We start from the raw sequence: 68754 nt of genomic DNA, 5'->3' as shown, positions 1-68754 counted from the left end.
GACCAATCTCATCCAATCCCTACCATCCCCTTCAGCCTACAGCGGGGAATTACTCACACATGGATGGGGGAAACATGGTTGGTTGATGAAGAGGCGTCGGTGGTGATGGTGGCGATGATCTCCTCCAATTCCCCGTCCCGGCGGAGTGCCAGAACGGAGACTTCTGGCTCCCGAGACGGAGTTTCGCGATGTGGCGGCGTTCTGGAGGGTTTCTGGCGACTTCGACTTTCTCCCGTGCGTTTTTAGGTCGAAGGCAATAAGTAGTCCGAAGGAGGGCATCGGGGGCCGATCGAGGCCGCCACACACTAGGGCCGCGCGGACCCCTCCTGGGCCGCGCCGGCCTAGTGTGTGGGGCCCTCGGGCCCCCACCTGGCTCGCCCTTCTGGCTCCGCCAATATTCTGGGAAAATAGGACCTTCTGCATAAATTCTGAGGATTTTCTCGAAAGTTGGATTTACTGCACAAAAACGAGACACTGTAACAGTTCTCGCTGAAAACGGCGTTAAGTCCGTGTTAGTTGCATCCAAAATACACAAATTAGAGGCAAAACAATAGCAAAAGTAGTTCGGGAAAGTAGATACGTTTTGGACGTATCGGACACAAGAGACTTCTTGTATCTTAATTGCGGTGGTTCCTTGAGAGGGATATCTTTGACCTCTACCTCCCCGAGTTCGATAAACCTTGGGTGATTCACTTAAGGGAAACTTGCTGCTGTTCTACAAACCTCTCGCTCTTGGAGGCCCAACACCGTCTACAGGAATAGAAGCGTGCGTAGACATCAAGCTATTTTCTGGCGCCGTTGCCGGGGAGGTAAGGTAAAAGGTATTCACATCCTCCGACTACTAAGCTATTTCCTAGCACTGTTGCCGGTGTGTGAGTGCTCGAAGCTATTTCCTTTAGATCCTGTAATTATATCTTTTTGTTTCTTGTTTTTATTTTCACTAGTTAGGCTTAATGGAAAACAACAAAAAAATTAGAGATCTTTATGAACTTTATATTGAATTAGGACATGATGTGTTTGAAGAGAGAATTAAAAAACCCATGGAACTTTGTTTGCAAAATAGTTGTAGCAATGTTATTAGCATGAACTCTTTGAACACTATTATTGCTAATGATATGGAAGAATTTAAGCTTGGGGAAGCTGGTTGTGATATTTTTAGTCCCCCAAGTTTTGAGAAGAAAATTTTCTTTGATGCCTCCCATTTATGATGATTATAATGATAGTGGTATTTTGGTGCCACCTACTATGGAGGATAAAGTTCATTATGATTATACCATGCCTGCAATTTATGATGATTACAATGATGGTCGTGATAGTTTTACTCCCACTATTACTAATAAAATTGATTATGCTTATGTGGAGAGTAATGATTCTTTTATGCATGTGAATAAGAATGCTTTATGTGATAGTTATATTGTTGAATTTGTTCATGATGCTACTGAAAGTTATTATGAGAGAGGGAAACATGGTTATATGCATCTTAATAATATTAAGTTTCCCCTCTTTATGTTGAGAATCTTGAAGTTGCGCTTGTGTTGCCTTTCTATGCTTGTTACATTATACTTACATGACTTGTTTATTTACAAGATTCCTTTTCATAGGAAGTGGGTTAGACTTAAAAGTGTTTCATACTTGCTTTTTGATGCTCTCTTTTGCTTCAACTCTTATTTCTTGCGAGTGCATCATTAAAATTACTGAGCCCATCTTAATGGCTATAAAGAAAGCACTTCTTGGGAGATAATCCATGTTTTTATTTTGCTACTGTTTTGTTGTGTCTTGGAAGTTGTTACTACTGTAGCAACCTCTCCTTATATTTATTTTATTGCATTTTTGTGCCAAGTAAAGTCTTTGATAGTAAGGTTGATACTAGATTTGGATTTCTGCGCAGAAACAGATTTCTAGCTGTCACGAATTTGAGTAGAACTCTCTGTAGGAAACTCAGAAAATCTGCGAAAAATCATGAGTGATCCTCAGATATGTACGCAACTTTCATTCAATTTGAGCTTCTTCATCTGAGCATGTTAAGTGCCTCAAAAAAATTCATCTTTACAGATTGTTCTGTTTTGACAGATTCTGCCTTTTATTTCGCATTGCCTCTTTTACTGTGTTGAATGGATTTCTTTGTTCCATTAACTTTCAGTAGCTTTGTGCAATGTCCAGAAGTGTTAAGAATGATTGTGTCACCTCTGAACATGTGAATTTTTGATTATGCACTAACCCTCTAATGAGTTTGTTTTGAGTTTGGTGTGGAGGAAGTTTTCAAGGGTCAAGAGAGGAGGATGATATAATATGATCAAGAAGAGTGAAAAGTCTAAGCTTGGGGATGCCCCCGTGTTTCATCCCTGCATATTTCAAGAATACTCAAGCATCTAAGCTTGGGGATGCCCAAGGCATCCCCTTCTTCATCAACAACTTATCAGGTCACCTCTAATGAAACTATATTTTTATTCCGTCACATCTTATGTGCTTTACTTGGAGCGTCTGTGTGCTTTTATTTTTGTTTGTGTTTGAATAAATTCGGATCCTAGCAATCCATGTGTGGGAGAGAGACACGCTCCGCTTCTTCATTTGAACACCTGTGTTCTTCGTTTTACTTTAATATTCATGGCTAAAGTTGAAAGCCGCCTCATTGCTATTTGGTTGGAAACAGAAAATGCTTCATGTGGTAATTGGTATATTGTCTTGAATAATTTGATACTTGGCAATTGTTTTGAGCTCTCAAATAGATCATGTTTAAGCTCTTGCATCATGTGGTTTAAACCTATTAGTGGAGAGCTACCGTAGAGCTTGTTGAAATTTGGTTTGCATGATTGGTCTCTCTAAAGTCTAGATATTTTCTGGTAAAAGTGTTTGAACAACAAGGAAGACAGTGTAGAGTCTTATAATTCTTGCAATATGTTCTTATGTAAGTTTTGTTGTACCGGTTCATACTTGTGTTTGCTTCAAACATCCTTGTGATAGGTCTCCAACGTATCTATAATTTCTTATGTTCCATGCTACTTTTATGATGATACACATATGTTTTATACACACTTTACACCATTATTATGCGTTTTCCGGAACTAACCTATTGACGAGATGCCGAAGTGTCAGTTCCTGTTTTCTGCTGTTTTTGGTTTCAGAAATCTTACACAAGAAATATTCTCGGAATTGGATGAAATAAAGGCCCACGATCTTATATTTCCACGAAGCTTCCAGAACACCGGAGAGGGACCAGAGGGGAGGCCCAGGGCCCCCACACAGTATGGCAGCGCGGCCAGAGGGGGGCGCCCCCTGGTGTGTGGGACCCCTAGACCCTTTCCGACTCCGTTTCTTCGCCTATATAAGTCGTCCTGACCTAAATCTTCGAGACGAATAAGCCACGATACGAGAAAAGTTCCAGAGCCGCCGCCATCGCGAAGCCAAGATTCGGGGGACAGAAGTCTCTGTTCCGGCACGCCGCCGGGACGGGGAATTGCCCCCGGAAGGCATCTCCATCGACACCACCGCCATCTTCATCGACGCTGCTGACTCCTATGATGAGGAGGGAGTAGTTCTCCCCCGAGGCTAAGGGCTGTACCGGTAGCTATGTGGTTAATCTCTCTCCCATGTACTTCAATACAATGATCTCATGAGCTGCCTTACATGATTGAGATCCATATGATGAGCTTTGTAATCTAGATGTCGTTATGCTATTCAAGTGGATTTTACTTATGTGATCTCCGGAGACTCCTTGTCCCACGTGTGTAAAGGTGACGAGTGTGTGCACTGTGTGGGTACTCTTAGGTCTATATTTCAACGGTATACTTATTCACTCTAGAGTTACTTTGATTTGAGTTCGGATGTCACTCTCATGAAATTGTGGTGTGTTAGTACGCATCCTATGAATGACTCACTTGATGAAGTCGTGGGGCTTGTTTATTCAGTACTTGGGAATACATCTTTAAGGTTTGCCTACATGATGAATTAGTGTTCGTTATCTTGCCAAGAGCGTAATTTGAAGTCGCATAGTGAAGTGCTTATTTATATTCCTTTATGATTGCAATGTTGAGAGTGTCCACTAGTGAAAGTATGATCCCTAGGCCTTGTTTCCAAATATCGAAACTCCGTTTATTTACTGTTCCATTGCATGTTTACTTGCTGCCATATTTTATTCAGATTGCAATTACCACTCATATTCATCCATATTACTTGTATTTCACTATCTCTTCGCCGAACTAGTGCACCTATACATCTGACAAGTGTATTAGGTGTGTTGGGGACACAAGAGACTTCTTGTATCGTAATTGCGGGGTTGCTTGAGAGGGATATCTTTGACCTCTACCTCCCTGAGTTCGATAAACCTTGGGTGATTCACTTAAGGGAAACTTGCTGCTGTTCTACAAACCTCTGCTCTTGGAGGCCCAACACTGTCTACAGGAATAGAAGCGTGCGTAGACATCACCTTGCTAGCCAAAGCCTTGTACTGAGAGGGAATGCTTCTCGTGCATCCAAAACCTTGAGCCAAAACCCATGCCATTTGTGTCCACCATATCTACCTACTATGTGGTATTTCTTTGCCATTCCAAGTAAATTGCTTGCATGCTACCTTTAAAATTTCATTCCTTGTCTTTGCAATACATAGCTCATGGGAAAATAGCCTAAAAAACTATTGTGGTATTGAATATGTTGCTTATGTATCTTATTTCTTATAAGTTGCTTGTTGAGCGGTAACCATGTTTCTGGGGACGCCATCAACTATTACACCTTTGTTGAATATCATGTGAGTTGCTATGCATGTTCGTCTTGTCTGAAGTAAGGGTGATTTATCATGATTAAATGGTTTGAGTATGCATATTGTTAGAGAAGAACATTGGGCCGCCAACTAAAGCCATGTATCATGGTGGAAGTTTCAGTTTGGACATTAATCCTCAATCTCTTATGAGAATATTATCTGTTGTTGAATGCTTAAGCATTAAAGAGGAGTCCATTATCTGTTTTCTATGTTTTCCCGGTATGGATGTTCTTAAGTTGAGATCTATCAAAAACGAGAAATCAAATGCGATCTATCTCCTTGGACGTCTGTACAGGTGACATAGAGGTACCCCTTTGTGACATTTGGTTGAAACATATGTAATGCAATGATAATCCATGGAAATCCGAGCTAATTAGGACAAGGTGCGAGCACTATTGATATTCTATGCATGAGGCTTGCAACTTATAGGATGTTTTATGCATAACACATATGAATTATTACTACCGTTGACAAAATTGTTTCTATGTCTTGAAAATAAAAAGCTCTAGCACAAGAGTAATCCCTGCTTCCCTCTGCGAAGGGCCCCTTCTTTTACTTTATGTTGACTCAGTTTACCTACTTCTTTCTATCTTAGAAGCAAACACTTGTGTCAACTATGTGCATTGATTTTTACATACTTGCTTATTTGCACTCATCATATTGCTTTGTGTTGACAATTATCCATGAGATATACATGTTGAAGTTGAAAGCAACTGCTGAAACTTATATCTTCCTTTGTGTTGCTTCAAAACCTTCTACTAAGAATCTATTGCTTTATGAGTTAACTCTTATGCAAGACTTATTGATACTTGTCTTGAAAGTACTATTCATGAAAAGTCTTTGCTATATGATTCAGTTGTTTAGTCATTATCTTTACCATTGCGTTGAATCGCTTCATTCATCTCATATGCTTTACAATAGTATTGATCAAGATTATGATAGTAGCATGTCACTTCAGAAATTATCCTTGTTATCGTTTACCTACTCGAGGGCGAGTAGGAACTAAGCTTGGGGATGCTTGATACGTCTCCAACGTATCTATAATTTATTATGTTCCATGCTAATTTTATGACAATACCCACATGTTTTATTCATACTTTATATCGTTTTGATGCATTTTCCGGAACTAACCTATTAACAAGATGCCGAAGCGCCAGTTCCTATTTTCTGCTGTTTTTGGTTTCAGAAATCCTACACAGGACATATTCTCGGAATTGGACGAAACAAAAGGCCACGTTCTTATTTTTCCAGGGGCTTCACGGAGTTCGAAGGAGAGACGAAGGGGGGCCACGAGGTGCCCACACCCTAGGGGGGCGCGGGCCACCCCTTGGCCGCGCCACCGGTGGGGACCCCACCTCGGGACTCCACCGACATCGCCCCTTCGCCTATATATGCTCCCAGATGTGAAAACCCTAAAACATCCAGTCATATTCCACGAAGAGTTTCGTAGCCGCCGCCATCGCGAAAACAAGTTTCGGGGGACAGAAGTCTCTGTTCCGGCACGCCGCCGGGACGGGGAAGTGCCCCCGGAGTCATCTCCATCGACACCACCGCCATCTTCATCGCCGTTGTTGTCTCCCATGATGAGGAGGGAGTAGTTCTCCCCGAGGCTAAGGGCTCTACCGGTAGCTATGTGGTTCATCTCTCTCTCTCCCATGGTGTGATCTTTATGTGATCATGAGCTTTGTATCACTATTAATCTATGTGCTACTCTAGTGATGTTATTAAAGTAGTCTATTCCTCCTCCATGATGTAAAGTTGACAGTGTGTGCATCATGTAGTACTTGGCGTAGGTTATGATTGTAATCTCTTGTAGATTATGAAGTTAACTATTACTATGATAGTATTGATGTGATCTATTCCCCCTTTCATAGCTATTGGTGACATGTGTATGCTATGTTAGTACTCGGTCTAAATTGCAACGGTCTATTATGCACTCTAGAGGTTACTTTAATATGAACTCCGGATTCACTCTCCACGGTGTGACGGTGACAGTGTGGGCATCGTGTGTGATTCCTTTATGAAGTTGTGGAGCTTGTTTACTCCGGCTTGAGGTGTGCTTTTATAGCCCTACACAATGAATGGTGTTTGTTATCCAACAAGAGAGTGTTTGAAAGCAGCACAAGTGAAGAGAAGTTATTTATTTTTGTGATCATTGTTGAGAGTGTCCACTAGTGAAAGTATGATCCCTAGACCTTGTTTCCAAGCATTGAAACCCCGTTTCCAACAAGTTCTGCTACATGTTTGCTTGCTGCCATTTTTATTTCAGATTGCAATTACTACTTACAATCATCCATATTACTTGTATTTCACTATCTCTTCGTTGAACTAGTGCACCTATACATCTGACAAGTGTATTAGGTGTGTTGGGGACACAAGAGACTTCTTGTATCTTAATTGCAGGGTTGCTTGAGAGGGATATCTTTGACCTCTACCTCCCTGAGTTCGATAAACCTTGGGTGATTCACTTAAGGGAAACTTGCTGCTGTTCTACAAACCTCTGCTCTTGGAGGCCCAACACTGTCTACAGGAATAGAAGCGTGCGTAGACATCACCCTGCAAAAATAACACATGAAGTAAAAAAGCAAACGGTTCGGTGTATGAACGGAGTTCATTCACCCAACCATGAAAACAAAAGGAAACAAAAAAGAGACATGAAACACTACAGAGAATTATAGGCTATGGAGTTGCAAAGGTGGATGCATTAAAACAAGATGCAATAGAATATGTAGAAGGTAGTCTACTTACCTTAGTGACAAGTGATTAACTTGTCAATGCCTACAGATTGTAGACTTGGGTATTCGTAGAAAGTAGAGGGCAAGTTGATCTCGAAGGTTCAGCCGAAAAAGGTGCTCGACTATGAAAAACTAAGGTTATGTTGACAATGGATTCGATCCTTTCTTTCACCCTCGGCTCCCCTTTATATAGGAGGTGGAGCCGAGGCTTTTCGTGTCGTACAAGTTACAAACTCTGGGAGACTCTCGAAGCCCTTCCCGTACAATTACATGACTCCTTATTCCTAATCTATCTCTATCTTCCATATCGACAATTATTGGGCTTCCGGGCTTTGAAAGCTTCGAGTCATAGGCCTCCAAATATCCTCGGGTACCTTATTCGGCAGGTCCATTTGGGGATGCCTATCTCACTTAGCTTGTAAAAAAGCTCGATTTTTTTGGGTATACATGTCCTTATTGCGCTCTGTCGCCTCCTGGTATGGGCGGGTGGTACGGGTTGGTGCACCCATACGGGTACTCGCTATTCATACTGGAAATTCTTCGTCTTTTATTCGTCTGGTGGCGAGGTTGGTACGAGCGCGTGGTACGGCCGCGACCCACCGTACCGATGGTCGCTAAACTTACAACGACTTCTCTGGAAAAGTTACCGGTGCCTGTTAAACTCAGTGGAGCCTCAAAAACCATTCATTTTTCTGCGAAAATTCACTAAGGACCTGAAACATTAGTCCAGCATCCAAGAACGCATGCATATATTCTGTAGAATTTTTTTACCAGGATATCCAACACATAATTTCATCAATGATCAATTCTACCTTTTGAAATAGTCCTAAGCCAACTCTATTAGGAAATCATGCATATATGAAAGTGCCAATGCAACATGAATGCAACTATACTCAAGACACAAAATTAAGAAAGACACCTAATAACTTCCAAGTTGCCTCCCAGGAAGCGCTTCCTTTAAAGCCATATAGCTAGGCTTTGATGGTCCATTATTATTTTAAAGAATGAACTAGAATTATGCATTTTACCTTGATGGGGTTTGGAGCATCTCATAGTAGAGTACGATCGAAGTCGTACCCGCTTGCAGTGCATCGACATCTTGTAGATGAATAGGTTCTCACTTTCAAGCAAGTGTGGATGCACCAAGCATGGTGAGCATGCCTTCCTATGTGGCTGCAACAAAAAGGTTAGGGATTCATGAATAAATTTTAAATATTTAGCTTGGCTTTCATTGTAAGGGAACACTTCATAGTATTCTTCTTTCGCATAAGAAATTTGTTCCTGCATATTAGCATCGAAAGATTCATAGCAAGGTTCTATCTCTAGTTCATCATTAGTAATGATCTCCTCGTGAGTATCTAGGCACAAGGCCTCCGCTTATAAATTATGTTTAGTTTTAGCATTACAAGAATCATCACTAAAGAGAGATGCATCATTAACAATAATAGAATTTGTAGTGTGCAACTTGTTGTCGACCTCACCTTCTTGGTGTTCCTCCTCTTTATCTTGTGAGTCATTCAAATGGTTATTTTCAGGAACTACAAATTTGCATCGTTCCTTACTCTTTATCACAAGTACATTATCAATAAGATGTTCATGACAATAATCAACAATATACTTCAAGGTTTTGTATGCCATTTGTAAAAATTCATTATCACTACTCATCATAAGTATCATAATTTTTTGAAATATCTCATGGGCACCTTTATAAAGAATATACACTATCAATTCCCTATTAGCATCATTACTATGGAAAGACGCCAAGGATTCATAATAAGTATTAGAACATTGAAAGCGAAACTGCCAGGCACACATACATACATGACATATTATTTGATAAGAAGAACATAATGTGTAAGCACAACATATCACTTGATAATACATGTCGTTTACATGTGCCTCACCACTAGTTATGTATTCTTCTTCATTGTACAATTTGTCCTTTTCTTGAGCAGCCATGTGTAGGTATTCATCGTATCCCTTCTCCTCCATTGCAAGTTGCATCTGTTCTCGAATAGACATCTTGGAAGACATGATTAGTAGAAACAATTTTTATAGTTTTGGTTTTATAACTTTTTTATTTTCAAGTAAACGCAGTAAAATAGCAACAAAAAGAAATAAACTATGTGCGAGTGGGTAGGCAATAACCAAGCGCTATGCTCCCCGGCAACGACGCAAAGTTGATATTTGGGTTCCTATGCTCAACAACAGGGTTGTTGCAGTACTTGTAGCGGCAACTATTTATTAGAAAGTTCGTCCCAAAGGAGCTTTGCAAATGGCAATAAACACAACCCCACAATTGCGTTGTCAGGTGGAGCCACGTTCGCACCCAAACCGTGGTTTGAAAATAGCCTATACTATAAGGTGCTAAATAGATGGTAATGATTTGAGGGTGGATTGAAGTAACTATTAATAAAGAACTAAACAAGAACAAAGTAAACTAAAAAGGTATTGTAGCTATAAGATTGAATGGAATGAGAGGTAGTTTCTAGGCTTCGGTCTCACTGGTACTAGATGGACGAATAAATGTGTGATCCGTTATTTACAAGAGATTCCGTAGAAAAATAAATGTTCCCCATTTGATTACCAGGCTGTGCCACAACGTGTACTATGCATAATCTTACATGTCACTTGCAAGACAGAGGTACATTTCTGGGTCAAAGGGTTTCGTGAACTCATCTTTGTAACTCATGTACATAAATACTATATCACCATACATTCTAGCTTAGCGCACTAGATCATACCTCGACCTAGAAGCGGAACAATCACTCACTCATGGATGAATAATAATAAAAGTAAACTAAAAGAAGAGAGCGTGTTTGTGATATGGTTGAGGGGTTCTCAAGGAGTGTAGGTTACACCTACAGTATTGCTATTACTTATGATTAGAATGACTTATATCTTTGCCGTGCTATGTGTGGGAAGAGCTCCATAATAAGATGCGCCCAGAAAGCAATCGATCATCGTATCTCTAAATAACCACAACAGCTAGTCTTCTGCAAGCCACATATTGATTATTGCTATTAAGGGTTTCCCCATGGTTATCGATATGAGCTTAGTGAATCCATCCTTATCCCCCTCATCCATGTATTGGAGCGCCGATACGATAATGTCACTTCCCGCTGTTAAATCTACCACACGTCTAAGGGTAGTTCCCTCTCAAGACCATAAGGCAAACATTATGTGCTGCACTTCACATAACATCAAGAGAGAAAACTAATACATATTCATGGATCAAAGGTATAAAACATCTTTATTTCACATCATAATATTACTAGGGTTTCTCCATATCTCCTCAAGAACAAAGGAACTACTCATACATGAAGGGGATCAACATCATATCAATATGAATATGAAGGTACAACTGCATACAAGTGTAAATCCTAATAGGGTTCGGATTACAACCAAGTAGACAAAGGGGGTCGAAGATGTAGACGTTGTTGATGATGATGATGGAGATCGATGTGTTGCCCTTCAAGATCCTAGCCTCCTCCTCCTCTTCTGTGTTGGTGTAGATGTTGATGGAGGAGGCGGCTTGTGGAGATGGCGGCTGCGGCGGCGGAGCAGCAGGGCTCCGCTCCTAGGGCGTGGATGATGAAGTGGTGCCTCTCCTTGCCTCGTCCCCTCCTTATATAGGCGTTGGAGGTCGGTTTCGCGAACCGACGGAGCCTGGGGCCGAATATGCCCATCGGGCCGTCACAAATGTTGTTCCGTTTGACAAAACGGGCCCGACGGAGCCCGGTACGGCCGTACGGTACGGGTGGGTCTCCCCGTACTGATGGTCGCCAAAGCTAGTGGATGTTTTTGTATTCTGGACGTCATTTCTTCATACGAACTCCGATTTGGGTGTTCTTCATCTCGTTGAATTTGTATGAACAAGGGCTACAACACCATGGCCTTAGATCTTAAAAATAATATGTTGAAGAAATGTCACTTTTCCCACACCTCACATGGCTAAGTCCGGTGCATGTAACTCTTCCACATTGTACCCTATTGGTCCCTTTTTCTCCCTTTTTTCCATGATCGCCAGTAACACCTAAACACATATCAAAGATAAGGGAAACATAATAAAATTCTACTAATACTACTAAATATGCGAAACTCATATGAAAATGAACAAGAACTCGTAAGTATGCAAAATAGGCATAGGTTGTTATCACCAGAATTTGACCGGATCAGAGGTGGGCCGCGATTGAAGATGGGCTTGAAGAATATACATGGAAGAAATACATGAATCGACCTTATATACCAAGTTTGGGCTAGTTTGCCCGTGTATCTGTAACATAGTAGGATACGTGTCGATTAGATAGAGTTTGGGCTCGTGCCCGGTTGGGATTATTCCCACGTTAGAAAGTCTACGGACTATAAATATGTATCTAGGGTTTATGAAATAAACAACAATCACGTTCACCACAAACCAATCTAGGCGCATCGCCAACTCCCTTGTCTCGAGGGTTTCTTCCGGGTAAGCATCATGCTGCCTAGATCGCATCTTGCGATCTAGGCAGTACACGTTTATTCGTTGTTCATGCGTTGCTCGTGCTGAAGCCTTTTTGATGGCGAGCAACGTAGTTATCATTAGATGTTTTAGGGTTAGCATTATTCATCGTATCACATGCTATCGTCGTGCGACCCTTAGACATCTAGCCGCCCTTACGCCTATCTTGGGTGTAAGGGCGGCACCCCGCTTGATTATTATTTAGTAGATCCGATCCATTATGATTGCTCCTTGTTCTTCAAGGAGTAGTTTAATATCTGCATAGTTAGGTCTTACAAACGGGTTGAAGGATCCAGTGGCGCGTAGGGTGTAGTTCGCTAGCTCTAGACAGGATGTTCCGAGGATCAACTTCGTGTTGGTTTTTAGGCCTTGTCTAGGGTCGGTTTACGATCACCGTGCGTGGCCGCCAGGCTCAATCACGAGTAGGATGTTCCGATTATGCGGTGAAAACCCTAAATCGTAGTAGGTCGTTTTAGCTTTGTTTTGATCAAGCAGGACCACCATCTGATCGTACACCTCGTACGCATCATGGGTGGATCGGCTCCTTGAGACGATTCACAGGACAACCTGAGAGCCGATCGAGGCTCATATTTAATGTTTACGTGTATGCCATGCAGGAAACTAAGCGAGGCATATCCAACACCTTCCTGACCAGGTATAGGTCAGGTGGCACGCCTTGCATCAGCATCGGACGTGCGTGCCGAAGGCTTTGCGGGCCGTCGCTCGGAGGGACCAGGGCCAGCCGCAGTCCTGGGGGCCTCCCGGCTCTACAGTGTTGCCCGTCGCTGCTCGCCGGTGGGTTTCTGACCGCAACATAGGTGTATCTAGCTGCAGCATGAAATGAGTGACAATATGAGTAATAGTATACTTAAAAACCTTAGTAGAATAGTGCTAAATTTCAAGCTATCAGGCTTTCTCCTGCTTTGTGCCCCTCTTCCTCAAGCTCTTGGCGGTGGGAATGGAGGGCGGAGTAGGCGTCATGGTAGGTCTAATGCTGGCACCTATTGGACGATTCCATGGCGATATACTGCTTTGGTGGTGATCGCTCCCACATCCTAATCCCCTTCTAGCTTCTTCTCTTGAAGAGTCTTCACGATGTGTGCAAGCGGCGCCGAAGGGAGGCGAGGTTTCTTCTGTTTGTTGGCGTCCATGGAGGACGGCGGATGGTCTGGAACCTAGCTAGAGCTTCTCCAATAAGCTTGCTGGTTTCTTGTGGCCACCTCCCAAGATGGATTTGTGGCGCCGCGACACTCCTTCCGGCCGGCCATGGAGGCGAGGGGTTGAAGTGAAGCAGTGCATCGAGTCCTTCTTCTAGAGGTTGGCGGGGAAAGTTTGTGATGCACCTTGGTGTGCACTACATGGTGGCTGTATAAGCCACCGTGATCTGTTGCGGGTGTGAAGGACCCTTCTGTTGCCGTGAGGGCGACATTTTAGCCTCTGAAGATGTTGAAGCTGCTACCTGCGATGTTCTGGCCACTGCGAGTGCTCAACTAATACAATCTAGATTCTACCCTGAGGACAGTTGAGATCGTCCCCGATGTCGCTCCCCAGATTGAGTGGTGAAGATCCCCCTATATTGATCTCGATGATGCATCCTCTAAATCTTCAGCCCAATCCTCTACCTCGTATGCATTTGCCAACTTGATTGCTGGTTGAGCGGTTGGCTCTTCGGTTGGTGAGGTTATTTGAGGCCTCTGAAGAAGACAGTTGCAGGATTGTTGCGTCCATATTCTCGACGGACCCCCTGTCGGGCTCCAACTGTATTCTTCTGCTTAGACTGCTTGTTCTTCCAGTATTCATCTTTTTTGTGTGCATACAGGTTCGAGGTGCAGACACGGAGGAGAAGCATCGAATTGCTTCTTCAATTATGTTTTTATGGTCCTTTTTGTGAAGCCTAAGGGTTATGTTAGTATTGGTCTTTCTTTTACAACCCTCTCTGTATTTGTAACCCCTCCGATGCTATATGAATGAAATTTCCGGGCCCTTCGGGGATCTCCCTTGTTAAAAAAGAGACTAGTTTAACTAGGCTTTCACCTAGTGAGCTTCATGCTTCATGGCTTTATCTTTGACTTTTGTCTTTTATCTGTTGTTTTGATATTTGAGTTGTCGACCATGGCAGCACCGCGGGTTTTTTCCAACCATTTCTTCACTTCCATTTCACTAATTTTTTTTCCACATAGGCTCCCAGTATGCTTGGGGGTTCGAGCAAGGCATGCAATAGGGGATTTTATCCATTATAAAGCGGTTCGAACCTCGATAAATCTTTGCCTTCGCATATGAGTTTCATATGTTTATCTATGTGTCATTGCGGGATCCAAATTTCATGTTCTGTCACAATTTTGGTGGTAAGGTCATCTCACTCCCACCCACCCCGTGACAATTCAGTCCTCGAAATAAGTATATCATGAACATATAACCACATGCCCCCCCGGCCCCGACAGACACAATAGTGATAGTATACACATTTATCTTGTTTATTTGCAGAGAACCAACACAAGTCAACGTGTGATCAAATTAGTTGTTTCCTTGTAGGAGCTTGCATGATGACATATAAGAATTTCAGTAATCGACAAACTTTATTTGTATGCCATATATTATTATACCATAAAGGGTTCATGTTGTCTCATATAGTTTTTTCACTTCAACTCTCCATTAAGGAAATCTATCTTCACATACATTTGATGGAATGCAAACCAGTGAAGCGGCCGATACAATTAGCACTCTAATGTTGTAAATCTAGAAACCCGAGAACAAGATTAAAGAGACCCCTCCTTATTTTGTGTATAAACCATGGCCACAAATCTAGCCTTATACTTCGCAACAGTATCACCAAACCTAAAACTTCTTCTTAAAAGTCCGTTTACATTCAACATGTTTGCACTCATTTAGATAATCAACAATCTTGCAAGTCTCATTTACGATGATGAAATTCGTCTCGCTACGTCTTCTTTCCAAAACTCAGCGTGTGGTGATGTATAAGCATGTGAACGAGTTTTTGGCACATTGTAAACAAGGTATACAATAGTCATCACCAGAGGATCTGTGAACCCTTTGTCTCTCGCTCTAGGTGAAGCTTTGACCATTCGTCGAGATTATCACACATTTGTGAACGAGTTTTTAGCACATTGTAAACAAGGTATACAATAGTCATCACCAAAGGATCTGTGAACCCTTTGTCTCTCGCTCTAGGTGGAGCTTTGACCATTCGTCGAGATTATCACACATTTGTCTAAAATTGCTAGAAGCACATTGAACATGCTCATCACAAACATTTAAAAGGAACTCAAGTAGCTTATTGATTTGTTCCCTCACAGATTCTGATCTGATCTGTAAAAGGGAAATCCACGCAAAAACGATTACCGTGAATGTAAGAGGATTCTAGCCTATGCACAGATTTCGCAGGAACAAACGAACAGGCGATCCAGATCCAGACGGATGCTGGCCAATCTCCTCCCAACCACCCCCTTGCTTAGTTCATACGGCACAGCCGTCCGGTACATAGAGTTCAAACCACAAGCCAATCCTCTTACGTTGTTCACCCTCTCTACTTGTAGCACATGCCGACGCGTCTCTCGTGTGGCCAACTACTGGGCCCACTCTTCGCCAGCGTGCCACTTAGGGGCCCATCTCCTTCGCTTGGGCCGGCCCACCTCTTGACTTGGAGCTTGATCAGCACCATCTTGAGTGGAGCCTTGACTTGGAGTAGCTTGGTCGTTGACAATCCCCCTTCCTTGAATACCCGCTGCTCCCTGCAGGTGCAAACGGAAACCGCCGTTGAAGCGCTTCCACATCTTCCCGGGTAGCGACGTCCGATGGAGCTCCACTCCATTGCACCAGAACTTGAGCCACCGTGCGGTCCCCCACTTGGCGTGCTCGACGGTGAAGAACCTGAACAGGAATCTGGAAGAGAGAATCAGACGAAGGCAGTTGCGACGATACCTGGCAATTTGGGCCAACACACAGCTTAAGCTGGGACACATGGAAAACTGGGTGTATTTTGCTTGTCACTGGCAAATCAAGCTTGTATGCCACTTGTCCAACCCGCTCGAGAATACTGTACGGGCCATAGAACTTGAATGCCAGCTTCTGACATGAACGTTTCACCAGGGATGACTGCAGATATGGTTGCAAGCGGAGGAAGACCTTGTCACCTACTGCAAAGGTCCTTTCAGTGCGATGTTTGTCGGCCTGATCTTTCATCCTTTGCTGCATACGCAAGAGGTGTTGCCTGACTGATGCAATGATAACTGGTGCGTTCATCAAGCCATTCTTTGATATCGACGGAGCAATGTGACTAGTAGCTCGTGACACCAAAGTATCCGGGCTGGCGGCCATAGATGAGCTCAAATGGAGACTTACCAGAGGAGGAATGCCAATTAGTATTGTACCAGAACTCGCACAAGGATATCCATTTGGCCCAATGGTGAGGGTGCGCGCTAGCAAAGCAACGCAAATAACATTCCACTGACTGATTCACACGTTCAGTCTGCCCATCCGTTTCCGGATGATTCGCTGTACTAAGCTTGAGCTGGGTGCCAGTAGCGCGGAACACTGCTTGCCAAAACTTGCTTGTAAACACAGGGTCTCGGTCTGAAACCAGCGACTTAGGCATGCCATGGAGACGGTAAATGTTATCCACAAAGAGCTCAGCCACTTTGGTTGCTGTGTATGGGTGCTTCAAGGGAATGAAGTGAGAATACTTCGAGAACTTATCAACAATAATCAGCAAACAATTGTAGTGGTTGGAAGAAGGTAAACCGTCGATGAAGTCCATGGTGGCTACTTCCCAGGGCCCAGAAGGGATTGGCAGGGGTTGAAGCAGCCCAGCAGGTGGCAATCTCTCGGGTTTGGCTTGCTGGCAAACCTGGCATTTGCGCACCCATTCCCGGATTAGGTCTTTCATGCGAGGCCAACTGAACAAGGAAACGATCTCGCGGTATGTTACAGAAACCCGCAGTGTCCCCCTTGTGGGCTATCATGAAAAGCAGACACAATCTGCTGTTGCAGTGTTATATCAGGGCCAACCCATATTCTTCCTTTATGACGCAAAAGACCATTGTCCAGCGAGTATTGTCCGTCCGCATATGGGTCAAGGGCTAATTTCTGCAAGAGTTGTTGCGCTTTCTCATCAGCATCATAACTGGACATGACAGATTGAAGCCAAGTTGGTTGAATGGTTGTAACCGAGAACAACTGGGAACTCTGTACCGGCTTCCTGGACAAGGCATCTGCTGCTCCATTATGAATACCCTTTTTATAATGCACTCGAAAATTGAGCCCCATCATTTTGGTAAGAACCTTTTGTTGCCATACAGTATGGAGTCGCTGATCAGTTAAATGAATTAAGCTCTTATGATCGGTCGCGAATAACAAATTCAGCTAATTGCAAATAAGGACGCCATTGTTGCACAGCCAAGTAAAATAGCCGGATATTCTTTCTCATAAACAGAGAGTCCTTGATTTCTTGGCCCCAAAGCTCTGCTGACATAAGCAATGGGATGCCCCGCTTGAGAGAGAACTGCTCCTATACCCACATCACACGCGTCAGTCTCCACTGTGAATTGCAGCTTATAATCTGGTAAGGCAAGAACTGGTAGTAATTTTCGAGTAGTAACCCGTGATGCCCAGAAATCCACGCAACTCTTTCAAATTACTAGGTACAGGCCAAGAACTGATGGACTGAATCTTCGTGTTGTCTGTTGCCACACCAGCACCTGATATGACATGCCCCAGATACGCCACTTGTTCTTGAGCAAAAGCACATTTGGACATTTTAACCTCGCCATTTATCCCTTTGCAAGATAGCAAGCACGGTAGCTAGATGTTGCAAATGCTCCGTGTACGTGGAACTGTATATTAAGATGTCATCGAAAAAAACCAAAGCAAACTTGCGCAAAACCGGTGCCAAGGTGGCGTTCATCGCATGCTTGAAATGTTGTCGGCGCACCAGTGAGACCGAAGGCCATGACTTTGAATTCATAGTGGCCACTGTGTGTCTGAAAAGCTGTTTTGTACTCTTCTCCAGGAGCTAACCGAATTTGGTGATACCCCGCTTTCAAATCCAATTTGGAAAACCAGTTGGCGCCCGCAAGTTCATCCAAGAGCTCATCAATGACTGGTAGTGGGTATTTTCCTTTGATCTGTTAGTGCATTGAGGTGCCGATAATCAACCACCAAACGCCAAGTGCCGTCACCTTTCTTGACCAAAATTACTCGGAGAACCAAAGGCACTGTTGCTGTGGGTGATGACACCTTGAGCTAATAACTCCTTAATCTGATTTTCCAACTCAGTTTTCAGCTCAGGAGCAACTCTGTAAGGCCGAATAGATACAGGACGAGCACCGGCCAGCAATGGAATGTGATGATCATAGATTCGTCGAGGAGGCAGTCCAACTGGGTTAGCAAAAACTGTAGCGTACTTGTCGAGCAAGGCTTGCACTTCAGGTGGAATAGGTGGGGGTTTATCCTGTCCATCTTCATGAATGAGGTGCAACTCTACAATTGCATGTGTGCATTGCTGATGCCCTTTGTCATACAACACAACTGTGTTCCCTTGATGCTGGATAGCAAGCCAACCTTGCTCCCAATGAGTTATCATTGGACTGTACTTGCCAAGCCAATCCAAACCAATGATTCCATCATAGCCGCCCAACTGCAAAATTCTGAAATCATCCTCAAATTGTGCTCCACCTGCAGACCAAGTTAACTGAGGAAAAATTTTTGTACTCTGCAGTACAGCACCTCCTGCAACCTTGACAGGCACTGGCATAGCTAGACATTGCGCTCCTTCCAGCTTCTCTGCACAATCTGGACTGATGAAACAAGAAGAACTTCCAGAGTCAACCAGAAACAAAAAATCATGCCCTTGAATGGAAACTTGCAGCTGTATGGTCTTCGTAGCATGGACTCGAACTATCAATAGGCTGCTCGCTGACAACATCATCAATTGCTGGTGTTGTTGATGTGTTGGTGAAGCGCCTTGTTCAGATTCAGAAGCTTCATCATCAGTGTCGCCTGGTGCAGACATACACTCCATCATTTCCTGCACAACATGAAGTTGGATGGTATTCTTGCATTGATGCTCACGGCCCCATTTCTCTCCACAAACAAAGCATAAGCCCTTCGAGCGCCTGTAATTCCTTAGACTCTGCCACTTGTCATCGCTAGCACGTTTTTGGTTCTCGGCTGCTCTTTTCTCATCCACAGACTTAGATACCCATCTCTGCGGTGGCTGTGGAGGAGGTAACTGTGATGGTGAAAAACGGCGCGTAGACACAGCCGGTTGCACTGGAAGAGCAACTGGACCACAATCTTCGCCTAATTCCTCATACAACAAGGCCAGGGAATAAGCGGTGTCCAAATCCTTGGGTTGCTGGATAGCCACCAACATACGCACACCTGGGAACAATCCATCCAGGAACTTGGTAGTGTGGTGTACCTGATTAGGTGTTGGTTCATACACAGCAATCGATCCATTAAAACGAGAAACGAGCAACATAGTCCTCCACTCGTGGTCTCCTGCTCGATGTGTAACGGTTGGCGCACCGGTATCCGATGCCGATTGCGGCTGAAACGAGTCTGAACAGATCAACAAATTCCGACCAGGTTGATCGAGGATGCTGCTGGAGATATGATTCCAACCACGTCGCTGCAGGGCCAACGAACTGGTCCGACGCATAGCAAGCCCACATAGTTGTTGGTGTCTGCCATCTCTGGAAATATTCCTCGCACCTTCGTTGCCACAATTTCGGGTTGGCACCATCGAATTGCGGCAATTCAGCACGGGGGCCATGGCCAGAGTCAGAAGTGTTTCCATAGCTAGTACCAATGTGCGAGGAACTGGAGAAATTTCGGCCGGAATTCGTACCTCCGACCGGGAGAAGACAGGTGGAAACCACCCGCCGTTCCCGGTTAATGTGTGCAGCGCGTTGCCCATCCGGGCCGACGGAATCTCCTCCTGGTTCCCGGGGTCGAGAAGCCCAGGGCCCTTCCGCCACGGCGCCATGATCTGGACGCGAGGTGCGCCCAAACGAGGCCGCCAGTTGAGAGATCTCCGAAGTGAGGGTGTGACGTACCCTCTCAAGCTCGTCGCCGATTTGGGCCTTGACTGCATCGAGGTCCGCCGTGACCGATGTTTGGACCGACGCGACGGCGGTGGTGACGGACTTGAGTTGCCTGTTGGTGTCGGCGACGAAGGGGTGGATGAGGTCGAGCATCCGCTTCTTGTAATCAGCGAAGCGGCGCTCATACTCCTCCTCCGTGTCGGCCTTGAGGATCTCATAGAGAGCCCCGGATTCGGCGACGGATCCTCCATGAACTCCGAGCGGCAGCGAGACGAAAATCTGGTGGGATATTTGTGTCTAGGAAGCTCCAGATCGTGGATCGGAAGTGGCTCTAGATACCAATTGTAAGAGGATTCTAGCCTATGCACAGATTTCGCAGGAACAAACGAACAGGCGATCCAGATCCAGACGGATGCTGGCCAATCTCCTCCCAACCACCCCCTTGCTTAGTTCATACGGCACAGCCGTCCGGACATAGAGTTCAAACCACAAGCCAATCCTCTTACGTTGTTCACCCTCTCTACTTGTAGCACATGCCGACGCGTCTCTCGTGTGGCCAACTACTGGGCCCACTCTTCGCCAGCGTGCCACTTAGGGGCCCATCTCCTTCGCTTGGGCCGGCCCACCTCTTGACTTGGAGCTTGATCAGCACCATCTTGAGTGGAGCCTTGATTTGGAGTAGCTTGGTCGTTGACAGTGAACGGCCCACGGTTAAAGCCAGACGATGAGTCTTGCCCGTCAATAGAAGAAAAAAAAAGGAGAAAGGGGGAAAAGGCTTCACGCAGTTGTCTCTGTCTCGCCGCCGCCGGCATCCTCGCCGTCGCCCCGGACCGCGATCTTCCTGCGACCTCGTTGTGATGGCCACCCCCGTCAAACCCGAATCGGCCGCCGCGGCACCGAAAGCGCCGCAGCCGCAGCCACCGGTGAAGGGGGCCATCATGCGCCGGGTCTTCCCCTTCCTCCTGGCCACCAACGTCTTCATCGGAGGTGACTGAGGCCACACCCCTGACTCGATCTCTTTCCTTTACAGTCTGCCGCCTCTACATTTCTGTTGAACAATCTGTTGGTGACCTCGCTATGGTTCGTTCAGTGCCACTATTTTCTACTCTGCTATAGTCAGTGTGCTAGGGTTCTTGGTGTTCATCCATGTGTAGATTTGCGCAAGGTAGAACGAATCTTTATAGCTCGCAGCAAAGTATACTTCTTAGCTACTACTAGGAATGACTACGACCGGTTTGTGCCTGCCGGGTCGCTGTAGCCGCTTGCTGTTTCAATGTGACTAGATGTTTAGCTTCTCGCAAGATATGGTTGATTAGTTTGTGCAAATTTGCTTTAGCCATTCTTGTGATAACACTCAAGGACTAGAAGCAAAACAATGTATGGTTGAAATCAAGGTTTTACCAGCATAGGCTATTACAAACCAGAAGGAAAACAAAAGCTACGACAGCATAGACACTAGTTCTTCAGACGTCTGCCAGTCCAGGATCAGAAGATCTCTCTCCCATCAGCTTATCACCACATGCACCGCCTCCACCTCCTCTGGGTGCTCCTTCAGATAAGCCTCGGTCGCACGCCCACCATAAGGAGTAGAGGAGGTAGCCTTCCAAGATGAAATCCATCCGAAAGAGGTGCATTTTAGTCTGGCATCAGGGATGGGAGGCTCTTCAGTCTTCTGATTAGGATGGCCTTGAATTTCTCCACCAGATCCCAGGTCTGGTCCTTGAATGGCACTTACCAGATCCGTAGATATGAAAGAACCAGACCCCCACACTTGCTACATAGAAATCCAAGTCTTGCGGTTAAACACCAAATTGTTCCTATTATTCCATATGCTCCAAACTACATCAGATGAAATAACATTGAATTGCAAATATATCTTGTTGCATAACCATTTAGAAGCAAGAGAGAAAAAGTCAGTAACCATCACATTAAAGACTTCATTTACTTCAGACCGTAGCAACCTAGATACTAAGCATTCAAAGAACAGGTCCTTAACAGACTCAATTTCCTTACATAATTCACACTCAAGAGGTTTTGGAGTACCTCAGTGTCTTAGATAGTTAGATTATCCTAGTCATAATTTTGTTTTGGGATAACAGCCAAAGAAAAATTTGTACTCTACATTCCAAACAGCAGGTAGGAAAACAGGTTGCACCCCTCTAAAGTTGATAGTGGCATACAAAGATTTGGAGGAATAAACCCCTCCAGACTCATATTTTCAGATAAGCTGGTCATCCTGGTCATCTTCATTAGTGAACTTAATAGTTTTAGCAATCTCTACAATTTCCAACAAAAGATCCATCATATTAGTGGTAAAGGTTCTCCTAAAATCACATTTTAATTGATGTCCATCCCAAAGATCAGTAACAGTTTTCATCTGTTGATTCACTACAAAGTAAATATCCCAAAATTTATACCCAAAACCTCACTGACCTGCCATTAACTATTTTCTATCTATACCCAAATTTTACAGCTCAAGATGGCCACATCAGTCCCTTCCAAAAGACAGAGGGGTTGTGATCCTGGCAGCACAGGATATTAGGGTTTTTTTTGTATTATATCCTTTAATCCAGGAATCGACTAGACAGATATTCAAATCCTGTAAGTTAGGTATTCCAAGACCACCAAACTCTTTTTTCATACACATTTTCCTATTACCATCTACATCATCCCACATACAGTTAGCTATCTGGGTATTAATAAGATCTAAAGCCCACTTGGGAAATTTTTAAAAAGACACCATTGTATATGGGAATACTAGATAAAACAGTTTGAAGATGTATTCTTTTTTTTTTTTTTTTTTTGCTTCAGAAGAAAACAATTCCCCCCTCCTTCCTGTCATTCTACTCAGTAAGCTATCAACAAGAGGTTGCAGATTTTCTCTCCTAAGTTTGTTGAAGTGTAAAGGGGAGCCCTAGATATTTAGCAGGAAGGTTACTCTTTTGTTTAATAGGAAACTAATAGGTGGGATAAACTCCGCTTACACAATCGTTAGGCTCCAGGGAACCTGATCGAATAACTTTTATTTCATATAAATAAATTCCATATCTCTAGTACAGAGTTACCTTTTTCACTATCTGAATGAATCATATATGTAAGTCACGATTCCTTGTGGTGTTTAGAATGTAAGGTACACATACTCACAGTTCTTTCATGCGAGGGTATGTGCCACCTTGTATAGTGGATTGAGATTGATTAAATATACATGTTATTCACATTCCACGTGTGGAAGGATGCATAGATTTCTATTGAAAGTAAGGAAAGTGCTGTAGGACACATATTTATGATCTTACAATTATGGGGTGAAATGCGCAAAACAATTGGTAGTAACCTTTAGGGCTCGTTTGGATCAAAGTAAATTAAAAACAGGTTTGGAACAATACAGATGAACTAATTGAAGGAAAAAAGGAAGTCCAGGAAATCAACACATGTGAGTCCCATATAGCGATTTTTAATTCTTAGCAGAACGAACACTTGCTTAAATTTATGTGTATGTAGGGCCCAACGTGCACACATCAGCCACTTCATAGCACAATGCTAGTCCCAATATTTATGGTTCAGCTGTATTTTCTATTCCGCTGTCTCGGGCCTGCGTGAAAAAAAGAGTGCTAGGAGCGGATGTTTGTTTTCCCATGAAAATGTATGTGAGAAAAGCTTTTGGGGGGGGGGGGGGTGATAAGCTGAGATTTGTTGGTTTCAAATTGTGTGAGATGGAAATTCCTTATGAACAACTTTCCTTTTCCTACATTTGCCTCCAATCTGAACATGGCGTCAGGGGTTTCCCTTCTGTTTTGGATACACAGAAAGCCATAGGAATGTGAGGATTACTGTGGTTGAGGCAGAGAAACATGATGCATTTTTTAGGCTGCTGTTTGTTGTACAGGATCCGTAGATAATTTATCTCCTGATAATTTGCAAATCTCCAATTTATGGCACATCTAGAACATTTCTACCAATCATTTAGAGCACAGTGCTTTTTTACTGACCAGTTGGCTAATGCCTGTGAAGGCCCACTGGTAACTAAATGCTGCTCTTAAGGCAACTAGGAGTTGAGTTTGCTATGTGATATATATCAATTTTTTGTTGATGGCATTTTTTTCCATTATGCTCTGCCATTTCCTATTTTATTCGCCTTGATCACGTTTCATATAATAATTCGTTATCAAGTTTACTGAGGCATGCTAAGCAACTTAACATAGCTGATCCATGTAGCTATTCTTTCTGCGTTATGATTGAACACATTCTCTGTCTTGTTTACTGCTGTGTAATCATTGTTCGGGATCTGAGAGCTATTGTGCTAATATGGTATGGGGATATGTATTGTAGCACTCTTTTTTTATCTGATGGGTTACTCACATCATTCAGTAAGTTGGCATCCTTGTACCATGCAGTTTATGTATTTGCGAAGACCTACAAACGAGACCAGGACAAGAAAAATGCTGAGGCTGCAGCAGCAGCCGCAGCAGCAGCCCCACCCGCTCCAATTGCTAAGCCTGCAGAGCCTGCTCCTCCACCCAAAAGAGTATTCCCACCATTATCCCAAGATGAGCAGCGCCAAGTCTACAAGTGGATGCTGGAAGAGAAGCGGAGGACCAAGCCACAGACTGCTGCTGAGAAAACCAAAATCAATGAAGAAAAAGCTCTTCTCAAGGAGATCATCCGAGCAGAGTATCTCCCTCGTTTGTGGTGATTTCACCAGTTCTCCTGCTGGCTTTGGTTGTTTTGCGCTCTTGCAGTTCCAGTAAGGGTGTGTTGTCGATCTAGTGTTGTTAGCAGACACGAAGAGTATGATTTTGCAGGCTGATACGACACCATTTGGTAGTTGGCACAAATAGTATGGGAAGCTGTTTCCTTCCGATGCAAAATTATGGTAGTCTATTTTGGAGATATTCTTTAGCACATTGCTTGAACACCAAGGAGCTGTTTTGTTCAGATAGCCTGGCCAGGAGGTGGCCGAAGATGAGCAAGCCTGTGGTGTTTGGTTGGCATCTGAGACCACATCTAACCTCCAGGAGTTTGAATTAGGTTGCAGAACATTTCTAGTGCGATGAGCCAATGAATTGATTACTATGCTTCACAAGGAATTTGTTTATCTTCAAAGCAACATTATTTGTCTGTTTTTTTCTGGGACACAAAAGCATAGTTGTTTCGCTGGGGTGTGTGCGCAATTTGGCGGGTGGCTACCAGAGTGACAGTTCTCCATCCTAGTTTTCCAGTCTCTCTTGTTCCAGACGTTTGCGCTTGTGGTGTGAACTTTGCGTGTTCTGGTTACATCAATCATCGTATGTAGAATTGTAGGGGCCACCCATGAGGTACTCTTGCCAATGGTAAGATCAATAAAGTTTTCATTATAAAAAAACAACCATGTGATCATATGTAGAATTGGTTTTTCTCAATGCACTCTTCGTGACAAGAAACAATCAACCAGCATACGATCAAAACTAGAACTTGAACTTCTATACTAATCTCTATATGCGAATGAGTCACGGGCTGGCTCCATAAGAACAATTGTCCCACTGAACTGTTGCAGCTCTATGAAAAGACTGATCGACTATATGGCTAATCAATTTCATGCGTATCGATCTAAGACACAGATATCTCTGACCACAAAGAAACAGTCCACGGGTGATCTGAACTTCAATTTTAGGTATATTTGACTATGACGAATCTCGCGTATTGATTGATTTCAACATCATGCGAAAACAACACATCACATCTAACCCGTTTCAAGCAGAACATGGCCTCACCGATCACTCCCTCCTGGTGTACCGCCTGGGCACAACACCCACATCAGAAAGAGTTGCTGCTACCTGCGGAGGTTACGAGGATCAAGCTCCGACAAATGTGCGAGCACTTCAAGCTTCGTCGCTAATCTGCCTGGTTTGCTGATTGTAATGAGTTTTTCGTTTCGGGAGATCTCAGTTTCAAAAAAAGTTCCTAAAGTTAAGAAAAGAACAGCTGGTTTGCTGGGCCTGTTATTAGTTCTTCCTTTTACTTTTTTTCTAGAACTCATGTATGGATGATGCTACCCTGGTTTCATTAATAAGAATGGAACCGGGGCACCCGTCGGGAGCCCTTTTGCTCTAAAAAAAAAATCTAACCCGTTGGTCCAATGTTCTTGCGGGTATCGTAATAGTAATGCATACCCAGCTGCCACCTTGCTTCATCCTGGATTCTGATTGCTCCTTTGAACCCTGGCTTTTACAGTACCAACGAACGACGGCCATGCTTCCTGACAAGCAGCGCAGAGGTATCCTTTGTTCTGGTGGATCCTTCGGAGTGAGCGCAATACTCAGCGCCGGGCAGCCTCCATCGAGGAGGTTGTTAGCAGGATTACTGAAGAAGCTCCCACCTGGTCTCTTTCAGGGACAAACAAAGCTGCTGATCTGATCTCAAGACCAACGGAACCTGGCTAGCTATTTTCATAGTGCTACTTGTTGTCCTTGAGCTCTGTTGCTGTAATTCCTCTAGGTTCTAATAGTTGGCTACCTTGTACTTCTGCACCCTTCTCATTATGATTAACCAATGAACAGCAGCTCCGACTACCTTTCCATCAAAAAATAACACTCCTTCTGGTCCATAATAAGTGTCGGGGGTATAGTTCAAATTTAGACAAATTTGAACTAAAACCCCAACACTCACTATGGATCGTGACAAACAGTGAATTCTACTTCTGCCATAAACACCAGTTGCAAGTCTCCACAAACACTATTAGGAGAACAACGGAAATCGCCTTGGCCATCACGTCTGAATGAGAACCCCTAGCCCATGAGTCCATGACCACCATGCCCCTGCTTACGGTCATCCGATAGCTTTTCAAAACCACCACATCCTAGATAATTCATGTACATACTCACGAGGACAGAGTGATAAAAAAGTTCCATACTTTCTATTGCATGCTTTTCCATTATTTAGGTAAAAAGGTAACACAAACGGGAAAAAAAAGTTGAATGACCATGGTCTTCCGACTGCCTTGTTCAGAGGATGGAGCTTCAGTAAAGCATACAAGTTGTACAAAAGTATGCAGCAGCAATTTATCATAAGTTATTCATCTTTTGCTAATGAGGTATCCCCTGCATGCAAAGAAAAGAAATAATTGCATTAAATGGCCCGGTTAACATAGCAGAGAACACTAGTGAACATGCCAGTTGCTGATACCTTGTTGGACGTGATGAAATCCACCACAGCGTCCGAAAGTTCTTTGCGATGTGCGGTGTAGCAGTGATCTGCTCCCTCGATGACACGCAGTTTGTGAGTCGGTATATGCTTCGCAAACTCATATGCATCTTCCACCGGGATGATCTCATCAGCTGAACCATGAACTGTGAAGAAGCTGAATACAGACAGTAAAATTAGCTGGTAAATGCGGCTTGTTGGTGCCATGGGGTGCCGCTTGTTTCAGTTGGTAGCTCGAATGTGAAGGTAATGATGCCTAAATTAGTTTTCTGACCTGCATTCTTTGCTGATGGAAAGGCTCGTTGCAAGCATATCAGTGTTCAGTCGTTCCATCAAGCTGTCGTTTGTTACTCTGTATAAAACCTTTCCTATGTTGCAGCCAACAGATAGTCAATATGGCCAGGAACAGCAAGTATATGCTTTAAACTTTAAACTTGTAAAATGCTCATACATATTGGTTACCTGACTTGTCTGTGACGTCAATGTAACCTTCCTTGTTTATCCTGTCAATAAATTCTTTCCCTAGCCGTTCTTCAATGCCTTTCTCCAAATAAAATCGGCCAGACAAGTTGACAACCATGCGGACATCATCATACAGGGAGGCATACAGAACCACCACATCTCCTCCTGGATACAAAGAACATGTAAATTCGATGGATAAATTTTATAGATTGAGAGCTATTGTGCAATGAAAAAATGGAAATACTCAGCATTAAAGGCGGTTTTAATGATAGATAAGAATAAAGATAGGAAATATATAGTATATTTAGTCAGGCAAGAGATAGATATACTTATGATGGTAAGGGTATGGTTTATTAGGCAATTAGGATTCCTATTCTCAGGGGACAAGTCAATCTCTGTGGAAGGGATAACATGTACTCCATATGGATTATCCAAGCAGCGAGAATAAACTAGTAGTAAAATCCTAATCCGAGTGTCGAACATTCTCTCCCCCTCTCATCCCCAGGAACATGGCCAGCTGACCTTTGCTTTCGGGGGGGGGGGGGGGGGTCGTACTCCCAGTTTTGTCTCGTTCCTCGGTTTTAGGACGGGTACCAGATTTATTTTTTCTCTAACACACGCCTAAGCGAGTGTCTTTGTATATTAGAAGGAGCCGCAAAGAGGCGGAAAAACTGTACAAACTGTAGCAGCGCTACAAGAGAAAGACAGAGAAACAAAACAAAAGATCTAAAAAACAAGGACAAAAAGAAGAAAAGAAGAAGAAAACTATACATGGGTTAACATTTGTTAACCCAACGGCCAGGGACTTAGGGAGAGTCCGGAGGTCGAGCATGGAGAGGTAAGCGACGTAACTCCTTGGCGCCGGCAAGAATCCATAGCCGAGCCTCCTCAAGGATAGAGAGTGAGAGATCCATGTGACAAGGGCTTAGGCTGTTGAAAACGACATCATTCCTGGATTTCCAAATTCTCCACAGGGTGAGGATGATGATGGACCTTGCAGCCTTGAGAAGGCTGGGGGCAACACGAGTGGCAGCCGTCTCAAACCAAGACGAGAAAGTCTCATCAGGGCCTGGCAAACAGGCCTGCAAGCCAAGTTTAGACAGGGAATGGAACCAGACTTGCTTGGCAAAAGGGCATTGCAGCAGGAGATGGCTAATTGACTCAGATTCTTGAACACAAACAGCACAGGTGTCAGAAGTAGACAGGCCATGTCGCAGCCTGCGCTCACCGGTCCAGCAGCGATCAGCCGCAGCAAGCCAAGCAAACACTTTGCACTTGAGGGGAGCCCAACAATCCCAAATGGCCAAATGGTGCGGAGATAAAGTTCTTCCGGCAAAAAGGGCATTGTACGCAGACTTGCTAGAGTATAGACCAGAGCTCGAGAGATTCCAGATGAACTCATCCTCAGTGGCAGGCGACAACACTTGAGCTTCAGTGAGATCGACCAAAAGCAGAAACTGCAGGACCCCTTCAACAGAGAGAGTTCCAGAGATGTCCCTGATCCAAGAGTTGTTGGTAAGACCCTCAGCAACAGATCTGGAGCTGACAGCGTTGGGGCGAACAGCAGCAAGGACAGCTGGAGCAAGTTGGGAAATACTCTGTCCGGCGATCCATCTGTCAGACCAGAAAAGCACCTTGGTGCCATTGCCTAGCTTGATCGAGGTGGCCAAATGAACAAGAGCCTCAACATGAGCATTGGAGCGGATAGGGAACATGGCCCATGGTTTCGCAGGGTCAACACGGCGGAGCCAGGGCCATCTGGCACGCAGTGCCCAACTCAGGCGTTTGATGTCTAGAACGCCAAGGCCTCCCATCTCAACAGGACGACAAACATCTTTCCAGGCGATGGCACAGCCCCCACCGCCATCATTGCGACCAGCAGACCAGAAGAACTTCCGTTGGCATTTGACGATAGCCTCACTAACAGGTTTGGGGATATCAGTAGCTAACATAGTGTGGATGGGGACTGCAGATAGCACAGACTTGACCAACACAAGGCGATCTCCCTTAGAGAGGAGGTTGGCATGCCATCCAGAGAGCTTGCGGTGGAGGGTGTCGATGATGGGTTGAAGGTCCTGGGCCCGCAGCTTGTAAATGGACAGAGGCACACCAAGGTAGGTGATAGGAAAGTCAAGGACAGGGAAAAGCAACTGATCAGCAATTAGCTGCCTATCCATCTCAGAACATCTGATCGGAGTAGCTGCACTCTTGAGGATATTAGTATGTAGACCAGTGGCTTCCCCAAACATCTGTATCAATTGCTTGATGGTATCACAGTCACTGAGGGTGGGCTTGAAGAAGATCACGGTATCATCAGCATAAAGAGATGTGCGGCAAGCACCCCGGCTGCCCGGCAGAGCTGCAAGCAATCCCAAACGAGCAGAAAGGTCGACCAAGTAGTGAAATACCTGCATAACCAGAACAAAGAGCATTGGGGATAGAGGATCCCCCTGCCTGACACCACGGTGGTGGAAGAATTCAGCGGAGGGATTGGTGTTGACCAAAATTCTGGTAGAGGCGGTTGACAGCAACAAGCAGACCAGATTAATCCAAATATGCCCAAAGCCAAGATGCTGCATAAGCTCGATCAAGAACGACCAAGATACTGTATCAAAAGCTCTGGCAATGTCCAACTTCAGCAAGACAGTTGGGGCATTGGCAGAGTGAAAGGACTTAGCTAGCTGCTGAACAAGCATGAAGTTATCCTGAATAGTACGACCACGAATGAAAGCAGATTGATTGGGAGTGACCATGGATGGCAGAATAGGGGCCAGACGAAGGGACATGGTTTTTGCAATTAGCTTGGCCACACTATGCACAAGGCTGATAGGTCTATAGTCCCGGATCTCGGATGCATCCAGCTTCTTAGGGAGAAGAGTGACAAGGGCCTTGTTGATCTTGGAGAAACCGTGAGCACGACCACAATGAACAGCTACAAAGACTGCCATAATATCCTCTTTTATGACAGACCAGCAAGACTTGAAGAAACAGCCAGTAAACCCATCAGGTCCCGGAGCACGGTCACTTGGCATGTCCTTGATGGCAGCGAGAACTTCTTCCTCAGAGAACTCAGCATCGAGGTGAGAAAGTTCAAAACGGGGCAGTCCCAAGGCATCCAGATTCAGGGAGAAGTCACGGTCAGCAGGAGCACTGCTGGCAGAAGGTTGTGCTTAACTGTTATGGAACTTCATAGTATTCGATTTATAATGGATATCTGAGCAAAATATAAAAAAATGATATAAAGAGAGCAATATACTGGATGAGATATGTTCCAGGTGTTTGACAGGGCAGTAGCCCAAGATGCACAAAAGGAATATGGTTTTTAGCTAAACAATAAGGACATCAAATTAATTATACAGATAGCACCAGCATCACAAACCAATTTGTTCCACATAGACAAATTAGCTTTGATGTTTATGAACAATGTACCAGTACGTACACATACAGACAAGAATATCTCTACAGCTCTACCATTTCAACTCCTGCATAGACTGTGGTCCAAGTTGTTGAAGAACTAAGCAGACAATTTCACCTTCTATTTACACAAATTCGTTAAACTAATTAACAACAGCAATAATAAACACGTTTATACAAGACGAACAATGTATATCACCTACCCTTGCTGTGACCGACAATAGCCGTGACATCGTACTTCTCCTGATAAAGATACGAGACAACAGAATGTAAGTCGTCAGCCTCTTTCCTATAGTTGCCGTACTGGAACTCGCCTTCACTTTCTCTGGAACATATGATCAAAGGTATAGTCTGAGTGAGGTTATCAACCATGCATGTTTATTGAAATTGAAGTTACATCATTAGAATATTGTATCAACATACAGATATTCAAAATTCTTCTTCAGTATTAATTTATTTCTCCGGAGAAAACTGTAGGCCTAAGAGTTAAGTGGCATCTGAAGCTCAAAGCTATAACATACATCAGTCTCAACTCCTCTAGTCGTAAGACTACCTTTATACATGATAATTTGATAAACAACTTACCCATTTCCACTGAAATCAAAGCGGAAGATACTAACTCCTTGTTTTGTTATTGCATCTGCTAGATCAACAATGATGCTAGTGCTCTGAAAACAAGCATTAAACTTCATTATACAGGTGTCATAAATTGCTTCCACGATAGTATAATTCGCTGCAATCTCACATAGCAACATGAAACTTGGAGACCCTTATCTTAAAGAGGACAAGGAAAATTTCTTCTGGTAATGGTTATGTACCTTGGAGGCAGTAAAGCCATGGCACAAGACTACAATCTTGTTGGAGCCCGTGGGATGCAGCAGCCCCACAAGTTTCTCTCCGTGCTTGTTCGTTATCAGTACCCTCTGTGTGGCAGCTGTTTCAGAAAACCAGTGTCAACAATATGACTCAAGATAGGTGGACCGGTGGACGTATCTTCAACTCTAGGCCAAGAATATCGTTACACAAGAAGCCATCCTTTAACTGAAAATATCAACATTTTGAAACCATACATGGATTTGCTAAGTAAACTAATCCCAAAATCCTTAGGTTCAAGGGGCCATCTGAGCACTTCTCCAGAGTAGCACAAGAAACAAATCTAGCCTAAGATTGGCTATGAAGATTGCTGAGATCGAATTTGAAGTACAGTCTAGACGCCTAGTGGTTACCCCTCATTCTCGCACCCAAGAAGAAAGGTCCGGAATGTGAAATCAAGAAAGGGACTTACGAGGGCTGGAAGCATCCTGGGAGGAAGAGTTGAGCGCCATGGATGACGGATGGCAGCAGCGGCCTCGTGCGGCTGGATGGAGGGACAGAAGGCTGCTCACGCCGCCGGCTGCCGCAGGAGCAGGACGAAGGAAGGATTCGCCGGGCAGGTGGACGACGGGGAGGGAATCCAAGGAGACCGCAGCGTCATCGGCTGGCTAGTGGGTGCGAGTGACCATTAGACCCAGTGAAACCGTGAGGGCCCGGAAGCCGTTGGATTGATATTTTTGGACGATGCGGATTGGTACACGTTAAGTTTTTAGGTCCTTCTCATTTTTCTCAAGCGAGCGGCTTCACAATGAAGATGATACCGGTCATCAACTATTTGCCGTGAAAAAATTAACGCGGCGGTTGTTTTCCCCAAAAGACTAAGCGAATGTAACAACTTTGTAGTGTTACTCCCTCCCTCCATTCACAATTAGAGAGCGTTCTAGGTTTAGTCAAAGTTAAACTTGATAGCATCTAAAAAAAGTTAAACTTGATAGAGTTTAACTAAATATTAAGTAAAAATCAATAACATTTACAATGTAAAATATATAGTATTAGATTAGTTATAAACTATATTTTCATATTATAAGCCTTTGGTGTTATGATTGTCAATATCCTTTCTTATATTTTTGGTTAAACTTGATAAAGTGTGATTTTGACTAAACCTAAAACACAAGCTAAATAAAACGGAGGGAGTATGTTTATAAATACAAGTAATGTATGGCTACGAGCGTACATCGTTAAAAAAAGCACTAAACATTTGCAAATGTAATTTCTTCTCACAAACATCACATGATTATAATGTGATAATTATACATAAACAAAAAAAATACTTCAATGAGAATCAATGTACATAAACAGGCTTTCTCAACACACATGGTTACTTACTCTTACGAACAAACACACACACATCCTACTTCTATGAGTAGTTTTAAAGATAGAGCACATATATCTTGAGGGTGATGAAGTCATTACAACGTCTTGTTGTTGACGAGCAAGTTGCATACCACTGAAAGAATATTCCCGACTAATTCATGGAGTAAACTCGGGTAGGTGGTGTGCTAACTAATGCTACTAACTTAACACGCACAATCCATAAAATAGACTAGTGTTATATGCATGACACTACTTTATGTTACTTCCCACTATAACTAATCTTACGATCAAAACTAGAACTTTAATGTATGTATCAATCAAATTATATGAGAACGATTTGCATGACTCATTAGCTAGAATTGGTACCTATCTAAAGCTAGTGCGACATGTTTGGCTTAATCATCCACCTGAACACCTTTACCTGCTATAAACGTTATCTTGGAATAAAGCTTCTCCTCATTCCTCACTAAAAAAACACTAAATAGTTATTCAACTTCATGCCTATCGATATATGCATGAATATCTCCGACCACCAGGAAACTTCAATTGGTCTGAACTTCAATCCGACATCCTGATAAATCCATATTTCCACCAAAGAATAAGAGGACATCCGGCAAAGCGCCCATACTCCCACAAACACAAGGCGCCGTGAGCACGCCTAAAGGAGCAGTGCTCCAAACTCGAATCTGGAACCAAACAGTCAACACATGCAATCCACCATTTGCAAACCATTTGCACAATTTTCCTAAGGAAAGAAATAACTCCATGGACCAACATGTCGTGTTCCGATAGATTCTATCGCCCCAAACATCTCATTCCCACTTCCTAGATAATCCATGTACATAATCGATTGATATGAAGAGTACCATTCCATACTTTCCATCACTTAGTTAAAAAAAACACAAAAGGGGAAAATAGTAGAACGACCATGGTCTTCAAATGCCTTTGTTCAGAGAGCGGAGCGTCAGTAAAGCATAAAGTTGCAAGTTAGCAGCAGCAGTTTATCAGAACTCATTCATCTTTTGCTAACGAGGTATCTGCTGCCTGGAAATAGAAAACAATTGTCACGGTCGTATTAAATGCCTTGGTGAACAGAATACAGAAAAAATACCACGGAGAACATCAATTTGGTGGTACCTTGTTGGACATAATGAAATCCACTACAGCGCTTGAAAGTTCTTTACGATGTGCAGTGTAGCAGTGATTTGCTCCCTCGATGACCCTGAGTTTATGATTCGGTATATGCTTCGCAAACTCGTATGCATCTTCCGCCGGAATGAGCTCATCAGATGAACCATGAACTGTGAAGAAACTGAAAAAAGACAGTAAAATTATCTGGAAATTTGCAACAGGTTGGTTTATATAGCACAATAATGAAACCGTGGCGCAAATGCACAAGATATTTATTGTTCCCAATCCTGCGAATGCGTGGCAACGACAATTTTACTGAAGGTAATGGCAACATGTTTGTGCCACGTGGTGACACTTGTTTCAGTTGGTAGCACGAATATAAGGGTAATGATGGCTAAATTAATTTCTGACCTGCATTCTTTGCTGATGGAAAGGCTTGCTTCACGCATATCAATGTTTATTCTTTCCATCAAGCTTTCTTTTGTTACCCTGTATAAAACCTTTCCTACATTGCAACCAACATATAGTCAATATGACAATGGAAGACAAGTTTGGATATATACAGCATACCGAATTGTTTCAGAAAGTAGCTTCAAACAGGTAAATGCTCATCACAGTCGTTACCTGACTTGCCTGTGACGTCAATGTAACCTTCCTTGTTGATCCTGTCAATAAAGTCTTTCCCTAGGCGTTCTTCAATGCCTTTCTCTAAATAAAATCGGCCAGACAAGTTGACAACTGTGTGGACATCGTCGTACATGGAAGCATACAGAACAACCACATCTCCTCCTGGATAAAATAAAATGCAAATTCTATGGCTAAATTTTCTAAATTGCGAGTTAAATGTGCAACGAAAAATACAGTAAGCATTTAAAGCAGTTTCAGAGATAAGAGTAAAGATAGAAAGGGTATCTATTTAGTTAGAAAAGAGATCTATTTAGTTCCGATGACAAGAGTGTAATCTATTTGGCAGTTAGGGATCCTATTCTCAGGGTCCAACTCAGTCCTTTCTGTAGACGAGATAACATGCATTCCATATGGATTATAGCCGACACTGAGAATAAACATGGATAACGTATTATCTTAACTGCTATAATTTCATGACATTTACTAGTAATGGATGTCTGAGCAAGAAAAGAAGTAGGATACAAACAGAGCAATATACTGGATGAAATATGTTCCACGTATTTGACAGGGCGGCAGTCTAGGATGCACAAAAGGAATATGTTTTGTAGCCAAAGAATAATGACGTCAAATAAATTATACAGATAACACCTGCATCACAAAATGATCTGACGTACAGAGATGTGACATCTTGGCTTTGATGTTTATGTACTAGGATCGATACAGGCAAGAATATCCTTCTGGTTCTACCATCTAAACTCAAACATACACTCTGTGTCCAAGTTGTTGAACTAAACAAACTCTTCCACCTTCTAGTTGCACAAATTCAATTAAAGCAATTAACAACAGCAATTATAAGCACAACTATACAAAACGAACAATATATATCACGTACCCTTGCTGTGACCAACAATAGCTGTGACATCATACTTGTCCTGATTAAGATATGAGACAACAGAATGCAAGTCGTCAGCTTCTTTCCTGTAGTTGCCGTACTGGAACTCCCCTTCACTTTCTCTGAAAACATATGTTCAAAGGCATAGTCCGAATGAGGTTATGAACCATGCACATTTATATGAATTTAAGTTACATAGTTAAAACAATGTACCAAGAAACAGATATGCAAAGTTCTTCTATTAATTTACTTGTCCATGGGGAAATTGTAGGTCATACAGTTAAGTGACACCTGAAGCTCAAAGTGAAAAACATGTATCTCAACTCATCTAGTTGCATGACTACCTTTAGACAAGATAATGTTGTGAGCAACTTACCCGTTCCCACTGAAATCAAAGCGAAAGACACTAATTCCTTGTCTTGTTATTGCATCTGCTAGATCAACAATGACGCCACTCTTCTGCAAACAAGCATTAAAATCCATTATACAGGTGATAGAATTTATTGCTATGACATTTTAATTCTAAAGACGATAAGCTAGACTTTTTCTGGTGGCGACTAATATGTATACCTTGGAGGCCGTAAAGCCATGACACAAGACTACAATCTTGTTCGAACCCGTTTGATGCAGTATCCCCACAAGTTTCTCTCCATGCTTGTTTGTTATGACTACCCTGTGTTCTGTAGCACCTGTTTCAGAAACAGCATACAGTCAACAATTTGGTAAAACAATCCCAAAAACGTTTGGTGTTTTTGACCATCTGAGCATTTGTTCACAGTAGCACAGCAAAGCATCTCATCTAAGGTCGTGTTGTGCAGATTGAGGTGGCCTTAGGATTGTCTGCGTGAGCATTCACTACGATATCAGATTTGATGTACGGTCTAGTTCTGAACCCCTAATTCACGCACCCAATAGAAGGTACAGCAAGGTGGGATTGATAAGCGGACTCACCGGGCTCGGAAGCAACCTGGGAGGAAGCGGATTGCGGCTGCGCCATGGTTGACGGATGGCGGCGGCGGGCTCGTGCGGCACCTGGCATGCGAGGAACCCTAGGCCGCCCGCGTCGCCGGCTGCAGCACGAGGAGGAAGAAGGAAGGATTCGCTGGGCAAGTGGAGGAATAGGAGGAGGCCGGCTCTCACGCCGTTGGATTGGGACTTTGTAGGACGGTGATACATACACGTGGCAAATTTATTTGTGACTCATACGAAGTTGCAAGTAATTTTTTCTTAGGCGCCTGAGAGAAATCGTACTTTACCCACCTTCGATTTATACCTTCTTTAAAGTTGCGAAGTTTTGTAAATCTTGTTTTTAAAATAAAAGGAATTTTGTAAATCATCCGAAACCTACTTATTCAGAGCATTTTTTGCTAAAATTATGACTCACCTAAAATCAACGCACTTTTTTTAAAAAAAAGAGAGGTTGAGACTTCAGCCTCTAAAAAATGCATATGTCTTTTATTTACATTTTATTCAACAAAAAATGGATAAGAGCATACATCAAACTATCGAAAACCACCACCTACAAACTCGACAACGAAAGAAGAAAATGCCAGCAGAGCCTTATACCTTTAAAAAACAAAAAACACCCCACTAGTTAGGTACCCGGAGGCATCACAGAGTCACCTTATGGTGAAACATGAGCACTCATTCAGACCAGCAGCATGCTCTGCGTGTCCTCGCTTTAGAAGTTGTCACCTTTGACGAACCAAGGAGCCAACTCAAGGGCAGAGATCTGCATAGCCCTTGTCAGGTTTGCCATCGACGCCGCCGAAGTTCCAAACAACGCCTACACGTCGCGAGAGTCCATCTTGGCACGTCTGTCACCGAGACCCCGTTGCATCATGCCACCAGGTTTCACCATCGTCGACGTGATAAATACAATACTGGTCCACAACTAGACCCGTCCAGCCAGAGCTTGTTTCAAAATGATGCCCCAAAGAGGTAGAATGACATCGAAAGTTTCACCATCGTCTGATCCAGGAGATCCAGATCTAGGATTTCCCTCGGAACATATGTGTAGGAGGGGGGTAGTGACGACGCCTTCAACATGATAACAACGCCCACATGCGCGACCATTGTTAGCCTTGACCGAATGGAGCTTCGCCTCCCATATCCGCCACAACTCTGCCTTAAGGAGGTCGACCTGACAAATCCGACCACCACCACTAGCCCAAAACAGCGATAGCCGCCTGATGCATGTAAAACACATACATGAACTTTTTAGTTTACTGATACATATCCCCACATGTTTTCAACATATATGATGTTATGTCAATATTTCATCAAGAGAAGCATCTGGAACGCTTGGACCTCATGAGAGGGGTCTAGAGGCCCAAAAGAGGGCAGGTGGCGTGCCTAGTAAGGGTGGGTGCGCCACCATGGCTCTTTTAGTCATCGGGCCTACGATTCGCCTGATTCTTTCTCCAACCGACTTTATTTGACCTAAAAACTCCTATATATACGACCCCCAGGGTTCCCTCGAGGAGAGCGCCGCAGAAACACCAAAACACCAAAACAGAGGCTGAAGTTTTCGAGCAGCGAAGATTGGAGGGGAAAACTCCATCGGAGCCACCTCCGGAGGGATCTCCACCTTCTCCAACTTCTTCAACATCATCACCATGATGAAGGGGGTTAATCCACCCCTGGGCTATGGGTTTGTGGCAGTAGCTTGATCTATTTTTCTCTTGTTCTCCATAGATCTTAGTATCATATAAGCTGTCCAACATGATTATGGTCATATATGTAATTCCTATGTGTTGGATCTTTATTCTATGATATTGATATATGAGATTGTAATCTATTATGTGTAATATGTATTGATAGATGCATATCATGTACCCCGTTCTTAAGTGCTTGTTTTGATCCAACTTGTATGCAAGAACATATGTGGGGATAAGTGTGTATTACATGGAGTAACATGTTTGTAGTGATTGAATGGTGACAAAAAAATTCATGATTTATTATGGTTTTATCTTTTCCTTTGATGCCTCACTAGGGATAAAGTGATTGCGTGTGCTATGTTTATCATGTGATAATTGTGATAATCTTGTTTAATCAAGGTAGCATATTTGATATTCAAACATCATGTCTAAATACTTAAGGCTATACTCTGTTAATTCTTAATACAAGATTGCTTGGAGTTTTCCCTTTCTTGTTAAGTATAAGAGAGATGTGTTGCATCATCCCTGTGTTAGGACCACATATAAAAAAAATGAATTAGTGCTAGGAGGAACTAGACACTAAATGATATAGTAGAAGCGAGACCTCGGCGTGAGAATTCCAGAAATTCGTTCCTGACAGGATTCAAACTCTGGTCTTTGGGGTGCGCCACTACGACCCCAACACCACTGGGCTACCCACGTCCTCATGTTAGGACCAAATATGACATATCCATCAGTCATTCTGGCCTCCATGATTTTTATGCTTTGTGATTCTTAGATGCTTTATTCCTCCAATCAGCTCATAGGCTAACAATGAGTCCGGTGTAGAGCCATCACGTGCACATTGTTGTGGCAAAGTCTGTTAGAGACATGCGAGTACCACCTGCACGTGGGTTAAGGGGACAAGGCCTACGTGGCGGGAAGATGAGGTTGCGGTGTTCGACACAGATGAAATTATGAAGACCACGAGAAACTCACGCATGACACATGTAGATGGGAAAGGTGCAATGTGGCCTCTCTTCTTCTTGGTCGGAGGGCCTCAAGTGTAGAGAGAGAAGAAGAGGAACGGCGTAAGAGCATAAGCTAACTAGTGGGGTCCATGACCACTTCATCGTTGTTTCCATGTCAGTGCCCCAATGGGAGCCGATGGGTGGACCTTACATATCATGTTTGGAATTGATTGCTTTGAAACAGCCATTCTGGGCATTTTGTGTATACCTAGATCAAAAGTTGCCATTGAGTAAAGAAAAGCCCAAAAATCAGGATAAATTAAAATTACTATAAGCTTCATGAAGTAGTGGTGTGCTGGTTTTGTGTAGTTCATCCAGAACACCATAAAGGCAACTAGCCACAGTGGCATTTTAACAACAGAGCCAAAACAATGCATGGAACAAGTTTTAGATGAGAAGTGACATTGTTATTATAATCTCCTTCTCTGACATTTCATTTGTAAGTCTGTAAACATATTTGCTCTGATTATTAAATAAACTTGACTATGTACATTATCTGAACTTGCCTAGAAACCTGGACTATCTTTGCATGCAAGGGCAACCATTGAATAATATTCCACCCTAAAAAATCATTAAATAATATTACCGTCTCCTTCTATGACTTTTCATTTGTAATCCTGTAAACATATTTGCTCTCAACGAAATCGACTCATCATTTCAGCCATAACGTACGTGGCAATAACTTTGACATTTGTTTTAGAAAATCACTTTGACACTGCAATGCGTCTATTTCAATTTTCGCCACTCGCGTCAGCGACATTGATTGGGCTTTATAGAAAACCAATTAATTACTTGTCAAAAGAATCAAATGAAGCAGATTTAATCAGCCAGCATCAGCAAGAGTTTGGCAGTCGGAAGTTCACGGAAGTTTCATCCCACCTCCGTAAAATGCATATATGCCTTTTTCTTTGCGGGTCTCTCTTCTTGGAGATTCATGAATACGTACTGGTATCATCAGTGACCGACCAAGATACTACGTCGTTGTCTTTTCGACATACCGTGTCAACCAAGCTGCCAAGAAGCGGCATACAAATATGATGACACTGGTCTACTGTATGTCTGTATGTCAAGGCTTGTGCTTGGGTACACTTCCTCTCCCGAACTCATCAAGGGTAAAGTGATCATTAGCCCTAATCAATTGATTAATAGATTAAATTAAATTAGCCCGCCCAATCCCATATCTACAACATGTACGTCTACATATGGCATACCGTATTTTCAGCCAGCCGCACGTACGTATACTACTCACGCTTTGCCCTACCCACGCGGTCGCTCTCACGTCTCTGCTCCAGTGCTCCTCGACGACGACCATTCATCAATTCTGGCTATCTTCAACTCTTGATCACCACTAGATCGGGCGGCCATCTCCGATCTTCACCAAGTCCTCCTGAAGTCGTGCGTCCCCTTGTCGTCGCCAGCCACGATCCACTCCAAGTCGTCGGCTCCTACGTCCTCGTCGGCCACAACTCCAGGCAGCTCCTATTATTTCCGTGATTTTATTTCGTGTTGGGACGGACATGTCTGTTCATCCCTGTATTTTTACCTGTCCACTCGTTGTTTGCCGGACAAGTGATCGGACTGTCTGGCAGCAAAAACAAACATGTTTGAGCCGGCGCCTAAAACCGTAGAGGTTTCGTACGTACAAATGACCAACATGTATGTATCCGCGCATATGCAATTGGGCTGTAAAGGTTTGTGCAGGGCTAATGTACAGAGTAATTATTTAGAAATCAGTTATAAAAGATCATCATGCTCTTAGTTATGAAGGGGTAAATCTCAGTCGTTCTTGTGTGTGTCAATCAATAAGACCGGCCTTTGGGCTTTCAGATGCATGTGCTGTCTTTGATTGAAATGTATTTTTGTGCATTTTGTGATATCAAAAAATTCCACTAAAACCGCAAATACATCTCCACATCCTACGTGCTCGGAGAGTCGTTTCCCAAAAAACATTGTGTGGCTTGCGTAAATGATAAAATTTGATGCTAAAATGAGTCTATACACAAAACTTCTTTTGTCTTTGTAAATAGCCCACAAGAAAATTCGGTTTTCACGAAACTTTACGTGCGCATATAGAATGTGGATATATACGGGCAAATGTTTTCCGGTATCTTATAACATTGTGATGTTTGTTTTCCTCTCTCTCTATATATGTGCGTCCGGGAGCTGAAGTTAATTTCATATCAATTATGTATACATCACAGTATGCTTCTTCTAGTTGTACACTAAAACCAGAAAGTTCTTTGCATAATTAACAACGGAAGTAGATATCCACACAATTTAGTACTCGCGGGGATTCTCTCCGCTCAAGTTGACTTTCTGCAAAACAAGCATCCTCTTCAAGGGCAAGTATGTAAAAGTTCTATGATCTTCTCTCAGTAACACTGCAGAGAAACAATGGGTTAGATAAACTATGATTCAATTCTTTTATGAAAAAATTATAGGTCAAAGAACACTAGATCTTCTCCAAGCGCTTCGAAGATACACTTAGACAACAAATTCCGTATTGCAAATTAAAATCACGACTAGAATTATGTAGTGGAAGGAGTATAAATGAAACCATAATGAGATCTTGCTATTCAAAGACACTCTACACGATTCAAAACAAAGGAGCTCCTTTGATTTATAGGAAAGAAAATAAAACATAGGAATAAAAAAGTGTAAGATTGGAATTTCATGCGTAATTAAATCCTATAAAAAGATGAAGTGTGTTTGATTGTGATAAATGATTTTTTTTCATGAGGTATGACCTAATATTTTTTTTCTATAGGATTTGTACTACATGATTGGTATAGAATTAGTTTCTATAAATTAGGTTCATATGAATCAAACAACTTATGTAGCAATTTTTTTGTGAGATCTAAATCCTACACAATTTCTATGCAAATCCTATAAATTAAAGAAGAAAGCGTAGCATGTCTTTGGTCTCGGGTTTTCCTGTCTGTCTTTGGTCACGCGACTCCTAGACTGGTTCCTCCCCTGCCACGTACACGCTGACGCTGCAGCAGATTAGTTTTTTTGACGACGCTCTTACGGCATCTCATAGTAGTAGGCGATTCTTTGATCGATGTGTGACGGCGCGATCCTGAACTGAAGCCGTTTATAGAGGCTTTTTACGGTAGGGACGGATAAATACCAACCGTCCAAACTAACTAATCAAACAGCTCAGATTTATCAATACTTGTCAACCATAGCACTAGTATTTTATCTCCAAAGGGCAAAGTCGGTATATGAAAAACAAAATATATTGAAGATCCTTATAATAGCTTTTTACCTTACTTATTCTCATAATAATAACTTTCCTATTTTAACTTTCCTTACACAAACGTGCATGGCTAGCAAATCTCAGACACGGGATAGGTGTATGCATGGGTAGCAAATCTCAGACACGGGATAGGTGTATGCATGGCTATCAAATCCATTCGCGCGCCCACCGTACGGGTGAGAAAATAATAATTTTGAATTGCATTAAATTTTATTATATATTACAAATATAAGTAAAATTCAAATAAATTTGTAGTAAAAATCAAATTAAATAGTTTTATTCCTAGTTGTTGTTTCGGAAGGCGTGGTAGAACCACTCGTAGGTGGCGGCATTTGGCTCATCGTCTTTGATGACGTTGCTAGGGTCAGGGCTGTTGGTGCTCGCGCCACTGTCTCCTCCTACACCGTCACTCTATCTCGAAGCGTCGTTGCTGTGTGTGAGGCGACAAGGTGGTGTCAGCAATGCCCCAAGGTGCCCCTTTGTGTCTTAGGTATGCCCGTGGGCATTGTATATTTTTTTTTGGGTTGCGCCGGACCGGAGTCGCGTTTAGGGCCACGGTTGGGCTATTGTGGAGGGCTATTGTGGCCGCGACCGGATATTCTCTAATTTATACTAGTGCCAACATTCTCTCTGTATCAATGAATAAGGCTTACAAATTTAGTTAAAAGTTAGCATCCTCTAAGTTCGATAAATATTGTAAATAAAAAATAAATATTTATGATACCAAATCAATATTAGTAGTAGATTCATTGTAAAATATATTTACTTCATGGTGTACATATTTCTATTTTGTTCTTTATATTTGATCAAATTCTATAAATTTTTATTTTTTTGTTAAATTTATCAGTATTGTTCATCGGAACTAGAGGTAGTACTTCAATATTTTTTTACGGGTGCTATTTCAAAAGTTTATGTCCACGGCACATTCTCCTCTTCTTACAATTTTTAACTCACATTCTCCCTTTCTCATGATTTTAACTCAACGTTCCATTTAGGTCTGAACCTCTTGGTGGAGGCATGGAGGTCAATCGTAATACCAAATCAAATCAGTAATACCGTACGTTTGGGAGTAATAAATCAAATCAAATCTCTTCCGAATTTGGGAGGAAATAAAATAATAATACCATACCTTTGTAGATATGCCTCAATACTACTAAGCCGCATGACTAGTAAATTGTACCGTAAAACATCTCCGTTTATAAATACTACCAAGCGGCACTAGAGCTCACTGCAGTGCACGGACACACCTTCCACAGATAGGTAGGAAGTGATCGATCGGGCATTGGCTGGTTGCTGCTCTCGGTGCATGCAGCGAGCGAGAGAGATGGCGAAGCACCTGCTGCATCCACGCTCTTCTTTCTTCCTTGTCGTCCTATTGGCTGCGCTGATTTTGTACCAGGTCCAGGTGTCCACCGCGCAGAACGCGCCGTCGCAGGGCCGTGTCGGCGTCATCCTGGACTTGACGTCAGCGGTTGGGCACAGGCGGCGGACCGGCATTAGGATGGCGGTGGAGGACTACTACGCCGCGCACCCCAGCTCGGCAACGAGGGTGGAGCTCCATTTCAGGGACTCTGCAGGGGACGTTCTTCGCGCCGCTTCTGCTGGTAAGCTTAATCGCCCCCCGCTTCACCCGTTAGCTATCCGGGCATTCTGGAGATTTTGCTTAGCTCTCGATCGACTGTTGATGCAGCGGTGGACCTGATCAAGAACGCGCAGGTGCAGGCCATCATCGGCCCTCCAACCTCGGCCGAGGCCGAGTTCGTGTCCCGCATCGGCGACCGAACCCACGTCCCCGTCCTATCCTACTCCGCCACCTCCCCGGAGCTGACCGCGGCGCAGACGCCTTTCTTCGTGCGCACCACCGCCAACGACTCCTTCCAGACGGCCCCCGTCGCCGCCGTCCTCGGCGCCTTCAACTGGCGCGCAGCGGCCGTCATGTACGAGGACTCGCCGTACGGAGCCGGCATCCTTCCGGCGCTCGCCGACGCGCTCCAGGGCGTCAGCACCAAGATCATGGACCGCGCGTCCGTGCCGAGCGACGCGGACGACGCCCGCATCGACGCGGTGCTCTACCGCCTGATGGCGATGCCCACCCGCGTGTTCGTGGTGCACATGCTGTATCCTCTCGCCGCGCGGCTCTTCCGCCGGGCGAAGAAGGCCGGCATGATGTCCGAGGAGTACGTCTGGGTCGCCACGGATGGCGTCGGCGGCTTCATGGACAGGCTCAGCCCCGAGGACGTCGACGCTATGCAAGGCGTCGTCAGCCTTCAGCCTTACGTGGAACTGACGAACGACGTCAAGAACTTCTCGGCACGGCTTAGGGAGAGGTCACGTCTGGAGAACCCGAGCGACGCGGATGTCGTGGACTCAACCTTGATGAGGCTCTGGTCGTACGACACGGTATGGGCAATCGCCTCGGCTGTGGAGGCGGCCGGTGTCCCCAGCCCGGCGTTCCAGACACCTCAGCAGGGCACGGCACTAACAGATTTGGACCGGCTGGGGGTGTCGGCCACCGGAGCAACGCTCCTCAAGGCCGTGCTCGCCACGACGTTCGACGGGATAGCCGGCAAGTTCAAGCTGGTAGACGGGCAGCTCCAGCTGCAGGCGTACGAGGTGATGAACATCATCGGCAAAGGAGCAAGGACGGTCGGGTTCTGGACGCCGGAGTCCGGGATCTCTCAAGATTTGAACCCTGGCAGCTCCAAGGCGCTGAAGCTGAAGCAGATCCTCTGGCCAGGCGAGCCACGGTCCACTCCGAAAGGCTGGACCGTGTCGCCAAACGGGCGGATGCTCAGAGTTGCCGTCCCGGTGAAGCGCGGGTTCAAGCAGTTCGTGGACGTCTCAGAGAATTTGACAACCGGCGAGACAAAGATCACGGGCTACTGCATCGACGTGTTCGACGAGGTAATGAAGAATTTGCCCTATCCAGTCAGCTACCAGTACGTGCCACAAAATGTTAGCTCCAACTCTTATACCAAGCTTGTGGACATGGTGCGAGATCAGGTCAGTACCATTTACCATGACAACAAAACTACCACCCCACCGTCAACCGATTTCAAAAGGTGGATATGTAGTTAATTGATTGTTACACTTGCAGGAAGTCGACATTGTCGTCGGAGACGTGACGATCAGGGCAAGCAGGATGGCCGACGCGGACTTCACCATGCCCTTCACAGAGTCGGGGTGGTCAATGGTTGTAGCGGTGCAGGGGACGAGCTCCATGTGGTTCTTCGTGAGTCCGATGAGCAGAGGCCTCTGGCTTGCCAGCTTCGCCTTCTTTTGCTTCACCGGCTTCGTCGTGTGGGTGATTGAGCACCGGATCAATCCCGAGTTCCGGGGCACACCGTGGCAGCAGTTTGGCCTCATCTTCTACTTCTCATTCTCAACACTCGTCTTCTCACAGAGTAGGATTAATCGCAGCTAGCTTCCTTGTTCTATGTTTTTCTGGATGATGGCTTCATCTAATTTTATCGATTTCAGAGGAGAGGCTAGAGAGTAACCTGTCGAGGTTTCTGTTGATCATATGGGTGTTCGTGGTATTGATCCTGACATCAAGCTACACGGCGAGCCTGGCGTCGATGCTGACCGTTCAGCAGCTCCTGCCGACGGTGACCACCGACGTGAGGGAGCTCCAAAAACGCCACCACGACATTGGGTACCAGGAGGGAAGCTTCATCAAAGACTCCCTGGTAAGCATGGGCTTCGATGAGCGGAGGCTGAGGACATACAAGACGGAGGATGAGATCGCAGACGCGCTGTCGAGAGGCCCAGCTAACGGCGGAATCGCCGCGGTGTTCGACGAGATCCCCTACCTGAAGGTCTTCTTGTCCAACTACTGCGAAGGCTACAAGATGGTCGGCCCCATCTACAAGACCGACGGCCTCGGATTTGTAAGTGCAACACCATTCAAAAAGATGCAATCGATCACCGTATGGTTAGCATCCCTGATTGCTTGTCTGCTTAATTAGCATGCATCTTTGTGGTTGTCGATTGACAGGTGTTTCCCAGAGATTCTCCCTTGACGGGGGATGTGTCGCGGGGGATAGTGACGTTGGCGGAAGGGGAGAAGATGACCAAGATTGAGAAAGCATGGTTCGGCGATACAGCTACCTGCCAGAGCGCGAGCAGCCTCAGCCACAGCTCTTCGTCCAGCCTAATCTTCCGTGAGTTCGGCGGGTTGTTCCTCTTAACCGGCGTGGCCTCCAGCCTCATGCTCCTCGTCTACCTAGCCACCTTCGCCTACCGCGAGCGCCACGAGCTCCTGGCAGCAGAGGCCACCGCCGACTCCGGCAGCGTGCCGCTGTGGAGGCTACGCGCGTGGCTGCAGCACTATGACACCAAGGACCTTCGGTCCCCCACCTTCAAGAACGCCGGTGAGTCCGCGAAACGGACGCCGAGATGGACCGGAGAGAGCCCGAGGAGCGGCGGGGCGAGTCCGTTCAGCGTGCGTTTCAGCTCGGAGATGAACGCCGCTTCTTCACCGGAGGACTCGCCGGCGTCAGAGCTGGATAACTCATCCCAGCAGGGTGTCCAAGAGGCAACGACCTCTCAGACTGTGGAGATGGCAACGTCAACGGCATCTTAACTGCACTAGATTACCAACTTCCGTCTTGTGTGGAGTCGGGCCGCTACTTGCAAGGGAGCGAGCAAGACTGGCCGCAGCCGGATAGATCATGTCAGTTTTTTTTTTGTGCTTGTACAAATCTCCATGTTTGGACCGCTGATTGCTCTGTTCTTAGCGGTGACGGGAAGATAAATAGTGGTCTCCGAAATAGGAAAACTGTACTTGTATATTTCAAAAAAATGGAACTCATATTTCTTATATGGTTGGAATTAGGAGCATAGCTCAAGTGGTTATGGAAACAGATGTATAAACCTAATGTCTGGAATCAAATCCTCATGAATGCGAATTTCGGTTTTGATTCGTACTTGAGGACAAAACTATCTTGGTACTTAAGCAATTTCTTCTTAGGATTAGGCTTGGTAGTTAACCAAGATGAAAAATCCTGGTACTCGTCATGCTTAAAAGACGTCATGCTTAAAAGACGGTGTGCATCCTTACTTGGTGCAGGTGCCGGGTAAGTGAAATTCTCCTCAATTTCAAAAAGCGTCTCACACTCGAGACGGGTGGCTGAATCCTCACACTCTACGCATCGTGATTCGCTCGAGACGGGTGGCTGAATCCTCACATTCTACGCATCGTGATTCGCTTGGTTCCCTAGGTTCTTGATTCTCGGTCCTCTCTGAGGAGGTAGATTAGAGGAACTCAGGTTAAGCGGGGTTTTGTTTTACAAGGAGTGTTTTATTACTTAAATTTAAGAATTACACACACATGTATATAACTTAGATGCACACAACCGTTCCAATTAAAGAGTTATATAAAAAATAAAAAGTGAAGCTCTCTACAAGTAATCATAATAGAAACCGCAGGAGCGCCTAAGGAGATTGGAAGATTATGCTGGTACCGATGTAGGGTAAATATATATTTTGTTGTATCCTCCAATCATGTAGACACCTCCATAAATAGGTCATAATGCTCTACACGTTGTAGAAACAATCATGAACAGGGTGTAGTTGTGCACCGCTAGATGACTGATGACGTTGGAACTCCAAGTACAGAGTGTTGTGTCAGCAAAGTATTTTCCTCACATGGATGACTCGATGGTTATATCAAACTCTCGGGGAATGGAGTAAAGAGTTATCTCTCCCTCTCTTCTTCTACCAATCCTGCAAAATAAAATAAATCCTTGTGTCCCCAATTCCACCGTGTGGTTGTCAAGTAAAAGGTTTCGTGTAAGTAAAAGTAAAATAAAATAATAATTAAAGTAAAGTAAACTAAACAAGTAAAGTAAACTAAGTAAAAATGGTAAAGGTTTGTTTGTTTTGGGGTCTTGAGTGCAAATAAGAAAGATACATATATTTTTATATTTTCGGATTAAAATAGTGCTGCAAATAAAAAGTAAGATAAAAAGTAATGAAAATGTGTTTCTTAGGATTAAAATTGGACCGGGGTTCATGGGTTCACTTGACTATTCTCCCATTTAAGTTGTAGTCGACAATAACAATTCATCAATGAGATATGAGGAAAATAACTTCAACATGTGTAAGATACTCATTCATATTTGCATCATGTTCTAACATAGAGATGATGCAACACATCTCTCTTATACTCCACAAGACAGGAAAAACTTCAAACAATCGTGTATTAAGAATTAACAGAGTATAGCCATAAGTACTTTGACATGATGTTTGAATATCAAATATCCTACCTTGAACAAACAAGATCATCACTTTTGTCACGTGGTGAACATAGCACATGCATTCACTTTATCCCTAGTGAGATACCAAAATAAAGGCAAAGCCATAATAGAACATGAATTTGTTGTCACTATTCAGTTATTCCATCTAACACACAAACACATCACCCCACACACGTTCTTGCATACAAGTGGAATCAGAACAATTACTTAAGAACGGGATACATAATATGCATCTATCAATATATCTTACACAAAGTATATCCAAATCTCATAGCATTATATTATAGAATAAGGATCCATCACATAGGTATTATAAATATGACCATAATCATATTGGGCAGCTCATATGGTACTAAGAACTATGAAAAATATGATACACATAGATCAAGCTACTGCCACAAATCCGTAGTCAAGAGGTGGACTACCCCCCCCCCCTCCTTGATCATGGTGATGATGATGAAGGCGTTGGAGAAGGTGGAGGTCCCTCCGGCGGCGGCTCCGGCAGAGTTTCCCCCTCCAATCTTCGCTCCTCCAGCCTCTGTTTTCGTGTTTCTGCGGCGCTCTCCTCCAGAGAACCCTTGGGGGTCATATATATAGTGGTTTTTAGGCCGAAATACGTTGGTTTGCGAAAGATTCAAGAAGATTGGACGGTCGATGGCCAAAAGAGATGAGGTGACGCGCCCTGGCTAGGTGGGCGCGCCACCTGCCTTCTTTTGGGCCTCAGGCCCCTCCAAGTGAGCTTCTAGGACTCATTTTGCTTCTGTCGATGAGAAAATAACCCTCCAAAAGTCCTAGCTCAATATGCCTCCGTATAGGTCTCTGAAAGTGAAAAATACACAAAACGGGGTTTTCCTGTTCTGCAGAGTTATAAACCAAATAAAGGGGAACATTGGTAAATCCCCATAAATAAATGCAAAACATGGTATTATCATCATATAAGTTGCAAATATGTGGGAATTTATTCTAAGAAAGAACAAAGTTCATGTATGCATTTTACATGCATCAATGACCTGGATAAGAGAAGATTTTTTATCATTAAAAATCTTGTCATTTCTACATAGCCATATTGACCCAATAACGGCAAGCGCTCCGACCCTAATAAGTAGCTTAAATCTAGGATCCACACCATTGAACAGTTACCAAAAATACTCGCAACGTTGTGTGGTGAATATAAGGTAGAACCTATCTAGATGACTGACCATATAGATCTTGCAAATTTGCATTGGAAGAATATATGTTTAATAGTCTCGTCATGACGACAGAAGACACACATTAGACTTCCCTTCCAATTATGTTTTGTAAGGTTATCTTTCATAAGAATTACGCCTCGACAAAGATCCTAAGCTTTTAGCGGGGTCTTCATCTTCCAAATCTTCTTCTTATTATCAATTGGCACCTCATATTGGATTAAAGCTTCATATAGAAAATCCATCGAGAACTTACCACTCTCAAGTAGATTCCATCAAAATACATCGAACCCTTGTGTCAAATGGACCAAAGCCATACACCACATCAAATAATTCCAAGATGCTATCCTAATGACAATGAGATCTCTTTTGTATGAAACAAATAGCTGTGAAGTTTCCAACACCTTAGCGAGGGTATAGCTTTTGTGAAGCATAATGTTGTATCAAGGTCGGATATTGTTCATGAAATGTGGCGTTACCTAGTAATTTATCCACCCGAGACCTAATTTTTGATCCATTTCTAATAGTGAAAGAACCAAATGGGAAGAAAATTTTCTTCATCGCAATTAGGCCAGTCTAGAAGTGTGAATCACCTGGTTTCCAAACAACCATGGATAATGCACGTGAGACAACATACTTTGACCTAAGTAGAGTTTGACATACCCTTCTTCAAAAAGAACCTTGAAAATCCATTTACCAAGGGGGGATGCGGCATGTTCTGTACCTCAAGGTCATGAATCCCGAGGCCTCGTTGGGCTTTAGGCCGGGTTGCAAACCACACTCCACTTTGTAAATTGATAATTCTTTTTCTCGCTGTCACCTTTCCAATAGAAACTTGATCGCAGATTATCTAATATTCTTAAGATTCTCTTCGAAAGTTGAAAGAATGATATCATATACAATACTATGTTACCTAGTACCGAGTTAATAGACATGCATGAGAAGCTCACATATCTTTATTTCCATCCCGATGAGAACTAGTCTTCCTCCCGACGATAACAGTTTGCCTTTTCAGGTGCTTAATCTAATTTGTAATCGCTCCTTCACCCATTTCCATTCAACATTTATGAGTCTTCGATAAAATGTCGGGATACCCAAATACCTAATAGGTAATTGGCCTGGTGATGTGGGCATTACCCTTCGGATACCCGACATTGTTATACCAAGGACTCGACAAGCTGGACCCGCATGTAACATCAACTTGGACTACAAGAAAGAAGATTCCAATACGAATTCTACTAGGACTCTTGTAAACCCTAGCCTGGTTGATATATAGAGCCAGGCAGGGGCACCCCTTGGAGGGTATTCAGAAACAGAAAAACATACACGCGATACGCTTAGATATCGCAACCCGCAGATTAGAACTAGACTAGATACAACAACTCCGCCAAGGACGGACCCCTGTATACGTATATTCATATAGTGGATTGCTAGCAGGACGCAGTGATCCTCCACCGCGGGGACGTGAACCTGGGTACGTCATGCCTTCTCTCGCTCCCGAATCTTCATCGCCGCCTTCCGTCAACCCTAAGCCCCTCATGGTGGGAATTGCCGAGGAACCTCCTCAACAATTGCCGCCGTCTGTGGGAAGCGCGACGACGGGATTTCGTCATCCTAGCGGGATCCTTCATCATCAACAATGGCGGCCAGATTGCACCTGATTTACTCGTCTTCTTCAACATAATCAGCTTCATCAGCGACTTCAAAGCGGCACAGCGATCGCCCAACTCTGCTACCCATCGCGGAAGGAAATTCTCTACGAAAGATCAAGCTGGCAGACGTGTCATAGAAGATGTGCTACACGGCCAATGCTTCATGGGCTGCCTGGCTCGCGCCTCAGTCTTTTCACGACGTCACCTCACACGCAGTTGTTGGGCAAGAGCGAAATCATCATGGTGCCAAGCAAAAATAGATCAGATTGGTATCGGTACAAGTTTCGAGAAGTAAAAGTGCATATTATGGACAAATCTCCCAAAGCAAGGCTATTGGCACAATCACAAAGCACAAACGTAAGGAGAATTGGTGGATTATTTCACCGCGTATAATCGCCACACTCTGGTGCTAACCCGCCGCGGATCCGCCATATCAACTATGTATTCTTCATCGGCCACGCCGGCCAGGCGCCGCGCGGCTACATCAACTATTTTTGGTTGTGCGACAACTTCAACTATGCTCTCCACATCGACTATTTCTGGTCGTGCGACTACTTCAACTGCGCTCGCCACATCGACTATATCTGGCCGTGCGACTACTTCAACTGCGCCCGCCACATCAACTATTTCTGACTGCGCAATTTACTTCGACTGCGTCCACCATGCGACTTGCTTCCATATGGGCCTCGTCACAGCCGAACTAATGGCTTCATCATCTATGGTAATCAATGGATTTATCTTCTATGGCTATATAAATATTGACCCGATGCATTCCTGGGTCTCTGGCTTGATCATCTATGGTTATTAATGGATTTATCTTCTATCGCTATATAAATATTGACCCGATGCATTCCCGGGTCAGTGGCTTCATCATCTATGATTATTAATGGATTTATCTTCTATGGCTATATAAATATTGACCCGATGTATTCCCGGGTCGGTGGCTTCATCATCTATGGTTATCAATGGATTTATCTTCTATGGCTATATAAATATTCACCCGATGCACTCTCGGGTCAGTGGATTCATCGTCTGTGATCTTCAATGGATATCATCTTATAATATTGACCTGATACACTTCCGGGAGCGCTGGAATTACTCGGGGGCTCTTAGAACATCTTTGACTATTGCGTTTACTCCCATCGGGAGCGCTGAAATTCAAGCAAACATGAAGAAACTTTATACTATCGATGATCTCATCAAAAGTAACAGGTATTACAACTATCACTTCCATCGGGAGCACTGGTTTACAAAGAAAAACATCGTGCATACAATGGTCATTTTGGAAATTTAAGAAAAACTATGTCGGTCACTCTTCACAGGTTGACCAGAACTTCATGGAGTTCCTTTCATGCCGCGTTCGCAGTTCCTTCCTGAAATAGGGAGGGACAAGTCACAATTCAATACACTTTGCAGAGGTGTGTTACTTTACACCATTCACACTTCCTTGGTGTGAGGCCCAGTATAAGGTCCAAGCCAATCACTATCCTTCCTCGCGACCCCGCATACCCACCCTTTTGTATTCAGTGGGAGTTCGATCACTCAACGGCAACCCTTGACCATGATAAAATCCATCATAGACCCTATTGCACAAGACGTCCACATAGGACCGGAGATCTTAATGGCCTCTCAACCTTACCGCGGGACTAGCAGCACCCACACAGCTACGGCAAATAGGCATCCGTCGATATGCGAAAGGAAAAAGGTACAACTGACTTCCCAGTTGCCAGAGCCATTATAGATCTTATGTTAACACGTAATATGCGACGCTAGAATCACTGGACGACATTTGTTGTTAGTCCTAGGTGAATATCTTTCCTAGTTGCAATGAGACCTCCACCATCAACTCAAACCATGGTTCCATTGCCCATCACATAGTCATATTCATAATTTTAAAAAGTAATATTTTGCTTTTCAATGCAGGAGTGATAAGTATAGTAATTTGCAAATAATTTGATAAAAATAATCAAATGGCATGAGCAAGAGATGAACTTCCCTTCCTTGACTACAAGATTAAGCAGGCAAAAGCTTCGATACGATAACTCCAAATTCTGAAATAACATCATCGTCCGGTAAGGACAATGTTTAAAGAACTTACAAAGATGCTATAATGCATAGTATGAGATGCGATCACTCTAAGCATGACCTAAACCCCGATGATTTAGGATTAGTGAGTTGAGATGATTTCTTTAGGGTGTGTTGCACTTTTAGAGTGGATTCAAACAAACTAGGTTATTATTAGGGTTTGGTTAACTTGGTATCATATTCAAGCTGTATATAAAGCATAGTAATCATATTAGCACACAAGGTATAGTAGTTGGCATAATGTTAATATGTAAAGAACAATTTTGTTTGTTTTATTACTATAGGACATGGTTAATGACTACTAGTTGTATACTTCAAAAGAATAATTTTTGAAGAATATGTTTCCTAATGAATAATACGTACTTTCAAACAAGGTCTTTTGGTTTCTGGGTTTACTATTGGGTTCATTTAATTCAGTAATTAGGGATTAATTGGTTTCATATTCAACAAGTATTAGCATGGTTTAGATAAACATGGACAAGAAACTAAATTACTACGCATGGTTACTGCTATGGTTGACCATAGGGTATCATATCAAAGGATGGTGATTAAGGTTGATTTCTTTGAGAATATAAACTAGGGTTTACATTTAGTTGGTACTACTTCATTATCTAGGCTTTATTAGTATGAACACATCAAATGAACAACTATACTTGTATTTGGGACTTGTATAATTCTTGTAGACATGAGCAAGCATTCATTTGCTTAATGATGATCTATGCGTAGTGGTTGAGGTAAGATCATCACACTTCATAAGTTCCTAGGGTTTTGGGTGTATGTTATTAAGTAAAAGTAAATTAGGGTTTCACATGAAATTAGGGTTTTATACCTCATGGCATTAGGTTTCATATTTATTATAAAATTTTTAAGTAATAATTTTTTGAGTAAATTTGAAGTTTAAGGAACAAGTTAATAATTGGTTTAATATTTTCTAGTTCAATATTATTTTAATAACAATTAAGATAATACCATTTATGATTCAACTACTACTAATGGAGTAAAGTAATAAAAGGAATTTAATTTTTACTGTTTTCTTTACTTTATAAATGATTATTAATTATTTCATAAATTTACTAATTATTGAATTTTCTTGGAATTTAGAATAAAAGAAAATACTTTTAATAATAAATCATAAATGATTAAATTTTCATTTTAACTAAAAATTTGAGATTATATTTTTAATGAATAGAGTTTATTTTTATGAACATTTTTATATCTCATTTATATTTTTCTGAGTTGACATGAATTTGATATGATTTTTGCAAAGTTTCAGCAATTTTATGGAATTTGAGTTAAATCAAAAATACTAAATGTACCGATTAGATTCTAGCTACAGTCGCCAACAGGTGGGACCTTTGACTAGGTCAATTGCCACGATGGCAATGACCAGTCAACCCTGTCGATGGGCCCTACTGGCCACGTCGGCTTCACCGACGGTTAAATGCCAGACGATGATGGCACCGATGATCTAGGGCCTCCCGAGACGATCTAATGGGTGCAATTGAACCAGAAGACCAATACGAATTGACTGGATAGTTACAGGAATTGCGCCGACGACAAGCTCTGTGGCGGTGCTACTCCAGCGATCTAGCGAACTTAAGCTACGGGATGCGCAGATAGGAACTAATAGGTTCAGAAGGTGCGTGAACTCACCATGAAGATGATGAGATGCTCGGTGAAGCTTGAGATGGTCGGACGAGCTAATCATCCACTTCTCCATGATCACCTGCGAAAGGGAACGAACAAATTGGCTTGATTTGGAACTCCCCTGGATGCTTGATTCCTTCCAGATGATCACCACGCTCGGGAGCTTCTCCTCGACCACACCACAGAGCCATGGGTGATCATAATCCTTGAATTCTTGATGGAGGCCGGCTGTGGGTTACAGATGGTTTCGAGAGATAAAGAGATTTAGAGAGGAAATGGGGGGGGGTGCTTTGGGGCTACGGTTTCACGGTGGTGCTCCTCGTCATCTTATAGAGCTTGGGGTGGTCAGAATCGTTGTCTCTCCGGCGGCAGTGGTTGAGATGCGACGTCAACGACGACGCATAGTTCAGGCACGAATCTTGGCGATTTCTAGATGATCTTGGATAAGACGGACGCAGTGGAGCTTATACGTGCCTCTGAGCTGGTTGCCTGCGTCCGCAATGGTCAGCAAAGGCGGAAGTGACGCGGCTCTCCGCCGTGTCGACCGGACGCAGATGGAAGAAGGCGTTTGCCCTCTATGTTTAATACCGAAACAATATTTGCGGGCTGGGCCGAAACGTGGGGTGGTGCTGGGCTGGCGTTGGGCTGCTGTGGTGCTGGGCTCGGCCTGGCAGGTAAGTCTTCTCTTTTCTGGGTTCTATTTTATGTTTTGAGTTCTATTTTGAAATCACTTTTGGTTTGCAGATTTTTAAAGGTGTGAATCCTTTTGGAATCTACCAATATTTTAGGAGAACTAATTTATGGTGTTAAAGAAATTTATATATGTATTGATAACTTTGTTTTATTAGTATTTGGACTATGTGTTTTAATAGTCATGATTTCAAATATCAACTTTGAAGTTTTAAAATTATGTTTCTAAGATTTATAATGTTACTTAATGATAGGTAGGGTTTTCATTTTGGTGTTACCTTGCAATGATTTACAAGGCGATTCTTATTACTTAGTTTTTATGACCTCATTGATACCTTCGATCCGGATTACGAATTGTAGTATGATAAGTTTTTTCCCTAGAATACCTAAGTTTAATCGAACATTGGGAAGCACTGCTAAATGGCGTGAAGGAAATGTCTACAAGACTTGCTAGTGTACTTTATCTTCAGTTTACCGGACCTATCTAGTTTACTTTTAAGGGGGTTGTGTTCAATGACGGAAATAGGCTAGGGTTAAGGTTTCACCTGCACCTATGCATACATATATAAATGAATCTCATATGTGTAACAAATAAAATAGAGATAAGGGATTTGTGAGTAGCACATCCGTAAATACTCTTGCCCCTAAAGCCAGAGGTGACAAGAGCCTAATGGTTCAACCATTGTCCTCATAGCCGCAAACAACAACAATTTTTAAGTAAATACAGACCAAAGCCTTAAGGTAGATGATTGTGCTATGATCCCGAATGAATCACTAAACATGTACCATTACTTACCCCTTTCTTTCACTGAAGTTTCGCGGTAGCACACCGTTTTCCACTCATCCCACCTCTTCTCTTGGTTGACTCGAATGATATGGGTACCTGCAGATCATCAAGACGAGGCAAAGAGACAAGGATACAAGATTGCAAAACTCCTATTCAATCCTTACACATATCATAAGATCAGATGCACATGAACGCTGTGAGGATTCACCCCAACCTACAGCCCGTGAGGACTACTCACACATAATATAAAGATCAAATACAAATATATAAATCATTGTGCAAAATACTTAGATTGAAATGACAATATTCTTGCAATGGTCGTCAATTCTCAAGGAGATCTCCATTACAATGGTGATGGCTATGGCTATGGAGGAGATGGGAGATGGAATGGATGAACTATGGTGATGGATCTCCTTCGGTGTGGTGCAGATGGATATGGTGGATGGCGGCTCTGTTTGGCGAAGAATGGCTCTCCTTTCAGCATCGGTCCCTTCACGACTTTAATAGTGTTTGACCTCGGGAACGTAGCCACAGGTGGTATGGGCGGACGGTACGGGCGCGGCTTGCCTGTACCGATGCCCGCTAAAGCTAGAGGAACCGCTTTCCGAGTGTATTCAACTTTGCCATGCACTTGACGTGATTTTCTTCTGTAATTGCATGCCCATTTGCCATTATGACGTGATTTCCTACACAACATACAAAAATATAAGAGATTGCACATCTTTGCATTGATTAGGCATTATTGGCAAGTTGAGAGGTAATCTTAGTCAATTTCTTGACTTAGCTAAGGGTTTAAACGCGAGAAAATATGGTGTATTTCACAGCCTTCAACTTCCCCAAACTTAAACTTGATAGTCCTCGAGCAAGAAACAAAGAACCATAAGAAACTTGGCGTTTAAACCAAAACAATGAGAAAGTAAAGTCACTTATAAGTGGTAACCTTATGAGTCCAACACTTCTCCCATTTGAAAGCTTAGCATAGTTGGAGAAGTGCCAAGAATATGATACAAGCATTAGTAACTCGAGGCAATCACAATAAAGATTATAAGTATGAATAGCTAGTTGTGGAAACAATTACTGTAGCTTAAGTAGTTAACTCTTAGTTTGCCAAGGAACATTGGAAGTTTATTATCATCAAATGATGTATGAACATTCGTGTCTAAAGAGGTATAAGCAATGCATTATCTTAATTACGCCCACATCAATCGATCAAGGCTATCAAAACAATTACTATCCATTTATTGCATTTCAATAATATATTCATCTAACAGTAGCGAGTCCATGCCAAGACTTGAGAAGTGATATCTTTCGGATTTTTTTGATAGTTTCCAAGTAAAAGTCATGAATGACCTTGTAGGATTGTGACCATCATGGGGCCAGTTGTGCTAGTATCCGAAGAGTGTGTGCAACAGTCATGTTGACACGCATAAAACAATATCAGACACTAATGTATATGTTGACACTCGTAAAGCAATATCTCATATTTATATACAGCCTTACATCTTGGCATGCGTCTCAGCTACCACTAGACTTCAATTCCACCAAACAACTCCTATCAAGAGTGCAATCAAGTCTATCACAACATCCATGGAGTTAAGTATCTTCAAAGTTAAACCCTTAAGACAATTGGTCATCATACAAATCATAATTTTAAGACTTATTCTTGTTGTACTTGTTTGGCAATATTATTTCCAGGGCAAGACTCGGTTAACTAAATGAACTAGAGTAAGAACTTTCACAATTAACTAAGCATACAAATAAAGCTCTACTCCAATTGTTTCAAATCACTCCCACTGGTAGAATATCTTAACAAGACTACTGACTAGCATAAACAATTCAAACTTCAAAAGTGGAATGCATAAGAGATACCTCTTGTAGGTGGCTTCATATTTCTCTTTATTGTGATGTGTTCCTTCAAAACTCTTGGTAGGTCTCTCCCATAAATAATATCAAGCAAAGAGGCATCAGAAAATTCAGCTCTTTCAAGAACAAGGATTAAAGGAAAAAATCTTTTTTTTTTGTATTTTTGTGAACTGGGATAGAGAGGGAAAAATAAACGAGAATGGCGACAAAGTAAGGAACTAAAACAAAATAAATGAAAAAGGAAAACAAACTAAAACAAAAAGCAAATAAAAAGCGAAGTGTTGGAACAAACCAACACGAGTGTTTCAAAGCTCTCTCAAAGAGGTGGAGTACAAATTTATTCAACACAAATAAAAATGCTTGAGGAACACATCCCCAAGCTTAGGCTTTTGCAAGCCCTCTCGGTGAGCTCATTGTGGTGGAGGATAATTCCCATCATTCCATTGGTTGCTCCAATGAGTGAGCTGGGAATTGAGTTCGGTGGTGTGGTCTCAAAGGTTGATGTCGAGGTTGCTCAGGTTCTCAATGTTTCCTTCGAGTGCGTACATGTACTGATAGGTGGTGAAGTCATGAAGTGGCTGTTGCTTCTGTTCCGGTCCTTGAGGATCTTGTTCAACCTCCTCTTCTTCTTCAGGTTCATCTTGTTGTGGGGGTAGATTCGCCTCAACCCACGCATCATAATGTAAAAGCCTTTCCTCGAGAGAGAATAGACCATTAGGCAGAGGGGCAGCGATCAAGTGATGAGCTCCTGGTATATTGAAGTAATATCTACCTTCTAATTTTCTAACCATACCACATGCATTCAGAGTAGTAAAACCAAGGCGGCGAGGGCCTTCCAATGCTCGTAAAGTACTTACATTGATAATAAGCCGTCTTGCCAAGACGGTGATGACTCCACCTCCGCATATGGGGCCACGAGCTTCAAGTGCTTGGTGGTTCAAGTAGAGAACGAGAATGGCACCCAAGTTTGGGCGGAGGTTGCTTTCTGGGAACACAGCCTTTGCGAGCATCATCATGTACTCTTCATTGAGTCTTGCAAAATCACCTCGTGCCTGCAAGCTGTTTGCAATAACATATTACAAATAGCGAATAGCAGGGCACTCAATAGAATTTACCCGAGGGAGTGTGCTAGGTATTCTCATCCTAGAAAAATACATGCTAGGTGAGGGGTGCAAAGTAAAGCATGCATAGCGGTGGCACTGTTCTCAAAGCCAAAGTGGTTGCACCACTCATCTAAAGTCAAATCATACTCACGGTTCATTAAATAGAAGGATATCCGGAACACTCCGGGTTGATTCTCCTCAGAGTTGTAGTAGTGGTTCACTGTGTGCTTCAGGGTGCTGAGGAACTCGAGTGTCAAGCGGCAATAGGTGGCGGTCTCCTGAAAACAAAAGTCAAGCAAACCAACATTGTTGCAAAAGTATTGAAATTATTGAGTAGGCCTAGTTGGGTCAGGATATGGGGGCATGCCCATTTTGTCGACTTGATCTCGCGGTCCTTGAGACGGTTGAAACGTTTGAGATGAGGGTGGTCTTAAAACTCGATACCGAGAGAAGCGGGTGTGTCTTCAACCGGTAGTGCATCTTGTGCAGCCACAGCGCGCGAGCGGCTCCTTGTGTTCATGTAAAAAAATTTAATTAGCGGTTTAGTACCCTAATCACATCTTAAAAAATTTAACGAAAAATAAAAATCTGATATGATGGAAATAGACATATGATCATCCTCTACACATCTTATAAAGGAATCTCCTTATAAAGGAATCTCCCCTAAAATTGCGATCTAGCATGCTCATTAAGGTGATGAAGTTCATAATATGACCTAAATCTATATTTATAATGACAAAAGCTAGAGCATGCATTCGCGGATAAAAAGTTGGGGATCGGAGGAGAAACGTACCATATTTCGATGGAGTAATTGGAGATACAATGGAGTAGGTTTTGAGTTTGAAGGAGGAACAGAGAGAGAATATGAAAATTTGGGTTGCTTACCTCTTTCCTGTGTGTTTAAGTCATTCGACGCGTGGTACGCGCGCACGGTACGGGCGCATCCCGGCTGTACCAGGTGCAACCGCCTTAGAACTGAAGCGGTCGACGCGGTACGGCCGGGTGGTACGGTCATATCCCTCTGTACCGATGGTCGTTAAACTTACAGTATGTTTTCCGAGAAAATGATGTTTCCGTTGACGAAGTACGGGCGCACGGTATGGTCTGGTCTGCCCGTACCGATGGTCACCAAAGTTACAGATGGTTTCGATGAAATCTTCAACTTTTCTTTTTCGTGGTCGTGGATGCGGTACGAGCGCGTGGAACGGTCTGGTACGACTGTACCGATGGTCGCCAAAGTTACAGTAACCTGCGAACATCAAAAATTTATGTGCAATCTTCACGTGCCCTTATGCATCAACATTACCTCAAAAATGACTAAGAAAAAACCGCAGTGTATATATCAAGAATGTGCAACCGTTAGCATATAAAATCAAAAAAGGCATTGTTGTTTATTTTCTTATCCTCTTTTCCAAGGATCTCATGAACTCTCTTTATTAAAAACAAAAAAAAAAACAAAGGAGAACTAAACATTAAACTAAACAAGAACAAGATAGAAAATTTATTAAACATGGCTTGCCTCCCATGAAGCGCTTCTAGTTAAGGTCAATTAGCTTGACTAATATGGTGATCACTTAAGAGTTGGAACTGGAAGACCCACTCCAAAATAATTAGCTTTCAAAGTAATGATCCCATCATCATCATTTTTTGCATTCTTCTTTCTAGGGAAGTGTACTACAAATGGATCTTTGGATGGTAGTCTAATTCTCACATTCCCTTCATGCAAATTGATCAGAGCTTTAATAGTTCTAAGAAATTTCCTTCCTAGGATTATAGGAGCTATAGGATCTTCAGGCATGTCCAAAATAATAAGATTAATAAGAGCAGGACATCCTTTAATCTCTACTAAAATATTATGTTTTATGCCTACATCTTGTCTATATGTTGAATCAGCTAAGTCAGTCTTAGCTCAGTTATTCTAAATGGCCCCATTCCTAACTTATGAAATAAGGTCTTTGGAATTGTGGAGACGCGTGCACCAAGATCACAAAGTGCAGGCACCATGTTTGTTCCAAAATGAATTTTAATAGTGGGCTCAAATATATCATCAAGCTTAGCTAGAAGTGAAAGGATCGTATGCCGCACCTAGAGGGGGGGGTGAATAGGTGCTAACCAATTTTTAGTTCTTTTTCAATTTAGGCTTGACAGGAAAGGTAAATTCTCTAGATATGCAACTAAGTGAATTTACCTATATGACAAGGATATCAACTAAGCAAGGTATAGCTACGCAATAGTAGATAGAGTGGGATAGAGGTAACCGAGAGTGGAGCACGCGATGACACGGAGATGATTCCCGTAGTTCCCTTCCTTTGCAAGAAGGTACGTCTACGTTTGGAGGAGTGTGGTTGCTACGCAAGCCAAACCAACAGCCACGAAGGCTTCACTCAGATCTCCTGTGAGCAACGCCACGAAGGCCTAGCCCACTTCCACTAAGGGATTTCCTCGAGGCGGAAACCGGGCCAAAGTTCTTGGGGCACACATCCACAACCAAATTGGAGGCTCCCAAATGTGTAACAATACAACAATCAACAAACATACATCAACAACAACCACTAGGGATCCAAAGAGGAACACTAGCAAGGGGGCCCTCAAGCATAAGAGGGGGAAATGAAAAACGCTTCGGTGAGGATGTAGATCGGGGTCTTCTCCGTCGATTCTCCAAAGCACAAGGGATTTGGGTGGTTGAGGAAGGAGATCCGATGGATTTGATGTTCTTGGTGGCTCAACAATGGTGTATGTCCTTTTAGAAGGGGGAATGAGCAACTCTAGCTCAATGGAGAAGAAGCCCTTAAAAAGGGATGCCGATTCAGCCGTTGGAGTCGTTGGAGAGGGGTGGCCGGTAGTACCGGCCAGTTTGGGCCGGTACTACCGCTCCTTAGGCGACGCGCGGGACCAACAGGAGGCGGCCACGTGGCCAGAGGGGGCTCGGTCCGGGGGGGGAGGCCGGAGCCTCCGGCCGGGGTACCGGTCGCGGTACCGCCGGGGCTCCAAACCCCCCTGCATCTATACTGAGACGCTCGCCTCGCCCCCGGTACCATGGGCGGTACCATGGCCGGAGCCTCCGGCCGTGGCCAGGCCGGCGGTACCGCCCAGGCACCCGCTCCCTCTTCTCTTTTCTTTGCTTTCCTCTTCTTCTTCTTATTTCTTTCTTTCTTCTTTCTCTTCTCCTTCTCTTTTCTTTGCTTTCCTCTTCTTCTTTTCTTTCTTTTCTCTTCCGATATCTTGCATACTCTTCACTCTTTAAGCATCAATAGAATGTAATAACCTACAAATCTTATAAACCGAAATGTTCATATATTATCATTGTCATCAACACCAAAACTACATATAAAATGAGATATGATCTTTCAATCTCCCCCTTTTTGGTTTCTTGATGACAATATAAGATTTGCAAAAGATGAGAGTATTTGTTCAAGAAGTTTTTCAGCTAGCTTCTTATATTGTTGTTCTAAATCACGTACTTTGCATGCTACCTCATGAATAAATTGACGATACCTTTCACCATTATTACCTTCATCGACTCCGGGGTGTCTTACCGTGACCATCTTTATGAGCTCTTCTACGGAGTACTCATGTGTTGGAGCATTGTTATAGTCCATTTCTTCAAGTGCTTCTCCACTTCTGTTAATCCTCATCATCTTGAGGTCTTCAACGGGGTTTGGTTTTGGTTTACCTGCAAATCTTGCAAGTATAATAGTTTGGCTTTCAGCTATCTTCCCCAGTTGTGTATCAACGTTCTTTGTCATTTCCTCTAAAACTTGAACATCATTCTTAAGAGAAACGGTTTGGTTAGATAAATTCCCTAACATAGTGCTATGATTTTCAGTGAGCTTTGTAAGGGTACTATTTTTGTTCAGCTTGAGCATGCATAATTTTTTTGAAAGTACTTTGAGTTGAAGTATTACCATTGCTTGCTCCATTACCGCTGGTGAAGTTATTATTTGGAACTCCTGCATTATTATTATATTTTCTAGGAAAATTAGAGCCATAGTTTTGACTCTTCCATCCAGGGTTATAAGGATTTCTTGCTATGAAGTCTATTTCCTCAACTTTAGTATTGGCGATGGCATTAACTTGGGTAGTTTCCTTACCCTTGAGAATATGTATAAGCTCATCTACCTTTGAAGTAAGTTCTTCATTGTTGCCTTCGGTGATTGCATTCACCTTTCTTGAGGAGGATCTGTCTACATGCCATTGAGAATGGTTGCTTTTCATATCATCTAGAAGCCTCCTTGCCAGTTCAACTAGCTAGCTCATGAATGTTCCTCCTGCTGCAGTATCAAGCATAGACTTTGACATTGGGTTAAGGGCATTATAGAATAAATGTAAGATTAACCAATCCTCGATTCCATGACTTGGACAGTTCATGGTGGCTTCCTTCATCCTTTTCCATGTAAGCGCTAGTGGCTTGCGATCTTCTTGTCTAACACCTGTCATGTTAGAACGCAGTTGCATAGTCTTTGCTGGTGGGAAAAACTTAGTCATAAATATATAAGTGCATTCAGCCCATGAAGTTATACTTCCCTTAGGCAAAGCTAGCAACCAATCCTTTCCTTTTCCTCTTAATGAAAAAGGAAACAAGCGTAATTTAATAGCATTTGGATCAACATCTTTAATGTGCATCATATCACATATTTCAGTAAATGTGTTTAAGTTCATACCCGTATCCTCAGTGGCCGAGCCTCCGAATTGGTTCTGCAGAACCAAACTTAAATGGTTGGGATTAATTTCATAGTTCTCCGCTTCAACAGCGGGCTGAGTTATGGGTGCACGAATAAAATCATCATTGAGGATAGCATATTCCCCAAGCTTCTTTTCTGCCATAATAATTAGATTTTTGGTATTTTCTTCTATGATTGCAAAAGAACAAGTAACTATTTTTTTTGGGTTTTCAAGTAGAGAATAAAAAAGTAAACTAATAATAGTAAATAAAAACATAAAACTAAAAATAAGATAACTAATAAGGTCTCTAGTAACCTAACCGGAATAGCGAAATCGCTTCGATCCGGATTACGGATTGTGGTATGATAAGCTTTTTCTCTAGAAGACCTAGGTTTAATCGAACCTAGGGAAGCACTGCTAAATGGTGTGAAGGAAACGTCTACAAGAGTTGCTAGTGTACTTTATCTTCAGTTTACCGAACCAATCTAATTTACTTTTAAGGGGGTTGTGTTCAATGAAGGAAATAGACCAGGGTTAAGGTTTCACATGCAGCTATGCATACATATATAAATGAAGCTCATATGTGTAACAAATAAAATAGAGATAAGAGATTTGTGAGTAGCACAACCGTAAATACTCTTGCCCCTAAAGCCAGAGATGACAAGAGCCTAATGGTCCAACCATTGTCCTCACAGCCGCAAGCAACAACAGTTTTTAAGTAAATACAGACCAAAGCCTTAATCTAGATGATTGTGCTATGATCCCGAATGAATTACTAAACATGTACCGTTACTTTCCCCTTTCTGTCACCGAGGTTTCGCGGTAGCACGCCGTTCTCCACTCATCCCACCTCTTCCCTTGATCGACTCGAATGATATGGGTACATACAGATCATTAAGACGAGGCAAAGAGACAAGGATACGACATGGCAAAACTCATATTCAATCCTTACACATATCATAATATTAGATGCACATGAACGTTGCGAGGATTCACCCCAACCCGCAGCCCATGAGGACTACTCACACATAATATAAAGATCAAATACAAAGATAGAAATCATTGTGTAAAATACTTAGATTGAAATCACAATATTTTTATAATGGTTGCCAATTCTCCAGGAGGTCTCTATTACAATGGTGATGGTTATGGCTATGGAGGAGATGGGAGATGGAATGGATAAACTATGGTGATGGATCTCCTTCGGTGTGGTGCAGATGGATCTAGTGGATGGCGGCTCTGTTTGGCGACGAATGGCTCTCCTTCAGAGTCGGTCCCTTCATGACTTTTATAGTGTTTGACCTCGTGAACGCAGCCGCAGGTCGTATGAGCGGACGGTACGGGTGGAGCCTGCCCGTACCGATGCCCGTTAAAGCTACAGGAACCGCCTTTCCGAGTGTAGAAAACTTTTCCATGCTCCTGACATGATTTTCTTCAGTAATTGCAGACCCATTTGCCATTATGACGTGATTTCCTGCACAACATCCAAAAATAGAAGAGATTGCACATCTTTGCATTGATTAGGCATTAGTGGCAAGTTGAGAGGTAAACTTAGTCAATTTCGTGACTTAGCTAAGGGTTTAAACGCGAGAAAATATGGCGTATTTCACCGCCATCACTCATGACATGGTGTTATGGCCTTAATTATTTTTAAGGACTTGGAAACTAGTTTAGGGCTATTCTAAAGTACTAATATCATTTTCTAAAACCTTGGTTTGGAATTATTAAGGTAGATCTTAATCCTCTCATGAGACTTTTTTTATTGGGAAACAATGTTGGGTGTACCTACATAGGCCTGGTTTGTAATATAGGTTGAGTTGATAACTTGATTCATGTTAGGGTTGATTAAGTAATTATTTTACTGATACTTGAGTTTAGGGCATGGTCTTAGGATTTGCTTGTGATAACCATGTGATACACAATTTAAATTTGAAAGGTTATCATAGGTTCTATGTGGGTATGATCTGGGGTTTTCCTTATACTGATCAATGGAAGCAATAATGAAATAGGAATGTATTCTAGGGTTTCCAAGTATTAAAGAACAAGGACTAATTAGAGAAGTTGCGGATATCCTAGGGTTTGCTCTTCCTCACTATGGATATGATGATAGCTTCAAGATAATTCTAAGTGGACATAAGTGCTTGGTTAGGCAAGGTTCTGTAGTCGCCCTATCATTTTATGTGATGGATGATATTTGTTTATCACATAAGGTTTAACTTATGTTCTATATTTCCAATGCATGATCATGCATTAGACATGATCAAATTATTCTCACCATTCTCTCTTTATTATCTTCCTCATCACACTCCTACTAGGCTCTTAAGGTTTATGTTCATTACCAAGCTGTGATGACAAGGTTTGGCTTCCTTAGGTACTATCAGTAGAATATGGTTCTCTCATCCAAGATCAAGTGTTTGCTCAAACAACTAGAGTGTAACACTTCTCTTGTACTCTCTTAGATAGACATGGATATGGTTAGGATCTATAGCCTTTCTTACTTATCAATGTTTTGGAATATCCTAGGGCTCTACTCAAGATATGATCGATGATATGATCATCTAAATATATGGCCTGCCTAGGAATTCTACCTTGCTATCTTATGTAGCTTGTTATTCCGGAAATCTGATAAAGCCTCTTCTTGTGGTATGTCTCCACCTACTAGCTGCTTCATCTTGGTCCTATCTAATGTATGGAGTGGATCAATGTGTTGGTTTCCTTGTATCATGGTGCTAGATGATCAAATGGATGAAGTGTGAGGCTCCTTTTATAGGCTTGTGCATGCTCTAGTATCTTGACACATAGGTGGATGACTCTTGTTTTAGTTTGATGAGTAAGGTGCTTGGTTGTCATGCTCTCATCCATATCAATCCCTTAAGCATGAGGTGGCATAGCGTAGGATGCAAGCCATGTAGATATTTTCATCCTATGTGGCATGGATACTATCCCCTCATATTTTTTTTGGATAGCCAAGTGGCATTTGTTACTAAAGGTCTTGTGGCTGATTTTATACTTGTGGATGATGCACTATATCATATGTGATTGTTTTCTTATGATAATTGGGATCAAAATGTCAAAGATAAAGGTTATACCCCAATTTTGAATGGTGATACTTAATTTCACCAAGGCATGATCATTTGAGTTTCAAAATACTCATAGTTAGTTTTATTCAAATAGTTTGAACTCTAATTCATAATGTAAATTAATTTAGTTTGTAATATTCCATATATTTAATAAGTTGTGATTTAAATAAGAAGGTGTGGATTTTATGCACTTTAGACCTGATGGTTTACCATATTTGGTAATAAGTTTAGAAGTGAATTAAATTACACATAAAGGTAGTTGCTAACTTTTAAGTGTTAATAAGTTAGAGTTTCATTCTTAAATAATGTGTTGTTATTTTAATTTAAGTGCCATTTGATCCAACCCATAGACCAAATCACCTTTACCCAAAATAGGTTTTAGCAAAGTTCACATTGAGGTTTATAGCGCTCGACTTGATGAGCTACTTCAATTCCATCAAGTGAAGTGAAACTTTAGTTACTGTGATAAGTTTTATTTGAAAGCGCGAAAATTCCCTGGATTTTCTATGCATGCATGCAATGCACACATCTGTATTCTCTCCTTTTGTTGCCCCTAAACCTGGGATGTTACAATACCCCGAACTCTCTCAACAAAGTCTGCACCAAAATAACTTCTGTCGTAGCATTTGCCAATGCTTTGTATTATGCTTATGTACTTGAGCGAGACATTGCGGCTTGCTTCCTAGCACACCATGATATGAGATTTGGCCCCAATAACACATCAAATTCACTGATGACCCACAAGTATAGGGGGTGTATCGTAGTACTTTCGATAAATAAGAGTGTCGAACCCAACGAGGAGCAGAAGGTGTTGACAAGCAGTTTCGATGAAGGATTCACCTGTAAATGCTCACGAGACAAGTATTCG

General features: G+C 42.9%; 4 protein-coding genes across 5 annotated transcripts; 2 read left to right on the top strand and 2 right to left on the bottom strand.

The window, feature by feature from the left end:
- Positions 1–20771: 20771 nt before the first annotated feature.
- LOC124681266 lies at positions 20772–25174 on the top strand. The gene is made up of 2 exons (XM_047216199.1): positions 20772–21036; positions 24441–25174. Exons 1-2 carry the CDS (start codon positions 20907–20909, stop codon positions 24737–24739), a joined length of 429 nt encoding a protein of 142 aa, XP_047072155.1. The 5' UTR covers positions 20772–20906; the 3' UTR covers positions 24740–25174.
- A 1742-nt stretch (positions 25175–26916) lies between these two features.
- LOC124681264 lies at positions 26917–32582 on the bottom strand. The gene is made up of 8 exons (XM_047216197.1): positions 32387–32582; positions 31920–32035; positions 31687–31769; positions 31305–31426; positions 27688–27852; positions 27500–27593; positions 27208–27382; positions 26917–27122 (listed from the first exon to the last, which is right to left on the bottom strand). The coding sequence occupies exons 1-8, from the start codon at positions 32424–32426 to the stop codon at positions 27108–27110; spliced, it is 810 nt and encodes a 269-aa protein (XP_047072153.1). The 5' UTR covers positions 32427–32582; the 3' UTR covers positions 26917–27107.
- A 1487-nt stretch (positions 32583–34069) lies between these two features.
- Positions 34070–37009, bottom strand: LOC124681267 (uncharacterized 31.7 kDa protein in traX-finO intergenic region-like). Of its 2 annotated transcripts, none has more exons than XM_047216200.1 (8): positions 36890–37009; positions 36509–36627; positions 36315–36397; positions 35939–36060; positions 35044–35208; positions 34831–34924; positions 34426–34600; positions 34070–34332 (listed from the first exon to the last, which is right to left on the bottom strand). In XM_047216200.1, exons 1-8 carry the CDS (start codon positions 36975–36977, stop codon positions 34300–34302), a joined length of 879 nt encoding a protein of 292 aa, XP_047072156.1. In that variant the 5' UTR covers positions 36978–37009; the 3' UTR covers positions 34070–34299. The 2 variants fall into 2 exon arrangements, with proteins under 2 accessions (XP_047072156.1, XP_047072157.1); XM_047216201.1 differs by having other exon boundaries at positions 36315–36394.
- A 7185-nt stretch (positions 37010–44194) lies between these two features.
- On the top strand, positions 44195–47716 carry LOC124681265 (glutamate receptor 2.9-like). Its single transcript, XM_047216198.1, has 5 exons — positions 44195–44474; positions 44561–45873; positions 45968–46274; positions 46351–46760; positions 46868–47716. Exons 1-5 carry the CDS (start codon positions 44195–44197, stop codon positions 47453–47455), a joined length of 2898 nt encoding a protein of 965 aa, XP_047072154.1. The 3' UTR covers positions 47456–47716.
- The last annotated feature ends 21038 nt before the right edge of the window (positions 47717–68754 follow it).

The sequence above is a fragment of the Lolium rigidum genome, unplaced genomic scaffold (genome assembly GCF_022539505.1).
Source record: "Lolium rigidum isolate FL_2022 unplaced genomic scaffold, APGP_CSIRO_Lrig_0.1 contig_38089_1, whole genome shotgun sequence".
Lineage (NCBI taxonomy): Eukaryota > Viridiplantae > Streptophyta > Magnoliopsida > Poales > Poaceae > Lolium > Lolium rigidum.
The sequence above is the reverse complement of the archived record's forward strand: the minus strand, read 5'-3'. Positions and strand labels throughout refer to the sequence as shown.

Coding starts and splice junctions, on each gene's coding strand:
- LOC124681266 (XM_047216199.1), top strand. CDS start 20,907: ATGGCCACCCCCGTCAAACCCGAATCGGCCGCCGCGGCACCGAAAGCG. Junction 21,037..24,440: donor CACCAACGTCTTCATCGGAG/GTGACTGAGGCC, acceptor TGTACCATGCAG/TTTATGTATTTGCGAAGACC.
- LOC124681267 (XM_047216200.1), bottom strand. CDS start 36,977: ATGCCAGGTGCCGCACGAGCCCGCCGCCGCCATCCGTCAACCATGGCG. Junction 36,398..36,508: donor ATGGCTTTACGGCCTCCAAG/GTATACATATTA, acceptor GCTTGTTTGCAG/AAGAGTGGCGTCATTGTTGA. Junction 34,925..35,043: donor TGACGTCACAGGCAAGTCAG/GTAACGACTGTG, acceptor GTTGCAATGTAG/GAAAGGTTTTATACAGGGTA.
- LOC124681264 (XM_047216197.1), bottom strand. CDS start 32,426: ATGGCGCTCAACTCTTCCTCCCAGGATGCTTCCAGCCCTC. Junction 31,427..31,686: donor TTTGATTTCAGTGGAAATGG/GTAAGTTGTTTA, acceptor CATATGTTCCAG/AGAAAGTGAAGGCGAGTTCC. Junction 27,383..27,499: donor TCCATCAGCAAAGAATGCAG/GTCAGAAAACTA, acceptor GTCTGTATTCAG/CTTCTTCACAGTTCATGGTT.
- LOC124681265 (XM_047216198.1), top strand. CDS start 44,195: ATGGCGAAGCACCTGCTGCATCCACGCTCTTCTTTCTTCCTTGTCGTC. Junction 45,874..45,967: donor TGGACATGGTGCGAGATCAG/GTCAGTACCATT, acceptor TTACACTTGCAG/GAAGTCGACATTGTCGTCGG. Junction 46,761..46,867: donor AGACCGACGGCCTCGGATTT/GTAAGTGCAACA, acceptor GTCGATTGACAG/GTGTTTCCCAGAGATTCTCC.